Genomic DNA, 52,506 nt, shown 5'->3' with positions numbered 1-52,506 from the left:
GCAGTGCTGACTAATTAGGCTACCTTTTGTTTAAACATAATATTTATTAAAATAAGATAGAATTTTAATTATTTTGGAGCAGTTATTTTGGAAGATAAACTATATTATAATAGATAAGTGATGGCAACTAAATTTTCTATTTGCAAATATAGTATTGTAGATAGTCTCAAACTCATTTGAATTTAGATGATTTTTCAAAACAGACATGTATGTGTACAAAGAATAAATATATTAAACAAAGTCAAAAGCTAGCTGCCGATTTCAGAATTTATGATAGAAGATATCTTTGATGTAATCATATTAGAGTTTGAAAAGTTGACGTCTCATTTAACTATCATGTTTCTTCACGTTGGCATGCATTGGATAGCAAACCAACTCTCTATTTTCTTTTTGATAACAACAAAAAGGCCTAGTACAAATCAAGTAAAAATCTTTTGGTTAGGATAAGACCTATCTTCTACTCTAGTCTACACCTATAAATAGTAGGCTAGAATCCCACATTTTACCACACTAAAAATTCACACGTGAAATAGAGAAAGAGAAAGATAAAAGAGAGAGAGAGAGAGAAAGGAGAGAAAAAGGAAGACAGAAAGCAGCATTAGAAATAAAATTTCATACATCGAGTATTTTAATCACATACTTTCAAAGCGGAGGAACAATTTTCAACATACTGTCGATTCAACGAGGTAAGATACATTTATGTGCAAAGTGTTTACGTTTCCTTATGCTCTTATGTGCGATTAAATATGCATGGAATGCTAGTGGACCTTCGGATTCTAGAGAAAGAGATATGAAATTCTACATGGAAATTAAGAGGACCTAAGATGGGTGTGTCGCTTGGTCACCGATATACTCCATAAGAAAAGAGCGGTATGAAATGTAGATTTTATTTGTTATGTAATTGTATATGGAAATTTGCACGTATTTTACTGGGTATTTTTAATACTCACTCTTACATTAATTTTACAGATTAGTTCGGGTCGATTGGAACAGTGGAGAATTGATGATGCGGACTGCCAAGTGGATAAAGAATAGAGAAAAAGAAATAAGTTTGCCATTTTAAATTTAGCAATTTGTTTATTTTAATTTAGAACGCATTATTTGAATTACTTAGGAGTTTATGTTTATGGTTAGATACGCTTTCAATAATTTTAATTAAAACGTTACAATTATTTGTTTATTGAAGAATTTTATATAGTTCCTCATTTTTAAATTAAAGAAAAATGAGTTTTCATAACGTTTACTGCCAAGTGGATAAAGAATAGAGAAAAAGAAATAAGTTTGCCATTTTAAATTTAGCAATTTGTTTATTTTAATTTAGAACGAATTATTTGAATTACTTAGGAGTTTATGGTTAGATACGCTTTCAATAATTTTAATTAAAACGTTACAATTATTTGTTTTTTGAAGAATTTTATATAGTTCCTCATTTTTAAATTAAAGAAAAATGAGTTTTCGTAACGTTTCGGTGTTTAATGTAAAGAAAAGAAAAAATTGGGGCGTTAAATTGTCGGTGTTCGTTGAGGTGTAAAAATATGTGCCATTGATTGTTTTTTTTCAATGATTAATAAAATTTTAAGTAATGCTACAGGTACAAAGAAATCTTCACAGAAATTTCAACGAAGCTATAAGTACAGGCAAAATTTAACAAAACTTATACTAACGCTGGAGTGACAAAATATAGGTGGACTATTTTTTTTTTTTCATCTGCCAATGATGTCGTGCTATGTATTATCTGTAAGATTTTTCTGTCAAAAAATTTTGTATTTGTAGCATATCTCCAGAAATTTTATAAGATTTCTCATGGCACAAATTCATTGACGGATAAGAAAAACAAAAAACTACCTGCAAAGCCACAGCTGGATTTGTTGAAATTATGTGAAAGAATCTTTCTAATTAAATAATTTTCCTAAAATTTTCCACTTAATGTGGGGTCCACTAAAAATGAAAAAATGCGTACAAAATGGTTTGCAATGTGCTGCACGTAATAAAAGCGTGAATGCAGTGGTAGTGGAATGAACGCTGCCACGTGCGCATTAATGTACGGTATGTAAGTAATATATGTATGCATTTTAAGGAACGAGGCAATAAGAATAATGTGTATAAAATAATTTTATTGAAAGAATGTGAATTTAATAATGACTTTTAAAAAAATAAATTTTAAACAATTTGTATCAAACATGGGCTAAGAAACATTTTTTTATATCTCAAAGACAACACTGGAGAAAAATTAAGAGTCTGTTTGGGAGTGATTTTGAGAATTGATTTTTTGATCGTTGGAAAAAAAGTGGAATCCACTTGTAAGAGAAGAAGTCAAAATGACAGCTGAAATAGTGAAATAACGATCAAAAAATTAATTTTTTAAATAAAAAAAATCAAGTCCAAACAGGCCCTAAATGAGTTCAAATACTTTTTCAGAGAAATACAGAAAGAATTTATCGTCAAACAATATGATTTACGAGAATACGGTCTTTCAAGGCACTCTCAAAGTCTGGACCGTTAAATTTATCATTTTTATTATTATAAGTGTTTGACAATGACATCACTATGAAAGTATCATACTCCTATCTCAAATTAATTATTTGTTTCCTTGCGCCAAATTTTATTTGCTAGTAAAATAATAATTATTTCATTTCGTTTAAAAAATTTAAAACTCTGAGAATCTCCAATTGTAGTGTAAAATTATATGTAAATTATTACGTCTAAAATCACTTTTGCATCCTCATTTACATTTCGATAGATTTAAATTCAAAAATTGTTCCAATACGAATATTTAAATTCACTTTTTATCTTTCATAGATGTAAAAAAAAAAAAAAATGTAAATTTGCATTTTTTTTCCACATTTTTCGTCGAAAAATGCAATTTACATTTCTTTCCCATCTATAAATTGAAATTTTTTCTAACAATTTGGAGATCTAAATTACAATTTTATTTTATTTTATACCACGACTTGAGATGCTTTGATATGTTGAAATCTTCTAACTCAGGATTTGACTCTTAATTACAACTCCACCTTTTTGAATGCAGAGTTCTATTCGACCGTTGACTTCGTTTCTTCCGATTTACATTTATATAGCGAAAGTAAAATAGAAAACGAAACATAAGCAGTCAGAAAAGAACATAAAGGTTATGGAAACAACGTAGGAATTTCTAAGTAAAAAACGTTGATGTTATTACATCCCAATGTGTCCAATAAGAAAGAGAACACTACCCCAATTTCTAACATAGCATTTTTTAATTACTATTATATGGAGCTCTTTTCTCTTTCAAGTCTCTCTCCACCTTCTTCCCTGCTGGAAAAAAGGACAGATTCTTCAACCAAATTATATTAGCTAAGCTCTTTTATGATTATCATTGAAAATTTAGCTCAACACAATTTTGATATTATATTTTAATGGGGAATTGCTTTGGATCTCAACCTTCAACTGACCCTAATCTCTCTAGCTCCACTAGAGCTTCCACTTCTACACCGGGTAGGGGGTACTTTTTGATACTTCGCGTTGTGTTTCTACCGGAATATATGATGTTTCCTTTTATGGGTTTTGGAGAATTCAAGTGTATCTTGAGGGTTTCTTTTGATTGTTTGGTCACTTTGCATTTATATAAGAATATATGCTGTTTCCTTTTGTGGGTCTTTGGGAATTCATGAATATCTTGATTTTTACTTTAGAAAAGGGAAGAAACTTTATTACTAGCCTTGAGGGTTTTATTTCTTTGTTTGTCTCACTACTTTTTAGACTTTAAATGAATGAATTGCCATATTTGGGAAAAAAATAAGGGAAGTATTTATCTTGTTATATTCTTGATTGAGCAGAAAGAGCAAAATTCTCTGATTTAATATGGTTGTTCTATCCATATTTTAGTGACGTCGCGTAATTACAGCAATGGTGGAGGTCCTTCTGCAACGAGCAGCAGTGCGGGGCTTGGGCGGTTTTCTGCTGCAGCAAGTGATGATACGTGTGCGTCTGGAGAAATATTGCCGACATCAAATTTGAAGATTTTTACTTTTGTTGATATGAAGATTGCCACAAAGAACTTCAAGTCTGATATGGTTTTGGGGGTTGGAGGCTTTGGAACTGTATTTAAAGGTTGGGTAGATTCAAAGACATTTTCACCGGCTAAAGTTGGTACTGGAATGATGGTTGCTATTAAGAAATTGAACCCTGAAAGCACACAAGGGTTTGAAGAATGGCAGGTAAAATTACTGAAAATGCTTGGTTTGAATTATTTTAAGTAATTTAATGGCTTAATCAAAATTTTCCATGTTGGGACTTTGTAAGGACCAGGCCAAAATGTTAATTTTGCATCTAGTTTGAAGCATTTATAATGATGACAACAGTAAGGAAGTTTGTTTAATTATAAAAATATGTGGGAATTAGATTAGTGAAGGACTATATCGATAGCTATATTTGTTGAACCTAGATGTATGTATTAATTTTACTACCACGAAAATCCCAAACATCATATTATTGCAATTAGTGAAGCAATATGATGAACTTAAGGAATTATGGTTCACCGATTCAGTAACAAGAACAAAATGTAAACCGTTTGTGGCCCACATGGTCAATGTAAAATAAAATACATTTTAAGTTTAAATTGTGGATTAATTAATTGTCAAGAAAACTTCCTATTTGGTTACTGGAGGGAAGTTGTTGCAGGAAAAATATTACCCGCTTTCATGATGGATGGAAGTTGTTTGGTGGTTGCCTATATATATATATATGTCAAAGGGTCTCTAGCCTGTACAAAATCCTTGCAGAATTTTCTCTCTAAAAAATTGAAAGTCTTATGTTTATTTCTATCAAGTTGAAGGGTTATAAAGTGGGTATTGGCTGCAAGACCTTTAGTGCTTTAAAGACTCTTTTCTATTGCAAATTATCAATTAAATCTTGAATAACATGGCTGGAGGTATGTCTTAAGTTTCTTACACAAAAATGATTTAACTTATTTGTTAATATATGGCCAACTCCCTAACTGAATATTTACAATTACAATAGGATTTTTATTTGATGAATTGATAATGAAATGAGTTTGTTACTGAAAGAGAAATGACACCTCAAAACAAAGCACATCCCTAAGCAAATACATGTATGAGAGTCAACGTTAGATATCGCTTTATCTGATAAGGGGGTGGCAACTTTCATTGTAACAAGCTTTTTGCCCATGGTTTGTATAGAGATATGCATATCGACTGACCAAGAATATCCATTTTAAAAGAAACAAGTTAATGAAGTAATTTTTTTTGTTGACTACTTGGCTGCTGCTACTCCTAAATCTCTGCATGTCTAATCGACTATTTTCTAGTAATAATGTGGAAATTACTATATAAAAATCTTCTCCACAATGATTCTTTTACTTCAGAACGATAAAGATTTGAATTCTCAAATTGTTTGATGATGGATCAGTATCATTGTAACTTAAGGCTTTTATATCATTCTTGTTATATCACAGAACACAAGATTTGTCTCTTTATATGATTGAATTTCATTTGGAGCAAGTTTTAAGCTGTGGCTGTGTGTATCTGTGCTTGGGAACATCGTTGACGGAAGTTCTCTTCATGTTTATTGTCACTGTCTCTGAATCATATTTCTACTTTCCATTTTGAAAGTCTTAATCGAGTGACTGTCTGATGATCTTTCTTTCTTATATCATATGCCTTTAATTAATACTTATAATGTTTTCACTTAATTTGGAAATGCAGTCGGAAGTCAATTTTTTAGGAAGGCTTTCACATCCCAACTTGGTCAAGCTCCTTGGATACTGTTGGGAAGATAAAGAGCTTTTACTTGTATACGAGTTTATGCAGAGGGGAAGCCTGGAAAACCATCTTTTTAGAAGTAAGAACTTGAGTCTGAAAATGAGAGTAGCAAGGAGTGGGAAGAAAGATATTCTTATGTTTATTTTTGGTTCGGTTTTTTATGCAGGAAGTGTTGCAATTGAACCCTTATCATGGGACATACGACTTAAAATAGCTATGGGAGCTGCTCGGGGCCTAGCTTTTTTGCACACTTCAGATAAGCAAGTCATATACAGAGACTTTAAGGCCTCCAACATCCTGCTTGATGCGGTATGATTTCATTGAATAGTTGGTTACTAGCTGAAGTTTTTCTTGAGTCCTTAGTATTAGTTATAACCTGGATGAATAGTTCAGTTGTTTAAGTTGGCAACTTAGTTAGTCAGGACAGTTCTACGTCCCAAAATAATTTCGACGCTTATACTATGACTCTATAGGTTGTTGTCCTCATATTCATTGGCTAAAGAGAACTTAGGAGAATTCAAATTTTAGCTTCATTGATTGAAAACTTGACCAAAGAAATTGAAGGACCAGATTATAAATCTTACACTGGTTGCGGGCTATGGTGCCAGTTGTAAGATTCCCTTTTACTCAAATCTTTTCTTTTTTGTCCTTACCAGTGCTATTCAGGTACTGAGCAAAAACCTAAAACTAGAGATTAAAGTTTTTAAAGTCAGTGTTCCTAAGAAGCAGATCTTGCATCTTCAAGTATATGGTATCGAGGTATAAGGAATTTAGAGTTGTGGATGGATATTATAAGTTCCACCCTTGAGGGGGACGGAGGGGGGGATTCGGGATATCCATATGCAGCTCACAGATTACTGAATGATTTGCATTTAATGGAGATTATATGAAATAATGATTCTAATTATTATCAAACGTTTATACCTCGAATTGAAGGGATTCGTGCAAACTTTTATGTTTTAACATCTTGTCCATAAATGCCAAGGTGACGTGCCAACTAGATCTTAGTATTTATTATTCTGTCCAGTTGTTTCAAGAATGTAACTTTGTGCTGGTTGAAGTAAATTAGTGAACCTTAAAAAAATGTTTTTGCTTATAATTTAGCTCTCTAATGGTGTTTTCTTGTATTGCAGAATTATAATGCAAAAATATCAGACTTTGGCCTGGCAAAATTAGGGCCCTCAGAGGGGAATTCACACGTAACAACCCGAGTTATGGGAACATATGGTTATGCGGCTCCTGAATATGTTGCAACAGGTGAGTTTCTATTTGATTGTATGATATACCTTTCTTAGCATCTTGAACTACTTCCGTTTCCTGTTAGATCTGATCAGTAATGGATAAGATTTGGCATTTTAAAATTGAATTTGATATGCTTAAAAATCCAGCTTTGAACTTAAGCCTATGCCAATGGACACATGACATCCATGCACTGAGAATTTCTATTTTTGAGCTACGGAAATATGATATTTCAAATATGAGTGGTATATCTGATATTCTTAATGCTTTAAATATTTTTTCTAACTTGGAATTGAATTTAAAGTTTTGTTTCCTTTTCATGGGATTTCTTTTCCATATCATTTTGGAACAAAGGAGTTCTCCCCGGGCCGCTGAGAAACTCCACTAGAAAAAAAAGGCTTAGTTGATGGTCTAAGAAGAAACTGGAATTTTCTCGGATGCTCCATTATGGAAGGGCAATAAGTTTCTGTTGTACGATGCAATGTTTTTGACACGTATTAGAGGAATGGAACTATTAGTTTGGCATTTGACCAGTACAAAAATAAATAGCCAGATAATTTGAGGATCCCTGGCAGTGTTATCTGAAAAAATAAAAGGAAAATAAAGCAAATTGTCTGAAAGGGTCCCTCTAGAGCATAATAAACGTTGTGTAGTTGCCACAGAACATCTAGAATTATGGTTGGACTTCTCCTGCGAAAAGGCTTCTGGCCTTCATGTCTTCTGTAGTTTCAATATCTGTCTGATAATTGGACTGCAATTTTTACTTTCTTAAGCTTGAAGATGCTAATATGAGAGATGCAAACATGCTGTACTGAAGGGTTTTTAGTCAGGATTACACCTAATACTAGTGTTGTACCACGTTTGATCCATCACTCAGTTTCACTAGACCTTTCGGTACATGAAGTGTTGAATCCAATTGAGTGATGGAAAAAAGTAGTATCGTTTTCTTCAATTCACTCCAACACTACCTAGAGCTGGCCCATTTACACCTCTACCAATAACTATATGGAAATCATGCTTTCCCCAAATCATTCCCACGTTACAAGCACACCTTTCAAGCTGGTCTCTGCTTGGCCTATGTTTATGACATTCTTGTATACAATTGTTCTAGAATTTACATACCAGGTTTCCATATTCAGACTAATTGAACAGATATTAACCCTGATAAACATTGTCAGTGCTTTATGGTGGATTCCATTTGGTCTGGGCAAATTGTGCAGTCATGGAACCACCACATCCCAATTCCCAAGAAGGAAAAAGAAAAAGAACGATGGAAACCCACCGATCAAATTGCTATATGGAAAAAGAAAGAAAGGATGAAATTGGTGAATAAAGAAAACTAGTTCAACATGTCGAAAGTTGAGCTCACAATGTGTTGAACTTTTCCTTCACGCTCTATTCCCCATGTTAAACATGTTGCGTATTTTTGAAAACAGGTCATCTCTATGTAAAGAGTGATGTGTATGGATTTGGTGTGGTGCTGCTTGAGATGTTGACAGGCTTACGTGCACTTGATAACAGACGATCTAGTGGTCAGAAGAATTTGGTTGATTATGCTAAACCCTTTCTCCATCAGAAAAGGAAGCTAATGAGCATTATGGATGCACGGATGGAAGGTCAATATTCTTCAAAGGCGGCATTACAGGCAGCTCAACTCTCTTTAAGATGCCTTGAATCAGAACCCAGGAAGCGGCCTTCAATGAAAGAAGTCGGAGAGACGTTGGAGCAAATTGCAGCTATTAAAAAGCCAAAAGAATCCAAAAGTAAGTNGAAGCGGCCTTCAATGAAAGAAGTCGGAGAGACGTTGGAGCAAATTGCAGCTATTAAAAAGCCAAAAGAATCCAAAAGTAAGTCCATGCATTCTTCATCTCATCGACATCACCATCACCATGGAGATAGAGTAGGATCCGGAAGATAAGACCAGCGGCGCCAAACTAATATGTTTGATGTCACAATTTGTAAGTTCCCACGTCATAATTTGTTTAACTTCAATTTTATTAAAATTATTTAGTTTTGAGAAAAGCCAGTTCCTTTGTTACGAAAATTTACATGAAGTGAATGTGTTGGTGTTTACAGAATTTGTAATGATTCTAAATTTTTTGTAAACAATAGAATTGTTTTGAATTCACAGTTTTTTCGGTTTTGCAGTTACATTTTCTATGAGCCCTACATGAGAATTTGTATAAAACGATTATTTTTATGCATAACATAATTATATAAAATAATTTGTATAAATACAAGGAAGGATATTTAGGCTTCAACTCCTACTTCCAACTTGGTAGCTCATAATCCCCAGCGGCTTGTAGAGATTTAGGATGAATATTTTTGCCCCTATAGGATATGACATTTTTTGGAGTTTGGAACCTTTTGTATTATTTAATGTTAAAGTAATTTAATGAAAAATTTATGCAATTGAATTTGCATGAAAGTAATTTAATGAAGGTCGTTTTTTCAAAAGAGGGACGCAAATAGAGAATATAAAAGTTTTTATTATTCCGCTAAGCAAATGATAGATATCTCAATGAATGTATCTAGTTTAAAAAATTACGAGATACCTTCATATGTAAAATTTTGATTAAAATCTTGGGTAAATTCCATTGGGGATCCTCATTCTTTTTCTTTTCTAAGTGTGCAACCAAATTTCAAGAAAATGTTTCATATTTGAAGGTTAGAAGGAGAAGGCTCGAAAAAATAAAAATAAAAATAAAAAAAATTAAGCCAACAAATATTAAGCCCCTATTTGACAATTTAAGGGAATGATTATTAAAACTAAAAAAATTAAGCTACAAATTTTATAGCCTTTTTAAATTAAGCCCCTATTTGAAAATCATTTTCTAATTTATTTTTATTTTTACTTTTATTATTATTATTATTATTTTTTTACACACTCATTTTCATTTACACATTTATACAATAAAATATTTTGCACTTGAATCCAAAATTTTTCTTTTTTTTGGTCCAAACATTATTTAAAAATTCACTATTCGGAACTTTATATTATTTGACAAAAATATCCATCAAATAGGGCCTAATATAGGTCTAATTCGTGGTGTGTAACGTCTTGAAATCTATACTCCAAAGGTTTCTCAAATGATCCATTTATCCATTAAAAAAGTTGATTGACTCATATTGTAATATGAAATTTAAAGAATTGTGCGGGAAAAAATAAGCTATTTTATTGTCTCATAAAATGTCAACTAATCCAATCCACTACTGAAATATAAATCAAGTATTTATTTAACTTTATATTATTTGACAAAAATATCCATCAAATAGGGCCTAATATAGGTCTAATTCGTGGTGTGTCACGTCTTGAAATCTATACTCCAAAGGTTTCTCAAATGATCCATTTATCCTTAAAAAAAGTTGATTGACTCGTATTGTAATATGAAATTTAAAGAATTGTGCGGGAAAAAATAAGCTATTTTATTGTCTCATAAAATGTCAACTAATCCAATCCACTACTGAAATATAAATCAAGTATTTATTTTCCATATCGATTTGAAATTAAAAATTCTGATTTCCAAATAATTTTTTTAATTAAATACTGAATACTAAAAGAAAAATAAAATTCTTGATCTAGCGATATGAATTATGTAAGAAGTCTCAACCTCCAACTCCAATCAATAAAGCATCTGTAAAATAATTTAGAATATGGAATGAGTATATGAATACAATTGGTACAGATTTCAAGCCAAATTTTCATAATTTTATATAAAAGCAAGTAAATTACGCGCATAACATTATTTCTAGTGGCATAGAAATTGGATTGTTTCATTCTCAATTAGGTCATAGTACCCTTTCACAATCTCCACTTAGTGTATTATTCACATTATTTTTCTTCCTAGTAATTTGGATCACATAACAACGTCTAAAAATTAGAAAAATGAAAACACTTGAGCTGCTTAGGATTGAAAATTCTTGCGAACGGATTTTGAACACCACGTAAAAAACTGTTATTCTTTTTTCTTTCATTTCTTTTCTTTTTCTCTCACTATTAATCTTCTTTCTCCCTCCCTCCCTCCCTCCCTTTCCCACGAATTGGCGTGTGAATTAGGATAATTATCCACTTAGAATTCTGAAAGGACTCTTAGTCAAATTTTAAATTGGACTTATCGCAAACAATCAGATGATGCATAGAATAGAAATTCAGGAAAAGAGCTAACTACATAAGCATAAGATTCCAGTATGAATATGTGCAAAATTTCAATTTTTATCGAAACTCTTTAAATCAAACAATCCAATAATTAATTTAATATACATCCAAAAATAATTATTAAATTTTAATTCCGTATAAAACTCGTATTTCCAATTATTAGGAACATTAGCACAAGGTCACATAGTAAATAATAAAATTGCAAAATTAACAAAAAATATTTCAAAACTTAAAAAATATTTCAAAACTTTATTTATGCCCCAATATTAATCCCAATTATAATGTTCCATGGCTTGCATGAAGTCTTCTATCAAGTTTCTTTAAATTAGAAGTGCTAAAGTCTGCAATAAGTCTTTTTTCTCAGTGGAAGTCCTAAAAAGCACACTGTAATTTGTTTTCTTTTATTTCAAATTCTGCAATTATATCATTTTTAGTTGAAGTTTATGTTGGGTAAATTGCCTTAAAAGTCAAGATGAGGACTTCCATTGCAAATAATAAAATGTACCTATTGTATAGAAGACTTCTAATTAAAGTTGAAAGCAAAATCCTTGCAGAATTTGATCTTCAATTTACAATTGATTTTGAAGTTTTGCACATGAAGGAATCCTTATTGAGTTAAAGAAGTCTTGTTTGAGTTTAAAATGAACTCTTTTACTTGGTTATTGATCCTATAAATAGCAGATGTATTTTATTATTTTGGGTGTAGCCAGAGAGTTGATTCGAGAGGAAAATATTGTAAGCCTAGTATCTCGAGACTTTTCGTACATTGGGTAGAAAAGTAGGTATAGTAAAGTTCGAGTTTATATTTCTTTGTAATACTTGGGGATTGAGTTGGTGAGTGAAATTCTATATGATTGTAATAATTTTTCATATAATGAAAAGTTTTGACGGTCCATTTGATTTTTGCGTTATATTTTTAATTTTTTTGTTTGCTAATATTCTCTTAAGCAACAAGAATCCTGTGGGTAAATAAAAATGAAGAGAATTGGTGTAAAAATTTCCAACAAATGGTATCAGAGCCTCAGGTGGTTCGGAGCATTGGAGTAACAGAAAAATATGTCGTCGTTGAAATATGACGGGAGAATCAATTTTGGCTCGTGGCAAATACAAGTTAGGGATTTATTGATTCAAGTTGGACTATACAAGGCTTTAAAAGGAAAACCAACTAAGAGTTCTAGCAAGGAAGCTGAATCCAGTATGAACGATGAGGATTGGGAAAAATTGAATTTGAAGGCTGCAAGCATGATACGTCTCTATCTGAATAAAAATGTTCTTGCAAGTATTCATGAAATATCTGCTGCAAAAGAACTATGGGAGACGTTAGAAGAACTATATCAAACGAAGAGCCTCTCAAATCGATTGTACCTGAAGAAGCAATTTCTTTCATTGCGCATGGAGGCAGGTAAGAAAATCTCAGACCATCTAAGTGTTCTCAACAAGATTGTTTCAAAACTGGAGGTATTGGAGTGAAGATAGATGATGAGGATAAGGCACTATGACTCATCTGGTCTCCTCCGTCTACCTATGAACATACAAGCCAATCTTGATGTATGGGAAGAAAACTGTGAGTTTCGTAAAAGTGACAAGCCTTGTCGGAACTACGGTCAGACTGGCCGCGTGAAAAGAAATTGTCCAAAAGGTGGAGCAGAGTTGGCTAATTGAGTAGGGTCGGACAATGCGTCTCTCTTGGCAGAGGAGGATGCGAATATGGTGTTGTAAAGTAAGATGGGAACATCCTCACAGCATGTTGCCATTTGCCATAATAAAGGATATGTTCTTACTAGTATGGGTTAACATATCTACACATAGCATTGACTAACATTTGATGCAAAATATGTACGTATGTTGTGGTGTTGTGATGTTATGGCTGATGAGCTCTCTAAAAAAGTCAGTAGTAGAGTTGCACCATAACTATCAACAGGGTTGTTTCGACATGTAGCCAATGAAATGCTCAGAGTTCGCGGATAATTTTGAGTGGTTATACTCATATGATGGAGTATGGGACCGTTAAAGTGTGTCAAAGACTTACCTGTTTTTTCCAAATATTGTGATTAAAAGTTATAGAAGAAATGACGACATTTTGACTTGTTTTCGACAAAGTAGAGATTGTTGAGTAATTGTCTCAAAAGTCAAAAGGGGGACTTTTATTGCAAATAATAAAATGTGGTTATTGTATAGAAGACTTCTAATTACAGTTAAGAGTAGAATCCGTAGAATTTGGTCTCCAGTTTACAATCGATTTTGGAGTATTGTACATGAAGGAATCCTTGTTGAGTTAAAGGAGTCTTGTTTTAGTTTAAATTAAACTCTTCTACTTGATTATTGATCCTATAAATAGTGGATGTATTTCATTATTTTGGGTGAGACCAAAGTGTTGTTCTGAGAGGAAAATATTGTGAAGCCTAACATCTTGAGACTTTTCGTACATTGGGTAGAAAAGTATGTGTAGTAAAGTTCAAGTTTATATTTTTTTTTGTAATACTTGGGAATTGGATTGGTATGTGAAATTCTATATGATTGTAACAATTTTTATATAGTGAAAAGTTTTGACGGTCCGATTAATTTGTGCATCATATTTTTTATTTGCCTTGTTTGCTAATATTCTCTTGAACAATAAGAAAAATCTTGTGGGTAAATTGAAATAAAGGGAATTTTTGGGAATTGTTGTAAAAATTCCCAACAGTTTCAATAATTCAACTGAGATTCTTTTGCTTGATCTTTCCTGTATTTTTTTATTAAAAGAGATATCTAATAATTAGGGGTACTTTTAAAAATCACCTAGTCAAAAGAACAATTTTCCACATTGACCAAATTTTTTTTGCCATTCACCAAAAGAACCTTTTGAAGAGTAAATGTCATTTTTGCCCTTATTATGTATTGTAATTACAAAAACATATCATTTGCTCATAAGACAATAATACCCTTTTTAAAAAATTAATAAATCCAAACAATCCCATTTAAATTTCAAAACGAAATCACTTTTCTTATCAGATTCTCCAACGCAGTGAAAAAGAAATTTCATCTTCCATTTGCTTGAACATTGAAATCTCAAAAAATTATCAAAGGCTCAACAAAAAAATATTACTCACAGTTGGCACTTGAAATTGGTAAGTATAAATGCGTATGTTTAATTTCATTTTAGTTAAATTAGTGCATTATTTGAATATTTAAATCTTATTTCAATGTATGATTTTAGAAAAATAAAATATTACAGTCTTAAACGGATGTATAATTTTTTTTAGCAAAAACGAGGAAAAAAATTCATCAGTTCAGATGCAAAATGTAGAAGACAACCGGCCAAAAGATCGGGCCGACCGTTAACATCCGGGCCACCTATAGCATCCGGGCTAACAGCCGCCCGAACAGTCTAGGCCGGACCTTTTTTTTCTTTCTTCTTGTGTCATATTTTTTCGTGTAATTACAATTTTTTTGATAAATGATGTTTCCTAATGCAGATATGGGATCAACTGCTGTCCCGATTTGTTACTTTGGTGGATTTGAAAATAATGAAAATGATCGATGGGTGTGGAAATGGACGAGTGAAAGACATGGTTGTACTGCAATTGTAATAACATCAAGTACATCATATGCAGAAATGTACAATGAGATACAGAACTTGCTGAAAGTCGATCTCTCTGACTACGCCATGGAATTGGGATTTCTAATGGGCAAGCATACATCCATTTCAATTCCACCTATAATGGTTACTTCTGAAGCTGAAATGAAGGTTTTAATTGAAATGAACCAGAAACATGCGATTCCTATTTGCGTAACTTTGATGAAGAAGAATATCCCTGAGAGTGAACACGAAGATTTCGATGGAGGAAATCGTAATGTGAATGAGTTTTGGAACACAGTGGAAATAGTGCGTGATGATGTTGTAGCTGCTTCAGAGACAGTTGCTCCTCACTATGATCTCACTGTTACACACAGAATTTGCTCTATAGTTCAAGACAACGAAATAGATAATGACTTTACAAATGAGAATTTGATTGCTTTATCCCGTTTGTGACATGAGTCGAGTGGGAGTTTACAGGCTAGACCGAGTGCACGGTCCTCTAATTGTTCGCGTAAATCCCCGATGATGAAAATTTGTATGTCAAGCAACTGTTTGACACGAAGAAAAATTTGCAAGAAGCTGTTCACTGGATTGCTTTGAAACACAATTTTGAGTGTAAAGTGAAGAAACCAAACAAGTCGACTTACACAGTTGTCTGCGTTGACGACAGTTGCCTTTGGCGTTCGCGAGCAACAAAAATGGACACGAATGAATTCTTTGTGGTTCGTAAGTATGCAAGGAAACATACTTGCGAAGTGGGTATTCGTCGAAATGATCGCAGGCAAGCCCGATCATGGTTAATTGGTTGAGAAGTAATGCACAAGTTTCAGGACACACGAACAATCTACAGACATTCGGACATTATTAATGACGTTCGTCAAGAATACGGGGTGGTCACAAGCTATCAGAAGGCTTGGAAGGCCAAAGAATACGCTTTGGAGGACTTGATGGGTTTGACCAAAGAGAGTTATGCTAAATTAGCCAGGTATTTCTTTGTTTAGATATTTATTTAATAGTTATCTAACTAATTCAATCATTAATTTCAATTATTTATTTAATTATTTAATTCAATTGTTAATTTTTCAGTTTTTTAATATTGTTTATTTAATTATTTAAATTATGATTATTGTTTATTTAATTGGTTAGGTTTTGCTATAACATGGGAAGAATTAATGCTGGATAGGCATTTTTTATTGAGAAGGATGACGAGAATCGCTTCAAGTATTTCTTTATGACCCTTGGACAATGCGTTCGAGGATTTCGAAACGCAATGCGATCCTTAATCCTAGTCAACGGTACAACCCTCAAGGCGAGATACGGGGGCAAGTTGATTATTGCAGCATGTCAAGATGCGAACATCCAAATTTACCCTCTTGCATTCGGCATAGTTGACGGAGAAAATGATTTGGCAATGCGTTGGTTTTTCACAAAGTTGAGGGAAGTAATTGGGAATGTCGAGAACCTTGCATTCGTAGCCGATTGAGGGTAGTCAATAATTAACAGTATCACCGAAGTCTTCCCTGAGGCACATCATGGTTACTGTATGTACCATATACAGGGAAATCTGAAGACTAAGTATCGAGGAAAAGGTATCATTACGTTGTTTAGGAGAGCTGCAGAGGCTTACAGTTTTCAAGGGTTTGAAAAGTTTATGGTTGATATAGAAAGTAAATCCTATGATGCATGGGAGTATCTGACAGAGATGGGGATCAAACATTGGGCACGATCACATTTTCCAGGACGGTGATACAACATGATGACGTGGAACAATGCGGAGTCCCTCAATGCCTTATTTAAGAAGGATCGAGAGTTACCAATTCTCCCAATGTTTGAGAACATTCGTGACAAGCTGCAATAGTGGTTTCATGATCGTCGTGAGGAATCACAGAGTTGCACAAGTGTGCTAACCCCGGCTCAAGAAGATAAACTCTTCAAGACTTTAGAGGTGGCAAGGAAGGTATATGTAGAACCACTAGATCAGTTTCGCATCTCCACAAGATGTGCACGTAATTTCGAATACATCGTCGACTTGAATGATAACACGTGCACGTGTAGACAGTTTCAGTTGGAGAGTTTTTCGTGTACACATGCAGTGGCGATGACTATGTATAGATGAATTCCACCACACACCTTATGCAGTGCTTATTACACGACTGGTTCTTGGAGAGCAGCATATGCCGAAACCATATTTTCTGTACCGAATGAAACCGAGTGGGAAGTTCCCGATCACATTCTCTCATTGAATAACTTGTTGCCACTAGCAGTCGGCCCACATACTCCTGGACGTACACGTACATCTAGAATACTATCGATCGGAGATTTTTCCCGGCCTCGTAAGTGCGGCAGGTGCGGTGCAACAGGACATACTAGAATATTTTGTACAAGTCAGATCCCTCTGCATGACAACGTAACAGATGTATAATTGAAGTTTTTGTACAAGTTAGATCCTTCTTAATGTTAATTATTAGATTTAGTTTTTTTATTTTAATATTTCATTAATTAGTTTCGCAATATTTGAATTTTTTTTAAAAAAAAACTAAGTCGTTCTCCACAATATACCCAAACATTATAAATACGTCATGAAACATTTAAATAAATACATAAACTAAAAAATAAAAATTAAATATTAAAAAATATATATATTTGACAATTATTTTGTAATTACAAATGAATTAATGAAATATACAATGTTTAAACGTTATAATATATACAATTATTTTAAAGAAACAAGGCTCAATATCTACGGATCACCATTAAATTCAAATAAATCCCAAGCTAATTTATTTTTCCAATTTTGTATCCACGCTTGGTTGATTGCATCAACCTTTTATGCTACACTCAAAAATTCTATGTACTTGATAGCGAATATGCCGCAATCACCCCTACAATTACAAAATATTGTATTAGCACATCACCGTCTAATTAGAACGTAAGTTGTAAATTACAAAAAAATAATAATAAACACTTACGATATTTGCTGTTTCGTCGTGTCCCGCACGGTGACCAGTCTGTCATGCACAGTAATGTTCACTTGTCTAGTCAGCATGAGGACGATCACAGACATCGACTCCAGATTTTGCTCGAGCTGATCTGGTGTCAAGCATGAATGATCGGGGTCATACACATACAAAGTCGAGTCGGCGAATACAGTCTCCACTGCAATGTAGTGATGATTGACACACACCGGAATGTACAGATGTGTACAACCCTCCCATGGCTTTCCCCTGACACTCGGCCACATCCCTACGACCCACTCCATCATGTATATAGGCACCATGTACTCGCTACCGATAGCTTGGAACGTCCGGTACTCAATATCAACGGCACGTATAAACTCAGTGTTCAATATGAGTTAGCTAAGAATGTTGAACGATCTTGGATGTCGTTCAACTCGATCTCGTAGCAAATCCATGACGAAGTCAATGTGCTGCACCAGGAAACACCAATTAAAAAAAGGAGTTATTTAATTTCATAAATTCAAAACTCAAAAATATGTATACGTAATAAATAACAATATTACTACTTCACTTACATTATCGACGAGCCAAGCCCCCAAAGTGGTGATGTTATGAAACCACTTGTAAGCTTTCGAGATCGTCTTATGAGCAATCCTGCAACTGGCTCTGAAAAATAAGAAAAAAATTGTTAAGTAAAAATATAGATGTGTCAGCATCTGCGTAATGTACTAATCCTTAACGAATAATACAATACTTACCCGGGCATAATTGCTCTCCACTTCGTTTCGAAAGCTATCCACTTGGCGTGATCCACTTCTGAATAAATTCGGGTGCGTGCCATCGATGAACCTCCTCTTTTTCGCCTCCGCAGTAAACGGAGAAATGACGTACTGTGATGGTGCCCTCGGCCTCTTGCCGACCACGAGCTCCGGCACGTCAATAGTACGCGATACCCTCCCAATATCTGGCATTCCCTCACCTACCATTGGGACCACCTCTTTCATCCCCTCCGATACAAAAACTACGTTCGACGAGTCTGGTGTCTGAGATGGTACCCTCTCTGCCTCGGATACCCCTCCTCATTCGGCACCTCGGGTACCCCCTCCTCCTCCGTCACCCTCCGGACCTTCACCTCCGACACCCTCACGACCTCTCCCTTCGACACCCTTCCGACCTCCGCCTCCGGCACCCTCCCGACCGTCGCCTCGGGTACCTCCTCTTCCTCCGGCACACTCTCGACCTCCGTCTCTGGTACCCCCTCCTCCTCCTACACCCTCTCGATCTCTTCCTCCGGTACCCTCCCGACCTCCTCCTCCGTCTCTATTGGGGCCCGATCCTCCATCTCCATCTCCATATCTATCGAGTCATCGAGATATGAAGCTAATGCATCATCCGATGCCCACAAAGAGTCAACACACCCCGTCTGACCTCCTCAACCCTGATAACCACTGGCCCCTCCATCACCCCCTCTGTCCTCATAGTCGCCTGCCCCTCCGTCACCCCTCCATCCCGATAGCCACCTGTCTCTCCGTCACACCCTCCGTCCTGATAGCCGCCTGTCCCTCTGCCACCCCCTTTATCCCGATACTCGTTAGTCTCACGCAGGCCTACTATGTCGCCCCGTATCGCTACGACCTCAACATAAAGGTCTCCTAAACCGATCTGTACCATCCCAACATCACGTCGTAAGTCAGGTACTTTTCCTCGTAAGTCAGCTACGTCGCCTCTGATCTCCATCATAAGTCGGAACATATTATCGATGGAAGCACTCTGACTACATGCAGCTGATCCACGTGGGATGTGTTCGGACGACACGATCTGTCAACAACTCACGGATATAAGTCTAATCCTCTTCCTCGATCGATGGTGTCAGCTCAGTGAGGACTTCAAGCTGAAATATTGACATTTCATCGAATTACTGACCACGTATCCAGCTTCGAAAATGACATACAGTAGAAAGCGTAAATATTTAATACGTACCTCAGTTTCACGAGGTGTCTTTCTTCTTGGCATAGAAAGGGACACCGTGCGGTAGTAGTCTGCTCCGCTAGACTACCTTCTGCCTTTTCTCGGTCACATCGGGACGAAAGAAAATTTGATTACAATTTTGTAGAAAGCTTACAATAGAGAATTTGAATACATTGAAAGTAAATTGAACATTGATTGATGAAAACTGAACATTACAACTGACGAAAGCAGAAAATTACAATTGTTGGTGCAAGGGGCGGACACCAGTTAGTTTGAAAGATTTTTGAATGACTAATACCCCCTATAATAGCATTCTGAACAAAAACCTAAGTGACAGGAGTCGACGTGTAAAAGACGAGGAATCATACTAAACGTTTACTAATATCAGAGCTATTTTACAACTGAAATAACTATTACAATGAAAATAAAATTGCAACTCAAACTTGAAGTAATATTTACAATGTGTAGTCGAAATTGGGCAAACTGCGGCTACGATAGTGTCAAGCGGCTAAGTAAAGCTGCGGTCCTTGACATTCTCCCCCATTTGTTTTGGCGACGTCCTCGATGCCATCAATGCATGATATGCTTCAATTAATGGTTTGAAGGCTCTGAGATATTTTTCTCTTTTCCATGTATTCTCCTCGCTGCTGCATCCAATCCATTTGACCAAGTACTTTTAATGATCTTTACTAGAAGCTCGAGTGATTCGATGGTCAAGAATAGCTTCAGCAACTTTCTTTCCAGCTTTCTTCAGTTCAAACACAGGTCCCTTTGGCTCATTTCTAGATGCGTCCTCCTTATCCGCAAAGTATGGCTTCAACACACTAACATGAAAGACCTTGTGGATTTTACACCATGAAGGGAGTTCAACTCTGTATGCAACTCTTCCAATCCTCTTTACGATGGGTAATGGTCCAATGTATTTTGGCATCAATCTTGAGTCCTTCCCTCTTGTTGGTTTGTAAATATTTCTGTTGGGAAGCTTAACCATTACAGGATCTCCAACATTGAATTCAATGAAATGACGCTTTAGATCTGCAGCCTTTTTATACCCTTTTCGAGCTTTCTCAAGATAACTTCGAGCAATTTCAATATTTCGTTTCCACTCTTGAAAAAAGTTCTTTGCTTGAGGAGACTTGGTACTTCGTTTGATTTCCAATGTATGAGGGAGTAGCGGTTGCTGGCCAGTAACAATCTCGAAAGGACTTTTATTGGTAGAAGAGCTCTTTTGGGCATTGAAGCAAATTTGCCCTGCATCCAAAAATTTTATCCAGTTTTTCTGTGAAGTAGAGATAAAGTGTCGAAGATATTCTTCTAACATAGAATTGAAGAGCTCCGTCTGTCCGTCAGATTGTGGGTGAAAACTAGAACTCATGCTCAAAGTTGAACCAAGAAGTTTGAACAACTCAGTCCAAAATATGCCAGTGAAACGAGAATCTCGATCACTGACAATGTCCTTAGGCAGCCCCCAATATTTGACAATATGTTTGAAGAAGAGTTAAGCTATCTCTTCTGCGGATACATACTTAGGCGCTGCAATGAAAGTTGCATATTTTGATAGACGGTCCACCACGATGATGATAGTGCAAAAATCCTCAACTTTTGGCAACACAATAATGTAATCCATCGATACACTTTCGAATGGCCGGGTTGGGACGGAAAGGGGCTCCAGGAAACTCGTCTTTTTCTGATGATCTATCTTATCTTGCTGACAAATAAGACATATTTTTACATAGGTTACAATGTCGCCCTGCATTTGAGGCCAGTAGTATGCACGTTGCAATAGTGCACAAGTGCGTTCCTCTCCGCGATGCCATGCCTAAATCGTGTCATGGCATTCTGTAATTAGTGATCTCTTCAATTCTCCACCCTTAGGAACGTATAGGCGGTCTCTCTTTGTTTTCACTAGTTCTCCATTGAGCCAAAACTGTCGAGTTTTACCTTGTTTGATGAGGTCGACCAAATATTGAGTAGCCGGGTCCTTCTCCATGAGTGCCCGAATTTGGTCTCTATTGTTCGTAGAGACGGCTTTCCCTGAAAGAGTAGCTACGGAGCAAATGGCAGCCAAATGGGGCCGTCGACTGAGAGCATCAGCAACATGATTACTAGATCCGGGATGATACTTTAACATAAAATTGAACTCTGAAAGAAATTTCTGCCAACGAGTCTACTTGCTCGATAGTTTTGGTTGGGACATGAAGTGACTAACTACAGTGTTATCTGTCTTAGCAATAAATGAAGACCCAAGAAAATAGTGACACCAACAATTCCTTTTTATGTGCCGAGTAACGACATTCTGTTTGATTTAACCTCTGGCTCTCATATGCTACCGGACGTCCTTCTTGCATGAGGACTCCACCAAGTGCAAAATCTAAAACATCTGTATGAACTTCAAATGGTTTAGTCATATCCGGTAAGGCTAAAATCGGGTTCGTCCACATGGACTTCTTCAACCTTTCAAAAGTAGTTTGACATTGGGATGACCAATCTCAATCCTTATCCTTCTTTGTCAATTCTGTAAGTGGCAGTGCAATTTCTGAGTAGCCTTTCACAAATCTTCGATAATAATTACATAGCCCAAGAAATGAAAGTACATCATGTACGATTTTTTGTGATTGCCAATCTTGGATAGCTGTAACCTTCTTCGAATCCATACGGATTTTACTTGTTCAATGATGTGACCCAAGAAATTGATAGATGTCTGAGCAAATGAGCATTTAGACGGCTTGGCATAGAGTTCATTCTCCCGTAGCCAACTAAAAACTTGCCTCACATGTTGGATATGTTCCTCCAATATCTCACTGTAGATTACTATGTCATCCAATTACACCATGACAAAATCATCTAAGAACCCGTGAAGTACCTGATTCATCATAGTACAAAATGTTACTGGAGCGTTTGTCAAACCAAAAGGCATCACTTTAAATTCAAATGCTCTATATCTGGTTACCACCGTAGTCTTTGCTTCATCTCCCTCCTTGATCCAAACTTGCCAGTATCCGGACCTAAGATCAATTTTTGTGTAAGACTTTGCCCGACTCAATCGATCGAAGCAATTCGCAACCAGTGGGATAGGATAGCTATTCTTTACAGTAATCTTGTTCAAGGCTTGATAGTCACAGCACATTCTAAGAGAACCATGGGCCTTTTTCTGAAACAATACAGGAGCTCCGTATGGCGACTTCGCAGGCACAATGATTCCACTCTCCAACATTTCTCCTAATTACTTCCTAAGCTCTTCAAGCTCAAGCTGAGACATACGGTATGGTGCCCTGACGGGAGGTTTGGTGCCTGGAATAAGTTCAATCTCATGATCAATCGTCCTTCTTGGTGGTAATTTCTTTGATAATTCGTTCGGTATGATGTCCTCAAATTCCTGAATAAACTTTTTAACAGGTTTTGGAATAGGACCATTCGCCTCTTCGATCTACTCTAATAGAAGAGTACACAAAAAAGAGGGTTCATTTCTCTTAAAACCCTTACTAAATTGCATGGCTGAGATACTCTTCTCGTCCATCCTCCCAACCTATGTAGGGATGACACACGGCTTATTAACCATCATCATTAACGAATTAGAATATGGCAACACCGCTGTCTTAGTATCCCTAAGAAATTTCAATCCCAGAATAAGATTGAAATCATCCATCTGAACTGCAGACAAATTTGTCCTTCCTTCGAAAGGACCTGCTTTAATCAACACCAATTTTGCCACTTCAGCTATTGATTGAGCAGCGGAGTTGATTGCTTTGACTTTTTCACTATCCTTTTCCAGAAGAAGTCCGAGTCGCTCTACTTCGGTACATGCAAGGTAGTTGTGGGTAGCATCAGTATCCACCATAGCCCTGATTTGCTTCCTGTTGATTTTTACATCAACGTACATTAAGCCTTTGGCCCTACAAATTCGAGCCTTCGCTTCTTCCATCTTTGCCTCTTTCAATAGGACATCATCCGTTTCAGCAACCCGATGCGACAGTGTGTTGCACCGATGTGAAAATGCCCCAACTACATCCTCATCCTCTTCGAAGTCGGTCTCACTATGACAATTAGCCTACGGAGCCTCTTGATTTGAACTTGACCCGCCACTTGTTAGCTGACAATATGCTTTCACCATCCGCTTCTGAGGACACTCTGACACCCGATGAGGTCCTTCGCATAAAAAGCACTTTAATTTGGGAGTGGCATCAGTTTGGCCTTCCTTTGCTTTTCCTTTGTTCCAGTTGTTACTGTTACAGCCCTTAAAATTTCCTTGACGGCTACTATGGTAGTTTCCCTGAAAGTCACGGGTGCTTTGCTAGGCTCCTTCTTTATTCTGAGAGTAACGCTCTCCCCCATTAGGGTTCGAGTTGGGTCTGTAAGGTCTGTTATCACCTCCAATTGCTTGATTACTCCCCGAAGATCGATCTCTTCTAGATTTCGTTTGGTAGTCGCTCAAGCATTCGACGGCTCCCATGGCCGTGCTCAAATCAGTAATTTTCTGTCTTTGAAGTTCCGTGCGTGTCCACGGTTTCAACCCTTCCATAAAGGTGAAGAGCTTATCCTTTTCCGACATATCTCGAATATTCAGCATATGCCCTGAAAAGGATTTCACATACTCCCTGATAGAGCTTGTGTATTTCAGGTCTTAAAGTGCCCATCGAGGCCGATACTCGACATTTTTCAGGAAAAACTGCGATCTGATCGCTTCCTTGAGGAAATTCCAAGAATTTATTCGAACCATGTTGGCCTGAATGTCAGCATATTTGGTTCGCCACCATAGTTTTGCATCTCCACCTATATACTTGGTAGCTGTGGTTACCTTTCTAGCTTTGTCTTCAATCGAAGCTGCGAGAAAGTACCGTTCCATGTCAAACAAAAAGTTTTCGACTTCTTTTGCATCACGTGCCCCTCCATAGGTACATGGTTCAGGAATTCTGAGTTTAAAAGCATACTTAGGTACGGGAGCTTGCCCATTGCCCACCGCACGTTGGAGTATTCGGAATTGAGCTCTCAACGCTTCCATTTCATCCTGCAAATCAGGAATGATTGCAATAGCTTCAATCATTGCTGTCTAAGCCCTTTGGCTTTCATCCAGTTCGATGTGTAATCCAAGAATCTCTGATTCAGCCATCTCGACTTTTTCCTCTAGACCGTCCAAGGCATAGTACAACCTAGTAATTGTCTCATCAAGCGCATCCATGCGTTGTTTAGTAGTACCCTTCTTTTGAGGCTCTCCCACTTCAGTAGTGTGGGATGTAATTGGATCCATAACTTTCTTATCGAAGGTCGTGAGCCGCAGCTCTGATACCAACTTTCACAGGGTGCCTTTCTTCTTGGCACAGAAAGAGACACCGTGCGGCAGAAGTCTGCTCCGCTAGACTACCTTTCGCCTTTTCTCGGTCGCGTCAGGACGAAAGAAAATTTGATTACAATTGTGTAGAAAGCTTACAATAGAGAATTTGAATACATTGAACGTAAATTGAACGCTGATTGATGAAAACTGAACATTACAATTGACGAAAGCAGAAAATTACAATCGCTGCGCTTGAAAGATTTTTGAATGACTAATACCCCTTATAATAGCATTTTGAACAAAAACCTAAGTAACAGGAGTAGACGTTTAAAAGACGAGGAATCATACTAAACATTTACTAATATCAAAGCTATTTTACAATTGAAATAACTATTACAATGAAAAGAAAACTCAAACTTGAAGTAAGAAGTTGGGCAAACTGCGGCTGCGATACTGTTAAGGGGCTAAGTAAAGCTGTGGTCCTTAACACTCAGGATCATCTAGGATAAATGATAACTGTTTTACAAGGGGCTTGTCTTGTGCTCGCCAGCGGTGCATTCGAGGGATGCATGTATCCCCCTCTCCTCACATACCGACCAGCCAGGATGGAACAGTCTCGTAGGCCCATATCTGCAACAATTACGATTATTATATGTACAATTTAATAAAAAAAATTGATAACTCATTATGTTAAACATTTACCTGCAAAGCTCACGGCAGGCCATATACATCGTACTTACGCTCCGACCTATCTCCCCTAGGCATCGAATGCGTCCTCATGAAGACGCGTAAAGTATCGACAAAGCATCTCTCTCCGCACGGATAGCTGTTGAACATATCGATGTCATCAACAACTTGCAAATGAAAAACGTCAATCGACGTCTTCCTGTGATGACACCTGAGTACGCTCTCTAGTATAAACACCATCCCCAACTTCAACTTGTCGGACATCTAGTCGTATCTCCTGAATGCATCTCCTAATTGCGTCAGTGTCACTGTCGTGTGCCCATTAAAATAATCATTCAGCAGCCTCTTGTTTATCAAAATATTGGCCCTCACTGCCTCTTCGCGCTTACATCTCAATCCAGTAATGAGGGCAAACTCGAGTATAGAAAATGTAGCAACCTTGCCCCCCAGATCAAAGTGGAGGGCATCTCTGTCAACTAGCTTAAGCAGCTGACACAGTAATGAATCGATCAACTGTCTAGAGAAATGTACAGATCGCAGTGAATACAGGGGCCATAGGCAGGATCGACGTAATATCTCTGCGTGCTCATCGTCCAGTGAATCCAACACTGCTGTGAATTTGGTAAAATTATAGTTCGACGTAACTTTGCCAGGAACATGTCTCAAGGCTGCGTCCAAATGGTAATCCATCCTGTAAAATTTCAAATGTTAGAACATTTGAAATATAATGTCACAAAATTCAACTAATCGAACTGTAAGTAATATATGCATGAAATAACAGATAATAAAGAAAATGAATTAAAAATTACACAACAACTTATAAAAAAAGGGAAAAACTAATTTTTGTAAAATTATTTATTTCAAAGTTTATTTTAATCTATGTTAGAAATTTATTTCAATTCTTTATTCAATTAAATTTGATTATTTATATTTAATTACATATTTAAATAAATTATTTTGAAAGTTTATATTTCTTAGTTATTTAAATTGTTTATTTTTATTTAAATGTTCATTATTTATTTCAATTGTTTATCTAAATTATTTATTTCAATTGTTTATTTGTTTATTTAACATTTATTTTAATTGTTTATTGAATGCTTAATTTTAATTATTTATTATAATTGTATATTTAATTATTTTCTTTAAATTATTTATTGAACATTTAAACGTAAATATGTAATTATTTGTTATATTTTTCTTTAGTTGTTTATTCAATATTTATTTTAATTATTAATTGAATATTTAATTATTTATTTTAAATGTTAGATATTTATTTCAATTGTTTATCTACATTTTAATTACTTACTTTGATTATTTTTATTCAATTGTTTTTCATTTAATTGTTTCAATTGTTCATTTAAATTAGTTGATTTAATTACTTATATTCATCGATAATTTAAATTATTTATTGAACAAGAGTAAACGTAAATATTTCATTATTTATTTCAAATGTTAGAAATTTATTTAAATTAAACTTTAATTAATATTTTGATTATTAACATTTATTCATTTATCATTTAAACAATCATTTAATTATTATTTAAATGTTCATTATTTATTTCTGTGCGTTTCAATTAATTATTTATTCCAATCTTTTTTCATTTATTTGTATCAATTGTTCATTTAAATTATTTGATTTAATTATTTTTATGAATCGATTATTTAAATTATTTATTCAACAAGTAAAGGTAAATATTTAATTATTTATTTCAAATGTTAGAAATTTATTTCAATTAAACTTTAATTAATATTTCATTATTAAAATTTATTCATTTATCATTTAAATAATCATCTAATTATTATTTAAATGTTCATTATTTTTTTTTGTGTTTCAATTAATTATTTATTCCAATTGTTTTTCATTTATTTGTTTCAATTGTTCATTTAAATTATTTATTGAACAAGTAAATGTAAATATTTAATTATTTAATTCAAATGTTAGAAATTTATATCAATTAAATTTTAATTGCATATTTTAATTATTAACATTTATTCATTTATCATTTAAATAATCATTTAATTATTATTTAAATGTTCATTATTTATTTTTCTGATTTTCAATTAATTATTTATTCCGATTATTTTTCGTTTATTTGTTTCAATTGTTCATTTAAATTATTTGATTTAATTACTTATATGGATAAATTATTTAAATTATTTATTGAACAAGCAAACGTAAATATTTAATTGTTAAATTCAAATGTTAGAGATTTGTATCAATTAAATTTTAATTGCGTATTTTGATTAATAACATTTATTTATTTATCATTTAAATAATTATTTAAATGTTCATTATTTATTTTTGTGAGTTTCAATTAATTATTTATTCCAGTGGTTTTTCATTTATTTATTTCAATTGTTCATTTAAATTATTTGATTTAATTACTTATATAGATCGATTATTTAAATTATTTATTGAACAAGTAAACGTAAATATTTAATTATTTATTTCAAATGTTAGAAATTTCTTTCAATTAAACTGTAATTAAATTTTAATTGCGTATTTTGATTATTAACATTTATTCGTTATTTACATTTCTCTTTTATAATTTAAATAATAATTAAATAATTATTTAAATAATAATTTAACAACATTTCAATTATTTTAATTCTCATGGAAAAAAATTAAAAAAAATTAATACTCGAATTTGATTAGAAACACGCTAATGAACGAAAATCAGGTGAAATTTTAGTCAAATTTGATTTAAAATGCACGAAAGAACTAAATCTTGGTAAAATTTTAATCATATTTGATTAGAAACACACTAATGAATGAAGTTCATATGAAATTTTGGTCAAATTTGATTAGAAATGTGCCAATGAACAAAACTCATGTGAAATTTTAGTTAAATTTGATGGAAATGCGCCAACGAACAAAAATCAGATGAAATTTTAGTCAAATTTGTTTTGATACAAGCCAATAAACGAAATCCAGGTGATATTTTAGTCAAATTTGATTGGAAACACTCCAATGAACAAAACTCATGTGAAATTTTAGTCAAATTTGAATGAAAACGCGTCAACGAAAAAATCCACTTGAAAGTTCAGTCACATTTGATTCGAAATGTGCCAATGAACCAAAGTCTGTTAAACAGACGGCACAAGCAACCAAATTTGACCTAAAAAAACTTACTTTCTAGTAATTTTACATAATTTACAAAGATTTCTACCACTATTTCCAGCAAAATAAACCTTTAACATTCAGGTTCAATGATTAATGGGGAAAAAATATGCAAAACTTACTTTCTTCTCCTCTAATGATGGTCGGTTAGTCTCCTCCCAAGAAAAAGTCGTCGATTTCCTTACTATTTCTTCCCCTTCTTTCTCCAGACGTCGGTTTGAGAGTGAAATATCATAGGCAATTTTGGATTTTCAATGTTTTTAAGATTTTTATAAATTTTTGATTTTTTTTAAACAGTAGTCGACGACCATTTTGAAAAATTGTATGTTTCTGGTGGTTGTCTGCCACCATTTCCTCCTAATAATTATGGCAATTGGGAGAGGCTTGTGGTTGTTGTGTTGGAATAATTAATAATTTCATATGTAGGCTTCACATTCGATTGCAAAATTTTACGGGTTAGATGTATGGCTCATAATGATATTTGTGTTTGGGCCAAATTTATTAAGTGATCAATTGAGCCTTTTACACCATACGGGTTGTAATTAATTTGATGTGGTAATTTAAAATATGTGGGTCGAAAATAAACCCTAATTAGAATTCTAGTCGTAATGGGACGACTCAAATTATTTCCTATATATAAAGGCTAGGTCCTCTTTCCTCTCTATATGTTTTATTGGCTTGTCCCATTGATAGCTATTACTTTGTGAGGAGCAAGGAGGGGAAGATTTTGACCGCTATTATAACTATTATTCATATCAACAATGGTTTTCGCATGTATGAATTCGATTTATCAATTTATTATTTTGTGATTCTTGATTCTTAGCATGATTGAAATTAAATATTAACAATTAGTATCAGAGCGGCATGTGTAAGATCAAAATCCTTCATGAATTTTTTTTTATCTCTTTTCTGTGCATATATATTTTCGTGTATGCATATGTGTATAATTCAGTAAAGAGCCGAAAACGTAAGCCATCAAAACACCACATTCCCTTCGTCATCTTAATCTGCAAATCCAGAGCCCAACTTGCAGACCACCCATTTCCTTCTTCTGTGGCCAAGACTTGGTGTTTATGTGATTTTCCCCAAATTTGTGGTAGTGTTTCTCCTTGTTGCTTGTGGTATGAAAATTAACACAACTCAAATTCAAATAAAATTCTGAGAAGCAATTCGCACCCTTGCTTCCCTAAAGCTTACACCACCACATCATCGCCATCTCCGGTCTCTAAATAGGGCCACTGTCATGCCAAGAAATACACACATACAAAAAAAAAAAAAAATGGGGTTCTACAAAACAAAACCCAATTCTCCACGACCACAAAAACTCCACTTTCATCTCCACATCAATCCTTTTATCTCTACAATTGCCGAACAATGGAGAGGGTCGTGGTTGTTTTTTGAATTTCTAACTCACTATATGTTAATAAATCGGTCATTATTGACATCTAGCCATGCCGGCGGCGATGGTGGCTGAGAAAAGAATGGTGTTTTTTTCTTTTTTTCCTTTTGGGTTTTAATCTCTAATTTCACCCGCATGTAATATATTTGGGGATGGGACTAGTCTTGCAATTTGTGAGTTTACAGGTCCCAAATAGAAATTAAGGGATTAGGACCTATTTTGCAAAATTTTAAGTAACGACCTGTTAAGCAATTTTGGGTAATGGGGACCTGATTTTAATTTGAATTTAGGGTTAAAATGTAATTTTCAATAAGGGGCTCTTAATTTGAACTTTTAAAGTTTTGACCCAGTTAAAATTTTTATTCAATAATTGACTCGATTGAAATATATTAAATAATACTAATAATTTGATTGACGACTTTTGCATTATTTCATGCATTTAAATGTTGTCATTATTTGCGCGCTTAAATTTCAATTTTTATATATTCAAATATTGAAATTTGTTGCCCCATTTTGTCTCCAAATCACATATAAATTTTGCCATTTATCGATTAATAATTATGATTTGTTACATAATTATTGTTTTGTGATTGAATTTTTATGGGCATTGAAATGATTCTTATTTTCCCACTAAGAGAAATATTTTGAAATAAAAATGGGTGGTAGCTGCCAAAGTGGCACACTCATTATTATTTATTCATTTTTCTCTACAATAAAGATACATATATTTTTGCCCAACAACTTTTGATCTATTGCATATAATATTTTGTCCAAAGGTGTTATTATATGTAATATTTTTGGAAAATGGCATGAGAAAGTTAACGAGCTTATTTTGGTTTAGAAATTTCTTTCTGCCCAAAGGTGTTGGTTATTTCGAAAGCCAATGTAATTTTGTTAACTAACTACGTGATGTGTTTTAAGAGTACCTTATAGCATGTTGTATTGTCAATCCAAAGGTGACTTTATGATGATGCACCTAGGCTCTTACCGTAATAAAATTTATATGTTTCGATTTAAATTACGGATTATCTAATTAATAGCCCATATTAATTTGTTGGATATTTCATCATCCATTTGATTGCATGCATTAAGTTTGGATGATATTAAGAGTGATATTTTATGTTTCCACAGTTTATAATGCCTCATCTCTTTCGAATCAATTGTCTGCTGTTGAAACTTTGACTGGAAATAACTATGTAAGATGGAAACGAGACATAGAAACCGCACTTGGTCTTTTGGGCTTGGATTTTGCAATGGAGAAAAAGCTTGAAAAACCCACAGATAAGAGTATATATAGCCGAGCATGAAAAGTGGGAAAGGGCTAACAAACTCTGTTTGAAAATCATTAAGCGATCGATATCTGATTCCATTCTAGGTGTCATCCCTGATAATGAAAATTCCAAAAGTTTTATGGATGCCATAGGAGAAAAATTTATCGAGTCTGATAAAGTCGAAACTGGGGATCTGATGGATAAATTTATGAGCATGAAATATGATGGTACAAGTGGTGTTAGGGAGCATGTCATGAAAATGATAAATATATCATCTAAATTAAAGGCTCTTGACATTCCCATTGCGGAGCCTTTCCTGGTCTATCATGTTTTGAATAGCCTTCCTAGCAAGTTTAATCAGCTTAAGGTTGCTTACAATGCTCAGCGGGATAAGTGGAATTTGAATGACCTCATAGCAGTGTGTGCCCAAGAAGAGTATAGGATGCGCCGTGAAACTGTTGAAACTGTGCAATTAGCTTTTCAGCCATTACAGAATAAGGAGCTTTCTCATAATCATAAATCTAAGTTTCGTAAGGGTAATAAGTCCCATCGAAGTCAGAAGAATAATAATTTTAGTGGTCCCAAAGCAATTATAAAGAAAAATGATCAATGCAAGTTCTGTAAAAAGAAGGGTCACTTGCAGAAAAACTGTTTTAAGTTCAAGACTTGGTTGGAAAAGAAGAAGAGTTCTTCAGGTATTCCCTTGGCCTTAGTTTGTTTTGATTCTTCTTTAGTAGATGTACCTTTGAATTCTTGGTGGTTAGATTCGGGAGCTATTATTTATATTGTGAATTCCTTGCAGGGGTTCATAAGCAAACGGAGGCCAAGTGAGAATGAAGTAAACTTGAGCGTTGCAAATGAATTTCAAGTGAAGGTTGAATTCATAGGAGTAGTGAAGTTAACTTTAGAGTCTGGTTTTTATCTTGTTTTGAAAAATACAATTTATGTACCGCAGATGAGACGAAATTTAATTTCTATACCAAAACTTGATACTTGTCGTTTTACATTTAATTTTGGTAATGAAATGGTTAAGTTATTTAATGATTCTTGTTTGATTGGAAATGGCATTTTATGTGATGGTTTATATAAATTATCTTTGGCTTCTTTTGGTAATGTCTCGTGTGTTACAAATGTATCAAAGAAAAGGGCTTTAATTCGTGAATCATCTTCTATGTTGTGGCATAAGCGATTGGGTCATATTTCTAAGGATAGAATAGAAAGATTAGTAAAAGATGAGATACTTCATTCCTTATACTTCTCCGATTTTGACACCTGTATAGATTGTATAAGAGGAAAGTTAACTAAGTCTACGAGGAAGGGTTCGACTAGGAGTAATAAAATTTTGGACTTAATCCACACTGATATCAGTGGACCTTTGCTTTCCACTATATGTGGGAATAAATATTTCATAACTTTCATTGATGATTTCTCACTATATGGATATGTTTATTTGATTAACGACAAATCACATGCACTTGAGAAATTCAAAGTTTTCAAATTGGAAGTAGAGAAATAATGTGGGAAAAATATCGAAGTTGTAAGATCTGACCGAGGTGGTGAGTACTATGGAAAATATGACGAGTCTGGTCAAAATATGGGTGATTTTGCAAAATTTTTACAAGAGTGTGGAATAGTGCCCCAATACACCATGCCGTCCACCTGAGCAGAATGGTGTTTCTGAAAGACGTAATCGAATTCTAAAAGATATGGTTAGAAGTATGATGAGTAGAACGAATTTGCCTGAATATTTGTGGGGTGAAGCCTTGAAAACAGCTATGTATATTTTGAACAGAGTTCCAAGTAAAGCTGTTGCAAAGACACCTTTTGAATTATGGACAGGACGTAAGCCAAGTATGGCTCACTTTAAAGTTTGGGGATGTCCAGTTGAGGTTAGGATTTATAATCCATTAGAAAAGAAATTAGACCCTAAATCAACTCCTGGCTACTTTATTGGGTATCCGGATAGATCAAAGGGATATAAGTTTTACTGTTCAAATCCCGGCACTAGAATTGTGGAGTCCATTACTGCTAAGTTTCTAGAGAACGATTTTGGAGATAGTGGGAGTTCCACGTTGAGAGAAATTCTTGTTGAACCTAATCAAGTTGTAGTTCCAATTCCAGTCATACAGGAAAGAGTTGGTTCTCAACCAATTGATGTTGTTAATGAAGAACCGAGGAACCAGGAGGAATCTCCTATTCCTCAAACAACAATTGAATTGGTTCTTGAGCCACAAGTTAGGAGATCACAAAGGGAAAGAAGATTTGCATTGCCCAGTGATTATATTGCATATTTATTGGAGAGCGATTTTAATATTGGGTATATTGTTGATCCTGTAACTTATAACCAAGCATTGACAAGTCGTAATGCAGATAATTGGATAGCTGCCATGGAAGATGAAATGAATTCCATGGAAAGGAATAAAGTTTGGGATCTTGTTGAACTTCCTCCAGATGCTAATGCTGTAGATAACAAGTGGATTTTCAAAAGTAAATTAGATTCAAAAGGAAATGTTAAACGAAAGAAAGCAAGATTGGTTGCAAAAGGTTTCACTCAACGAGAAGGCATTGATTATGTTGAAACATTCTCCCCTGTTTCGTCGAAAGATTCTTTTTGAATTATCATGGCTCTTGTGGCACACTATAATTTGGAGCTTCATCAAATGGATGTTAAGACAGCATTTTTGAATGGAGATCTTTCTGAAATGGTTTATATGAAACAGCCTGAAGGTTTTGTTGTGAAAGGAAAAGAGAACTTGGTATGTAAGTTAAACAAATCATTATATGGATTTAAGCAAGCATCTCGACAGTGATATTTGAAATTTGATGAGGTTGTAACATCTCTTGGTTTTGTCGAAAATACTATTGATCAATGCATTTATCTTAAAATCAGTGGGAAAAATTTTATTTTCCTTGTATTGTATGTTGATGACATTCTACTTGCTAGCAGTAACTTAAGGCTGCTTCATGAGACAAAGAAAATGTTGTCTGCTAATTTTGAGATGAAAGATCTTGGAGAAGCTTCCTATGTACTTGGCATTGAAATACATCGTGATAGAAATCATGATTTATTGGGACTTTCTCAGAAAACTTATATACGACGTATTCTAGAAAGGTTTAATATGCAAAATTGTGCACCTGGTGATGTACCTATCATAAAAGAAGATAAGTTTAACAAAACTCAATGTCCAAGGAATGAGCTGGAAAGGGAGTCTATGAAGATGATCCCATATGTTAGTGCTGTGGGGAGCTTGATGTATGCTCGAGTTTGCACTGACCGGATATAGCCTACGCAGTAAGTGCCCTTAGCAGATTTCAGTCTAATCCAGGACAAGAACATTGGAAAGCAGCTAAGAAAGTTATGAGATATTTGAAGAAAACTGAAAGTTATATGCTTACATTCCAGCGTACAAAGCATCTTGAGGTGGTAGGATATTTAGATTTCGATTTTGCTGGATGTCAAGATGACTTGAAATCAACATCAGGTTATATTTTTACATTAGCTGGTGGTGCCATTTCTTGGAAAAGTATTAAACAGACTTTAGTGGCATCTTCTACTATGCAGGCTGAATTTGTAGCATGTTATGGGGTTACAGTCCAAGCCGTTTGGTTAAGAAATTTCATCTCTGGCTTGAAAGTTGTTGATTCCGTCTCAAGACCGATCACCATCTACTGTGATAACAGTGCAACAGTATTCTTTTCAAAGAATAATAAAAGTTCTGGTGGATCAAAACATATTGACATCAAATATTTGGTTGCTAGAGACAAAGTCAAAGAAGGGCAGGCGAAAATAGAGCATATCAATATAGAGGCGATGGTTGCTGATCCCTTGACTAAGGGACTCGCTCCAAAAGTTTTTAAGACACATGTTACTAATATGGGTATTGTGGAAACATTTGATGTTTTTGGTTAGTGGGAGTTATTATGTAAAGAACTACGTTTTGGGCATGATCCCTTTACGGGGTACGTAGGCAACCCATATGTTTTCGGGTACAGCCCCTTCTGATAATAAAATAATTTTTTCCTATCTATGAACTACTTTTAAGCGTGCATTTGACTTATGTCTTTTTATATTATTGGTATCTTGAAATATGACGTATAAAGACATAAGATGAGTTTCTTTTAGAGACATGTGGCTTCATTTTGATTCGAAGCATTATGAGGACCGATATGAGTTAGCACAGTTTTTTATCACATTTGGTGCTAAGTTCATACCACATACCACCACATTGGTTAGAGGATGGAGATCCATGTCGATAAGGATGTTGACATTTGTAGCTGTGGAATGGTCTTACATCTCTTAAATTGGTGTAATGACTTCCATGTTCAGTGTTAATATTCTTGTTGGACCGGATCATGTTACGTAAGGTGTTATCATTGGAGTTATACTTTTGTGGCCACCTATGTAGTCTAACCCAGGTGTTAAAACTTTGTTATGGCAATCAAATGTTTGCCCAAGTGGGAGAATGTTGGAATAATTAATAATTCCATATGTGGACTTCACATTCGATTGCAAAATTTTACGGGTTAGATGTATGGCTCATAATGATATTTGTGTTTGGACCAAATTTATTAAGTGATCAATTAGGCCTTTTACACCTTACGGGTTGTAATTAATTTGATGTGGTAATTTAAAGTATGTGGGCCGAAAATAAACCCTAATTAGAATTCTAGTCGTAATGGGACAGCTCAAATTATTTCCTATATATAAAGGCTAAATCCCCTCTCCTCTCTATATGTTTTATTAGCTTGTCCCATTGATAGCTATTACTTTGAGATGAGTAAGGAGGGGGAAGTTCTTGACCGTTATTATAACTATTATTCATATCAACAATAGTTTTCGCAGGTATAAATTCAATTTATCAATTTATTATTCTGTGATTCTTGATTCTTAGCATGATTGAAATTAAATATTAACATGTCATGCTTCGAAGAGAAAAGGATGGGCAATTAGCTTTAGCTCACTCGAGGGGAATCGAGTATAAGCTCCGCGTCCTCTAGTTTCAACTTTCAACTAGATTCTCCAGTTCATGACCGGAGTCTCCAACTTGAAGCTTCTTCCAGTAAAGTAAATGAAAGGAATTGGGAGAGATTTTTGCCATTTACGGCGAACAGCAGTCCAGAGCTTAGCTAGTTTTCTATCGCAACAAGCGATGAGTCTGAAAAGACATTGCCCACATCAAATTTGAAGATTTATACCCTTGCTGATCTGAAAATGGCCACAAGGAACTTCGACTCTGCTTTGGTGTTGGGATCTGGGCATTTTGGAACTGTATCTAAGGGTTGGGTGGACTCCAAGACACTTGCACGGTTTATCGATGGTGCCAGAATGCTGGTTGCCATCAAGAAATTGAACCCTTAGAGTCTGCAAGGGTTTGGAGAATGGCAGGTAATGTAATTGAAACTTTTTGTTTGAATTGTAAGTAATTTAATGGCTTGATGTTTTCTCATGTTAGGGACTATGTAGAGTAGGGCTGGCATGGTCCGATTAGATTCGGTTGTGACCAAAAATCAAATTTGACTCGAAATTTTTGAATATTTAGTAAGTGGAAGATCGACATGTTCAAATGAAAGCAAGTTGCTAAGTAAAATTTTTGGGTGAATTTTGAAAGTTCGCAGGATGTAAAATTGCCATTTATTATGTGCTTGTTTCATTTGGAAGAAGTTTTAAGCCGTGGTTGTGTATCTATGCATTAGGAACATTATTGTCTTAAATTCTCTTCATGTTTATTGTCCATGTCTTGACTATAGTGGGTCATATTTACACTTTCCAATTTAAAAGTCTTATATCCATTTTTCTTGTACGGATTTCCTTCAAATTCTTTAGGTAATGATAATGACGTTTTTACTTAATTTGGAAATGCAGACATAAGTGAATTATTTAGGAAGGCTTTCACATCCCAACTTGGTCAAGCTCCTTGGATACTGTTGGGAAGATAAAGATCTTTCACTTGTATACGAGTTTATACAGAGGGAGAGCCTGGCAAACCATCTATTTAGAAGTAAGAACTTGATCCAGAAATTGAACGAAGCAATTAATGAGAAACGAGAATTGCTAATGTTGATTTTTGGTTTGGATGTCTGTTCAGGAAGTGTTGTAATTGAACCCTTATTGTGGGACATAAGACTTAAATAGCTATAGGAGCTGTTCGGGGCCTAGATTTTTTGCATTCTTCAGATAACCAAGTCATCTACAGAAACTTTAAATCTTCCAGCATGCTGCTTGATTAGGTATGATTCCATAAAGTAATTCCTTACCATCTGAAAATTTTCAATTCAGTTTTTTGACTATTAGTTATTGTTTGGATGAATAATTTAGTTGTTTAAGTTGGAAACTTAGCTAAGACAATTCTATGTCCCAAAATTTTTTGGTAATCTACATTCGTGTCCTTGTTAATACATTTTCAAAACATTACTTGCAGCAAATTCAACTTTGAACTTCATATTGAAGATGTGACCAAAGTATTTTAAACGCCAGATTATAAATCCTATATTGGTTGCTGGCTATCCAGTTATAAGATTCCCTTTTACTGAAATCTTTTCTTGTCATTATTATTAATTTCTCTTCAGGTACTAAGCAAACATCTAAAACTAGAGAGAGAGGGAGAATTTTTTGTAATCAATGTATCCAGGAAGCAGATCCGACCTCTTCAAGGATATGGTGTTGATGTACGAGTAACTTAGAGTTGTGGATGGATAATAGATCTTCCAGGCTAGATGGTCGTCGGGAACAATGATTCAAATTATTGATCAAGCATTTACCTCTAATGGAAGGGAATTCTTGCAAACTTTATGTTTAACATCTTGTTTATAAAATGCCAAGATGACATGCAAACTAGATCTTTCTATTTATTATCTTGTCCAGTTGTTTCAAGATTTTTCCTTTTATCTTTAATGTAAATCTGTGCTGGTTGAAGAAAATTAGTGGAATGCTACATAAATGTTTTTTGCTTATAGTTAAGCGCTGTAACTCTGTTTTCCTTATGTTGCAGGATTACTCTGCAAAAATATCAGACTTTGGCTTAGCAATATTTAGAGGGATGTGAACATATGGTTATGCTGCTCCTGAATATGTTGCAATGGATGAGTGTCTATTTGATTGTATGTTACCTTTCATAGAGTCCTGAACTCAGATCTACTTTCATTTCTTGTTAGATCTGATCTATCGTGGATATGATTTTCCATTTTAAGCCAAATTTGATTTGATGAAAAATCCAGTGTTCAACGTATATCTATCCATGTTTACCACGAATTTTTGAACTTAAAATTTTGTTATCTACCTGATTTGGACTTAGCCACACCATTTTCATATTGCAGGGACAATTAGTTTCTGTTGTAGAATGCAATGTTCGGTCACGTATTAGTGGTACGTCTAGTTTGGCATTGTGAACACTACAAAAATCAATATCCATGTAGTATGAGGATCCTCGATGGTGCTTGAGAGTAGTGTTTTTGAAAGGGTCTACAAGAGCATTAAAAACATATTAAATTATGGTTTGGGTTCCTTGTGAGGAGGACTTCTGCCCTCATGCTTCCATGTTGTTAAACTAATTGTATTTTTGAAAACAAGGTCGTCTCTATGTAAAGAGTGATGTGTATGGCTTTGGTGTGGCGTTGCTTGAGATGCTAATAGGTTTACGTGTGCTTGATCTCAAAAGACTTAATGGCCAATAGAATTTGGTTGATTATGCTAAATCCCTTCTCTCTCGGAAAAGGAAGCTAATGACCATTATGGATCCAAGGATGAAAGGTCAATATTCTTCAAAGGCGGTATTACAAGCCGCTTAGCTCATTTTAAGATGCCTTGAAATAGAACCTAGAAAGCTTCAAGAAGTTGTGGTAGGGTTGAAAAAATTTGCAACTATTTGAAAACCAAAAGAATCCAAAATTGAGTCCATGCATTCTTCGTCTTGTTTAGATAACTATCACAACACTGAGTCGAAAGTTATGAGGGGTGACACTGAAGATGGTAGGGTAAATAGGGACATGGAAGAAATGTGGAGGTATTGATAACGTCGCCCTATCCACCAGAAAACGATTTAGATGTCGAAATTAACAACCTTACATATCCGAAGACAATTTCCATGAAGAGCTAGAAGATGAATTTGGGATTTTTAGAGAGATGTCTATTCATATTTTGGTTGCACATTAGCAGGAAATTGAAATTTCGATTGCACAACCATGAAGCAATATCCATGACATTGTGTACAAAAATAATTTTAGTTTTGAAACTAATCTACTTTTTGGGAAAACGGTTTTGAACATTTTCAATTTGCTATTTTTATATTGCATCCAACACAAATGGCCCCATATTCTATTTTTACTTTATAAAAAACACTATTGATTTATTCTATCATTTAGTTTGAGCACACATTACAATTATAAACTATCAGTTAATAAAAGCAACATATATTTCAGGAAAATATTTAATTGGACTTGTCCTGCGAACGTAAAGTTAACTATTTAATAATAACTAGTACTTAAATCCAACGAATACATTTTAATGATTGATATATCTGTCAAATACTGTAATCGTACCTGGGATGCAGTATTTTGAAGGAAAACGTAAAACTATAATTTAGTTTTTCAACATTTGTTAAACTAGAATGGCTAGACTAGGACCTTGTCTGGAGCTACTTCTTCAACGAATTTTAAGCAAAAGTTCAGTCATTATCTTTGATCGTGGGCCCCACCAAAGGTTTGAAAATGTTTTTGGCCCAAAAATTGGCTCCACACAAGGCCTAGGTGTGGTTATAGAGAAGTAGGTTCAAATTCAAAGACAATGGAGGAAAAGGATACTCACTCCAATTTTGTTACATTTAGGTCCTGTTCGAGCTCAATTATTTTTCACTAAAATGAAAAATATGATCATTATCCATCATATTAAATTATCATATTTGACTTTTTATCTCTTGCGTGGTATCCCTAATGATTATATTTTTCATTCTCATTTTTACAATAATGTGACTCAAACGGGGACTTATAAATAGCATTACAGATATATAGGTAACAAGTATTCATTGGACCTTGGAGAAAAAATAGTTTTTTCCCAATCAATTTAGTATTGCCACATATGCATCTATAATGTTTTCTGTACATTATTGCTATACGATCAACTTAACCCTTGTTTGAATCACATTATTGTAAAAATGAGAATGAAAAATATAGTCGTTGTGGACTCCACACAAGAGATAAAAAGTCAAATATGGTGACTTGATGTGATGGATAACGGTTATATTTTTCATTTTAATGAGGAAATAATAAGGCTCAAATAGAGCCTTAATTGAACTCAATCAAGCTTGTAGGGATAAAGCAATCAATTTTCCTATAACTTCTAGATATAGCAAAATACAAAATGTAACTCAATGAAGTTCATCAATTTGATAGTATGTAGATTTTGAATAACATCTCGTATCTAACTTATCTCAATGAAATTCACCCACATGCAGATTTTGTTATCATTGTAGCAGACCTCCAATGAATAAATACGTTGACACGAAAGGTTGTGCATTTCAATATGACAAGAAATATAAATCTCTTTGGCATTACATGTCGAAATGCCAAAATAATAACATACCTTAACTTGAAATCCATAATTGCAACTGAATTGATAATTTCAGCTTATAATACAAATGACAAAAACAAATCTTTATATATTTTAGTAATAATGGATGAACACTATTTTATCCAAATCGCTAGGTGGTCGATACTATGAATGAAAACTTATACGAGGACCACACGGTCTCAACTTGAATGAAAACTCTTAATTTATAGAAGAGAAGGCATATTAAATCTAAGTCAAAAATCATACGTATTGAAACTATTGGAAAAATTTACTGTGTCTAATTCTAAAAATGTCAGTTTGCCTTTAGTTAATCATTTTAAACATTCAACACTATTTTGAACTTTTATTTATTTGTATGATCTATGTTATGATTTCGTCCAACTATTATGCGATTTTAAACAAGCAAAATATGATAGAAAGTAAATAGTTGAACAAAAAAAATTTCGCCTTAAGAAAATAGTTTCATAACAAAGTTCCGAATCCAATTTTGAGCTTCCATCAACGAAAGAAACTACTATGCTAACCGGAGCCAAATTGACAAAAGTTAGAACTTCAGGGAGCCGAAACCATAAATCACTTAAGATTTACAGTATCCTCTCTTGCACATAAACTATTCGCTCAAAAACATTACAACCAAAAGATCAACCAAAATTTATAGATTAACACTCAATAATCCCAACCCAGTACCCGATTTTGAAGATGCAATATCTTCTAAGTATCAACAGATGCGAAGTTTTAGAGAGAAATTAGAGAACCCTAAAGCCAGATTAAGAATGAAGAGTGGAAGCCGAAACGTGTAACTATCATTAATCACAACACTTGGGTCGTGTCAAGGAAGTCACCAGAAGGTGGCAAATCCTACGGCAGATGAGGTGACACTTGGCATCATCCCAACAACTCCATCCACTAACAAAGGCGTGAAAATGGTAAACACCCGATTTTAGCCAAAATTTGTGTAGCCAAAACAGAAGACGTTTTCCTCAAAAATCAGTTTCATCAATCAACAATCAATGGTCAAGCAGTTCAGTCAGCAGCCACATCATACTGGTCAAAATTATAACATCCTTCGACAATCTATGCCCCGTTTTAATATTCATTAAAATATATTTGTAGTATCTATACATTACTAGAGGCAGATTGAGGGCCTAGTATTTAAAAAAATATAAAAAATGAAAAAAATTATTGCAGTGTTGTCACTGCCCCTATACATTACAAAATTCTATGATATGTTAGTAATAATTTAAGAGCAGTTTTAGAAAGCCAGCTCCAAAAAAAGAATTCATATAAATTTCCTAATTTTCATGCAGTGCGTCTACCAACCATTTAATTGTCCGAAGTATTTTTTAGAATTATGACTCAAACATGGTAGTAAAATAACTTTACGCGGCACATCTCATCCTAACTCTACTTAGCTATTCATTTCATATGCGCTGTGTCGGACTCGTCTGTCTGACTCTTTCTCTTGTAATTTTGTCTTAGAAGTCTTCTAACCAAGTCTTTTCCATATTGAAATTGCTAAAGTCTGCAATATGTCTTTTTCTTATTATGACAACTGGGAAAGGCGGGTGGAGTCTGTGCTTCGGAGAGAACAGTATCGGCAACTAGCTTTAGCTCACTCTAGTTTCAACTTTGGACGGGATTCTCCAGTTCATGAGCAGTCTCTCCAACTTGAAGCTTATTCCAGTAAAGTAAACGAAATGGACTGGGATAGATTGTTGCCAATTATATATGGCGAACAGTAGTCCGGGGCTTACCCAGTTTTCTGCTACAACATGTGTTTCTGGAGAGAGATTGCCAATATCAAATTACCATGAGGAACTTCATATCTGATATGGTGCTAGAGTCTGGGGGGGTTCTGGAACTGTATTTAGTGCCAGAATGACGGTTGCCACTATAAAATTGGATACCAGATTCTGGAGAATCGGAGGTAATATTATTGAAACTTTTTGTTCGAATTGTAAGCAATTTACTGGCTTGATCTTAATTCAGTTTTTCCCATGTTGGGAATGTTGGAATTGGTTCAAAAATAATCGAAATTAACCAAAAATTGGTTAAGTGTAAAACTGGAAAAAATGAAAATGTGTGACTTCTTGTCAACTTGATCCGATGGTCAAATTGTAAAAATAAATAGACCAACTTATTCTACATACCGAGTAGATCATCGTGGTATATTTGGAATCTCGAAACCTGATTACGCCCAAAGTATGACGTGGTGATTGCAGTTCAGTTTTGGAGTGTCGATTTCATAGGAAGATGAAAAATTATTGAAATGATACATTAGCTTGAGGGTTTAGTAAATTTTGTAAAATGAATTTATCAATTTGAAATAAAGTTTAACTATCAATGTTTGAGATAACGAAGTTTGAATCAATATATGAAATAGTGAAGCACCGAAATTCCCTCAATCAGTTCGATCAATTCCAATCACGCATTCTAATTCTCAATTAAAGATCTTTTATCCTAATACTTTATTTGGAAGATAAAATATTGAAAATACTATATTAATTCTAAAATCCAAATTTCGCAAAACACATAACCACTTTAATCCATTGAAATAAGATTCAAAAACAATAAGGGCTAAAATAACTTATTTTGGCTTTTTTACCCCATATTGTAGGGTGGATCTCAAAAGATATGAAAGATCTCTCTCCAAGTCGTACATACGACTTTCATCGAATACAACTTTTTGCAGAATTCTATATGTATCTTTGAGATCGAGTATGGAATTATCCAAAACCCAATCGAGTATGGAATTATCCAGAGCCCAATAACAAAAGTTTCGTAAGGGGACTGCTAGCGTGATTTTTTCTTCGAGAAAACATCGAGAAAAAACATTGTAACCATAAAAATCATTTTGTTTTGATCATTTCTTCGATTTTTGAATTGATCGAGAAAATTATATACATCAAGCATATAATGGTAGAGAATCACGCCAATAGGATAATAAAAATTAGAATTCTATCAATACTTCAATTCTTCTACGGAAAGAACATGATTAGATTCATGAAAAACTTAATACCAATTAAATCAATTTCAAAATACATTCATAAAATAGGAAATCCAAATCCTAGAATTGGTTATCAATGCGTGAAATGACATTAAAATCACTGATACCAATTAAGTGCGTTTGTGGCTCACCAAGAATTCTCTAGCCTTCCAAGGAGTTTTCTTGTGTCAAAAGATGAGAAGAATGGTGTCTCCCTTTATTCTCCCCACGGACCGGATTTATGGTGAACGACTTTGATAGCCTTTCCTTGTCTGAAGTTTAGACTTTCTGGAGTGTTTTTAGCTTAAAGAAATGTGTGAAAACGTGTTTCCGTAAGTAGTAGCATCAATTTAGGAAACTGAATTTTCGGTCTCGAAGTATAACTATTTTCTTCATCGGACAGCTTTCAATATTTTGGCCATAACTTTATCTTCCAATGTCCGATTGAGGTAATTCAACTCACATTGAAAAGCTAACACAAAGTGATAATATTTTGTTAGAGGTAGGATTTTTCCAATTTGGCAGTTTACTGGGTCAAAAATTGATCTCGATCTCTGATTGAGATTCTAGAACATTCTTATGCGGTTGGAATTTGATTTGTGAATATGTTATGGTCATATTTCACTTCTATTAACTTCAAATTGCACCCAATTAACTTCTAGCTTTCTCGAATCATCATTCCATTGCCCATCCCATCTTTAAATTATTTGCAATTTGATCCCTAAACTTTCTCTTTCTTCTATTTTGGTCATTTTTCACTCTTTTCTATCAAAATAGAACCTAAATTAAAATATAAGTATAATGAATGAATTTTGGTATCAAATAATCACACGAGTGCAATAATTAAGAGGGAAAAAATATTATATTTTACACTTTTATCCAAACCAATTCAAGATGAATGAGAAATTGCGGTCCAAAGTTGGATGAAATGAAGTATTGCAACTTTTCAAAAGGATGCATGTTTTGGCTCATACTACTTCATTTACACCCTTTCTACATCTATAAATAGGACCCTATGGACGTGATTTTGAGTACAACATTGCATTGAGCATCTATTTTTCTCTTACAATTCATCTTTCTCTCGTTCTGATAACATTCCTTTGTAGAAGAAAAATTTCAACGAAGTTTTGCCGTTCTTGTGGTTTGAAGTACTGCTACCACAAGTTGTATCCGTTATATCTTGGGAGATATTTTTCATTCGACCGTGAGCGCCATAACGCGACAATTTGTCTTATGGAAATAGTTTTACTCGCCTCGAATTTCTTTTTCTACTCCTTATTTCATTTTGGTTTTGTCTGGTCATTTTAGTCATATACTTTGTGTCTTCACATTGTGTTCTAATTAACGTTCCCGAGGGTTAGAACTTTAGCTTACGATAATAGTGTTTTGAGTACGCTTCTGGGGTTGAAACTTTGTTCATTTACAACCTATACAACTGTTATACCGCTAAAATGAATACCTGGAATAACAAACTTAAGACAAATTTGTAAGTCTATGGTTGTTGTTTTAAATAATCTACTTTGGAATAATCTTCATGCACTATTCATTTTTCTCGTTGCTATTACGCTGAACTTCTATTTGTGTAACGGAAATGACTTCCATTGAGACTAATACAAGTCAAACCGGAATGAAAAATTTGGCCTTGCCTAGAGCAAATAATGTGGCTCCTACAATGGCAATACCAATTCAAACTACGTCAATCCCACGTGAGAAGAAATCAAAAAAGTTCGGTGGCATAGACTTTAGGAGACGACAATGAAAAAAGATCTTGTTTTATCTCACTACATTAAATCTGGCTAAATTTTTTAAGGAAACCGCTCCCATCGTACAAGGAGAAAACAATCGGGAGTCGATCGTTGCTTTGGATGCATGGAAGCCATCCGACTTTCTGTGCAGAAGCTACATCCTTAATGGATTGGATAACATGCTATATGGTGTGTACAGTTCGAAAGACTTGGCTAAGGATCTATGGGATTCATTGGAAAAGAAGTACAAAACCAAGGATGCTAGAACCAAAAAGTTTAACGTTGGCAAGTTTTGGATTACAAAATGGTGGATTCAAAAACAGTGATCAGCTAAGTGTAAGAGATCAAAGTCTTATTGTACGACATCCATGCCCAAAAAATAGATCTGAGTGAGTCATTCCAAGTTGCGGCTATCATAAAAAAAAACTCCCTCCTTTATGGAGAGATTTCAAAAACTATCTCAAGCACAAAGTAAAGAGATGAACTTGAAAGAATTGATCGTCCGCTTGAGTATTGAGGAAGACAATAGGAAGATTAAAAAAAGGCCTATTGTTCAATTTGGAGCAAACTTCGTTGAATCCGAGAAAAAGCTCAACAAGAAGAAAGATATCCGGTGATGCACCGCGTAGAGATAACTCCAAGAAGGCCAAAAATTTTATAAAGGAAACTGTTATAATTGTGGGAAGGTCGAACATCGCTCAAGCTAATGTCGAAAACAAAAGAAGAATGCACAAGCCCACATGGTCGAGAAGGACATCGTATCCGAAGGATACAAGAGATGAGCCTCTCTGCTATTGTGTCCGAGTGCAATATGATTGGCAACACAAGGGACACCGATGCTACCCGCCATGTATATGCTAATAAGGGAATGTTATCTAACTATCAAGAATTGAATGTGGAACAACTTTTCATGAGAAACGCTGCACGTTCCAAGATCGAAGGACAAGACAAAGTCACATTGAAGATGACAACCGGGAAAGAGCTTGCTCTCAACAATACCTTACATGTGCGGACATACGCAAGAATTAAGTATCCGGGTCTCTACTTAGTAAAAATGGTTTTAAACTTGTATTTGTGTTATCTAAGAATGAGATGTATGTAGGAAAATGTTATATATGTGATGGAATGTTCAAGTTGAATGTTCTAACTATTGTACCAAAGCAAGGCGTTATGACTAAAATTACAAATTTTGTTTACTTGCTGGAATTATCTTGTCTATGGCACGGTCGATTAGGACACGTGAATTATAAATCAATGCACATGCACAAACTTATGAATCAAAATTTAATTCCGACGCTTAAAATCGATTCTAATCACAAATGTGAAGCATGTGTTGAAGCAAAAAAATGGCTAAAACACCATTCCATTTGTTACAACGGAACAAGATACATCTAGAACTAATCCATAGTGACATATGCGATTTGAAATTTGTACAAATTAGAGGCGGTAAGAAATACTTTGTAACTTTTATCGAAATTTTCTTTTAAGGAGTCAAGATGAAGTGTTGGATGCCTTCAAATTATACTAGGCTAAAGTTGAAACGCAACTTAACAAACGAATTAAAAATATTCGTAGTGATAGATGAGGCGAATATAGGGCACCATTTGAAGAATTCTATTTCGAACATGGAATCATTCATCAAACAATAGCACCCTACTCTCCTCAATCGAATGGCATTGCAAAACTAAAAAATAGAACACTTGAAGAAATGATGAATGCAAGTTGATAAGTTCGGGTTTACCTCAAAACTTGTGGGTGGAAGCCATCTCAACAACAAATCATCTTCTTAGCCCATAAGAAAATGGAAGAAACTCCATATGAGTTATGAAAATGTCATCATCCATCCTACCAACACTTAAAAGTGTGGGCGTATGCTAAGGTTGATGTTTATAAGCCTAAACAAATAAAAATCGAACCTAAAATTATTGATTGCATATTTATTGGATACGTTAATAATAGTAGTGCATATAGTTTCGTTGTACACAAGTCCGAAATTCAAGACATATACAAGGGTACAATAATTGAATCAAGAAATACAACATTATTTGAAAATTTATTTCCTTGAAAAGACAAGGAAATTGAAAGTTCGAATAAGAGCACTTATGAAACTACGAAAGGATCTTCAAGTGAGGAAGAACCAAGGTGTAGTAAACGGGCTAAAATGTCAACATCCCTTGGTCCGAAATTTCCAACCTACAAGGTAGAATATGACCCGAAGACTTTCGAAGAAGTTATGTCTACTCTGGAAGCACCGCATTAGAAGAAAGCTATCAATAGCGAGATAGATTCCATAATGCAAAATCATACATGGGAGTTGGTGAATTTACCTTTCGAGAATAAGCCTTTGGGATGCAAATAGATATTTAAGAAAAAGTTGAAGTCGGATAGATCCATTGACAGGTATAAGGCTAGGTTGGTTGCCAACGGGTATAGAGAAAAAGAAGGATTTGACTTCTTTGATACCTACTCACACATAACTAGAATCACATCTATAAAGTTACTAATTGCAATTTCTGCAATACAGAGCCTTGTGATTCATCAAATGGATGTTAAAACGACATTCTTAAACGATGAGTTAGAAGAGGAAATATACATGGAGCAACTTGAAGGGTTCATTTCTCATTATCAAAAGGACAAAGTTTGTAAACTCGTAGAGTCCTTATATGGATTGAAACAAGTTTCGAAACAATGGTACCAAAAGTTTGACAAAACGATGTTGTGAAACGGATTCAAAATAAATGAATGTGACAAGTGTGTATATGTGAAAAATACACCAAATGTCTATGTAATAGTATGTCTTTACGTAGACGATATGTTGATAATGGGCATTAGTCACGAAGTGTTGCTCAACACCAAGAGAATGTTAACGAAACATTTCAATATGAAAGATATGGGTGTAGCAGATATGATTTTAGGAATTAAAATATCGGAAGGACTTGCACTTTTCAAATCACATTACATTGAGAAAGTATTTAAGACATACGAAGTATTCGAAGAAAGTCCTTCACAACTAAGGTATTCACAAGTGATAGGCAGTGTAATGTATATTATGATTCATATTCGACTGGACATTGCCTTTGCAGTGAATAAACTTAGTAGATTCACGAGTAATCCAAACCATGATCATTGGAAGGCTTTGATAAGGGTATTTAGGTATTTGAAACCATGGATTACACTTCACGAAATATCCTACGGTTTTGGAAAAATATTGAGATGTGAATTGGATATCCGATATGAAAGATTCCAACTCCACTTATAGCAGTCAACAAAGCAAACGTGTATAGCTTGATCAACTATGAATTTCGAGTTTATTGCTTTGGATAAAGCTAGAGAAAAAGCAAGATGGCTTTGTAGTTTCCTAGAAGACATTCCATGTTGGCCTTATCCGGTACCTCCAATTAATAGACATTGTGATTGTTAATCGGCGATTGAAAGGGCAAGAAGCAACATGTACAATGGTAAGTCTAGACATATACGTTGTAGACACAACACCATTAAGTAACTGATCTCAAATGACATTATCTCCGTAGATTATGTGAAATCAAAGGAGAATGTTGCGGATCTACTTACGAAAGATTTGCTTAGTAATCAAGTAAGTTGCTTATCGAAAGGATTATGATTAAAGTTTACTACGTAGGAGTCTTTACAATGGTAACCCTACTTGTTGACTTGAGATCCCAAGATCTTGGTTCAAAGGGACGACTAAGTTGTGAGGATTCTATGAAGCACTTGGGAAATCAAATTTTCTAACTCATTCATATGATACGAAAGTGCTTTCTGCAGTGTGATTAAAGGTTAAGTTAATCTTTTAATGATTCCTATATCTTGATTAAAGTCAAGTGGAGTAGGGCAGAATACTCTTAATAGGAGGTTATCTATGTAAGTGTGAAGTGGGGCCGCTTCAATAAGAGTTATTCGAAGCTTGAATTCTTTAAACACTTTTGAAACCGAAATGGGTTCAGGGCCGAAATGAACCAAGTTATGAGAAACAAGTATGGAATATGGAAGACATCCGTGTGAATATCGTTGTCTTGTCTTATAATAAAGGCTGAAAGATTCAGGACATCACGTTCACCACTTAGCCGAGTAAGTCTAATAGTATTTTACTACGGGAGGTTCAAGGCCAGAAGCTACCATCTCTGATGCAGTGGCTTTCCAATGCGTCACATCATAGCATTACATATGCATACTCAAATTTTCATTAATGTGGGGGATTGTTGGAATTAGTTCAAAAATAATTGAAATTAACTGAAAATTGGTTAAGTGTAAAACTGAAAAAATGAAAAGGTGTGACTTCATGTTAACTTCGGCTAAATATTCGAACTCGATCCGATGGTCAAATTACAAAAGTAAATAGACCATCTTATTCTACTCGTCGAGTAGATCGTCGATATATTTGGAATCTCGAAACCAATTCCAGATGAATGAGAAACTGCGGTCCAAAATTGGAAGAAATGAAGTATTGCAATTTTTCGAAATGATGCAGGTTTTGACCCATACTACTTCATTTGAACCCTTTCTACATCTATAAATAGGACCATATGGACGTGATTTTGAGTACACCATTGCATTGAACATACATTCTTCTTTTGCAATTCATATTTTTCTCATTCTCATAACATTCCTTTGTAGAGGGAAAATTTCGTCGAAATTTTGTCGTTCTTGTGGTTTAAAGTGCTGCTACCACAAGTGTGTCTTCGTTGTATCATGGGAGACATTTGTCATTCAACCGTGAGCACCGTAGCGGGGCAATTTGTCTTATGGAAAAAGTTTTACGCACGTCAAATTTATTTTTCTACTCCTTATTTCATTTTGGTTTTGTGTGGTCATTTTAGTCATATACTTTGTGTCCTTATATTGTATTCTAATTGCGCTCCTGCTTAGAACTTTTGCTTACGATAATAGTGTTTTGACTACGCTCCTGTGGGTTGAAACATTGTTCATTTACAACATATCTAAAATAAATACTCAGAACAACAGGGACCCCGTAGAGGACCAGGGCAAAATGGTAAACTTTGACCCAGATGAGTAATATTTATAATGTCGACAACAGTACGAAAATTGTTCAGGTATATCATTCTGTGGGAACTATATTTGTAAAAGAAACAATTGACCTAGTTCTAAGAAGAAAAGCTTTTACTAAACTGTCAATATATGTCCAACTCCCTAATTGGTTTTTGAAACCAGAATACAGAATTTAAGAATGAGTTCATTATCTCAAACGAAAGCTCGTTGCCAAGAAAAACATACGGGTGAATTGCAGGTCGCCTTTTTATTATGTGCTTTTATTTCATTTGGAAGAATTTCTAAGTCTTGGCTCTGTGTCTGTGCATTAGGAACATTATAGACTAAACTTCTCTTCGTGTTTATTATTGTCCCTGTCTTGACTCTTGTGGATCATATTTCTACTTTCCATTTTAATAGACAGTCTCATGATCCTTTTTTCTTGTATTAACTGCCTTCAAATGCTTACGTCGTTTTTACTAAATTGGAAATGCAGACAGAAGTGGAACTTGGTCAAGCTCCTTCGATACTGTTGGGAATATAAAGAGCTTTTACTTGTATACGAGTTTATGCAGATGGGAAGCCAGGCAAACCATCAATTTAGAAGTATGAACTTGATGCAGAAATTAAGAGAAGCAAGTAATGGGAAATAATATTTGCTAAATGTATATGAAGGAAGTATTGCAATTCCTTTATCTTGGGACATACGTTTCAAAAATAGCTATAGATTTTTTTGCACACTTCAGATAGCCAAGTCATCTACAAGGACTTTAAATTATAATATAAGATCACAAACATGGGCTTTTCTTCTCATAAGAGGAAATAACCTAAGTCAGATTTAATCGCCCAACGCCAGTCAAATATGAAGCATTGAACTGTCGATAGAAGTGATTATTGCTTCAATGGAATTTTGATTAAAATCCAGGGTAAATTCCATTGGGGATCCTCATTCTTTTTCTTTTGTAAGTGTGGCAACTACATTGATGGACTTTGGTCCAGCTGTTTCTGTTGATAATAATGGATATGATACAGGTCTCAAATTCAAGAAAATGTTCTGTATTTGAAGGTTAGAAGGAGAAGACTCGAAAAAAAAATGTCTACTAATATAGGTGAGGAGAAAGAAAAGAGAAATACTAAGCAACAAATTTTAAAGTAATTATAGGTTATGCTCAAAATAAGGGACCAAAAGTCCGTGTTCATACACTAGTGTAGTGTTGGACAGTTGTACTCTCATAATTTGGTCTATCAAAGTCTTCTATCGAAGTCCTTTTATATTGGAACTCTGTAATTTGAACTTCTGTAAATATATCATTTTTAGTTGAAGTTTCAATAATTCAACTGATATTCTCTTGCTTGATCTTTCCTGTATTTTTTGTTAAAAGAGATGTCTAATAATTATGACAACTGGGAAAGGCTTGTGGTAGCTGTGCTTCGGAGAGAAAAGGATCGGCAATTGGCTTTAGCTCACTCCAGGGAATCGAGTATAAGCTCCACGTCCTCCAGTTTCAACTTTCGACTGGATTCTCCAATTCATGACCGGAGTCTCCAACTTGAAGCTTCTTCCAGTAAAGTAAATGAAACGGATCGGAAGAGACTGTTTCCATCTGCAACGAGCAGCAGTCAAGGGCTTAGCCGGTTTTCTGCTGCAGCAAGTGATGATACGTGTGCGTCTGGAGAAATATTGCCGACACAAAATTTGAGGATTTATACCTTTGCTGATCTGAAAAGGGCCACTAAGAACTTCAAGTCTGATATGGTTTTGGGGGTTGGAGGCTATGGAACCGTATTTAAAGGTTGGGTAAATTCAAAGACACTTTCACCGTC

The 52,506-nt window shown here is 34.7% G+C and overlaps 2 protein-coding genes, 1 long non-coding RNA gene and 1 pseudogene across 3 annotated transcripts; 3 read left to right on the top strand and 1 right to left on the bottom strand.

Moving 5' to 3' along the window:
* The first annotated feature begins 837 nt into the window (after positions 1–837).
* Positions 838–1,050, top strand: LOC111379292. Its single transcript, XR_002700035.1, has 2 exons — positions 838–870; positions 970–1,050. It is a non-coding gene; the product is annotated as an uncharacterized LOC111379292 (long non-coding RNA).
* Positions 1,051–3,131: 2,081 nt separating this feature from the next.
* On the top strand, positions 3,132–9,149 carry LOC111379298 (probable serine/threonine-protein kinase PIX13). The gene is made up of 7 exons (XM_023002658.1): positions 3,132–3,474; positions 3,865–4,196; positions 5,703–5,838; positions 5,926–6,068; positions 6,893–7,016; positions 8,435–8,767; positions 8,852–9,149. The coding sequence occupies exons 1-7, from the start codon at positions 3,396–3,398 to the stop codon at positions 8,914–8,916; spliced, it is 1,212 nt and encodes a 403-aa protein (XP_022858426.1). The 5' UTR covers positions 3,132–3,395; the 3' UTR covers positions 8,917–9,149.
* Positions 9,150–21,136: 11,987 nt separating this feature from the next.
* LOC111379294 lies at positions 21,137–22,046 on the bottom strand. The gene is made up of 3 exons (XM_023002650.1): positions 21,949–22,046; positions 21,518–21,719; positions 21,137–21,388 (listed from the first exon to the last, which is right to left on the bottom strand). Exons 1-3 carry the CDS (start codon positions 22,044–22,046, stop codon positions 21,137–21,139), a joined length of 552 nt encoding a protein of 183 aa, XP_022858418.1.
* Positions 22,047–36,412: 14,366 nt separating this feature from the next.
* Positions 36,413–39,251, top strand: LOC111379293 (annotated as a pseudogene).
* Positions 39,252–52,506: the final 13,255 nt, after the last annotated feature.

Source organism: Olea europaea, unplaced genomic scaffold (genome assembly GCF_002742605.1).
Source record: "Olea europaea var. sylvestris unplaced genomic scaffold, O_europaea_v1 scaffold1967, whole genome shotgun sequence".
NCBI lineage: Eukaryota > Viridiplantae > Streptophyta > Magnoliopsida > Lamiales > Oleaceae > Olea > Olea europaea.
This window is presented reverse-complemented; position numbering and strand designations above follow the sequence as displayed.

Coding starts and splice junctions, on each gene's coding strand:
- LOC111379298 (XM_023002658.1), top strand. CDS start 3,396: ATGGGGAATTGCTTTGGATCTCAACCTTCAACTGACCCTAATCTCTCT. Junction 3,475..3,864: donor AGCTTCCACTTCTACACCGG/GTAGGGGGTACT, acceptor TCCATATTTTAG/TGACGTCGCGTAATTACAGC. Junction 6,069..6,892: donor CCAACATCCTGCTTGATGCG/GTATGATTTCAT, acceptor CTTGTATTGCAG/AATTATAATGCAAAAATATC.
- LOC111379294 (XM_023002650.1), bottom strand. CDS start 22,046: ATGACTAAACCATTTGAAGTTCATACAGATGTTTTAGATTTTGCACTT. Junction 21,720..21,948: donor GTAGCATATGAGAGCCAGAG/GTTAAATCAAAC, acceptor TGATGCTCTCAG/TCGACGGCCCCATTTGGCTG. Junction 21,389..21,517: donor CAAAGAGAGACCGCCTATAC/GTTCCTAAGGGT, acceptor CCTCAAATGCAG/GGCGACATTGTAACCTATGT.